Genomic DNA, 72,089 nt, shown 5'->3' with positions numbered 1-72,089 from the left:
CACTGTACTAGTGCCGACATTGTGCATGCTCTGTTGCCTGTGTCTGTGTGCCTGTGGTTCTGTCAGTGTGATCATGTGAGGTATCTGACCCAGGAATGTGTCAATAAAGTTTCCCCTTCCTGGGACAATGAATTCACGGTGTTCTTATTTCAATTTCCAGGAGTGTATAAATGTTAAACACTTTCTCCCGTTTAGGGAAATGCTGAAAATCGGTTGGTTCTTTTCGCATTTGATATGCTCTACGGTGAGCTTGATGGGACTTATGAAGACTTCATTGGTTCGTGAACTGTTCTTCTTTAAACGCCACAAAAATGACTTTTTTACTATAATTTTGCCGTTACCAGCGGACCAAAACCCAACCGATGATTCCAAGACTGCTATGCACAGCAACTGGCTAAATTTTTATGACATATTCCTAAGTTCCATATTTCGAACAACACTGAAACTGTTCTTGAAATCTTTGCCATTTCCAAGATACAGTGGTTTAAAGTCGCCCTACTTCTACACGTAAAACCCGGTATGAGGCGAAATATAAATAGGAAATATCCGCAGATAATGCTAACATTTTAATGATATGTGCTCTAGGCATTTATTTAGAAGACAAATCTCCCGTTTTCAAGCATCCCCGTTTCCTTTTTTTGTTCAGTTTTTTTTTTTTTTTTTTTTTTTTTTTTTTTTTTTTTTTTTTTTTTTTTTTTTTTGGTACCAAAACCCAGCTGCGAATTCGGGGATGGCTATGTGCAGCAAATGGCTGTAATTTTAACGATGTAGTCCTGATATCCAGATCTCGAACATTCTAGAAACATTTCAGGATAATTTTATCCTTTTCCGAGACACATTGGTTCAAAATTACTCTACTTGTACGCGTAAAATACCCACTTAAAATCCGTTAAGAGGTGAAAACTTAGTTTATAAAGTGACGTAGCGTGGGTAAATGCACACTGCACTCGCATTTCGGGGGACGACGGTTCAATATCGCGCCCGGCCATCCTGAATTAGATTTTCTGTGGTTTCCCTAAATCACTCCAGGCAAATGCCGGTATGGTTCCTTTGAAAGGGCACGGCCGACTTCCTTCCCCGTCCTTCCCTATTCCGATGAGACCAGTGACCTCGCTGTGTAGTCTCCTCACCCAAATAACCCAAGACACGGGTAAATACGTTGTGAAGTGTCTTCGTTATCACCTGGGAACGCCATACTGTAGTACTGAAGCACATGTAAAATTTTATTGCACATAAAATCTGGTCTGAGATGTAAAATGAGTTGCACTATTTCAATTTCTTATAAGTGAACTATCTAAATGTTACTGACCGGTACATTTCTTTTAACATGAGTTAATGACCTGCTGCAACAGGGAAAAGAAGGGAGCCAGCTGAAAAATGCTCCTAACAGAGAACAAAAAAGGCGAACAAGCTCCTGTTTAGAGGACTAACTGAGAAGTGGGCTAACAACTGCCTCTTTCTGCCTTCCTCAGAACCTTTAATAATTTTCCCAAAAATGTTGGCGTACGAATATATTCGCACTTTCTTATGTTGATAGAGAAGAAGTCAGTGGCAGTAGCAAAGAGATGGGAAAGTAATAAATAATGGAAGATAGTAGACAGTTGTGGTGTTGTAGAAAGAGCAAAGGAAACAATGGCAGTGTGAGTGAAAGAGAGGGATACAGAACAAACCATTGCTAGGAAAAGAGTGAAGGAGACAGTGCCGGGGAATGGAGGGGAGAAGGGGAGGAGGGAATGAAGGAAAGGAGAAAGTGGAAGTGGGTGAGAGCCAGTGATAATGAGAGACACATGGGGAAAACGACGAGGAAGAGAGAGAGAGACAGAGAGAGTAAGACGAGACAGTAGCAGTAGGAAGAAAGGAATGAGTATTAGATATAAGAGAGCGCAAGATGGAATCACAATGAGAGGAGAATGTAGTAGTAGGACAGAATGAAAGGAGACTGTGGCTGTGACACAGGACACAATGACAGAGACACAGAAAGGCTACATGAGTGAGTGAGAAAGTGCAACTGAGAGTGGATGGTATGAGTGATGGACTAGTGAGTGTGAGTGAGTTACAAGTAAGGCAGCTTGTGGGGGTTTGGGGTGAGTTACATGTTACAAAAGTGTGAATGCTTTCCCATGTCACAATTGTTTTAGGAAGATTTTATACGTGCTGAGAAAAGTAGAGTGAGGTCGTTAGTACAGTGCATGCAAAATGCCGTAGCTGCTAGATACACAGTCGGCTGTGGAAGCTTGGGGAGAGCGGCAGTGGTGGGGGATCGTTCAGAGCACTGTAGGGGGAAATGCTGAGCGCTGGAGGGGAAGTGCTGTTCTAAACTGAAGCCTACTCTCACATTTTTGGTCAACATTAAGCAGGGCCTCTCCACACCCACGGCTGCATGGTGACCATTCACAAAGATCAGTCACCTCTTCTTTGGTTGGTATCTAAAAAGAATTCAGCCGAGAATGCAGTGATTTAGTTTTGCTTGGTTTGTTAACCATTTGTAACTCTCAGAGAAGAGTCACGAGTGAGGAATAATCAGTAAAACCTTCACATTCTCTTGTTGCCATGTTAAAATTTGCTTGTTTTGCAAAAACTCAGCGGAGTTTACACAGTCTCCTATCACTAACATGGGAATTGCGCAGTTGTGAGAGAATTATGTAACAGTGGTGTATTAAATTTATTGAGGGAGGGACTAAGTAAAAGTAAGGTAAGCATCTTTTGAAAAAACTCATCCTCGGTAGAAAATAAACATGTAATGACTTCACTTATATTGTTCCAAACCCCATAGCATTTCTCTTTTCACCAGCTATCGAAGGCCCTTAAAAATTACATTCTTTCATCGAAAAAGTCTACAGTTAGTGGAATAACACGGTAGATAATGATGTTTTGCATAATAAACACACATCCAAATACTCTCCTCGTTCTGGGCCATCATTTGCCAAAATATCATTTCGATATCTCAAACCGTTATGAAATTTGTGGATATTTTACTCTGGTTTTATCGTTGGCTTGGTGCGATCGCAAATGAGTGCACTACGCCAGATTAATTTTCTCGAGATTGCTGACAGATAGAAACCTCCGACCAATCCTAACAAAAATTCAGCATGTTCTCTAAGTTTCATATGCACCAACATATTATGTAACATGCACCAGACGCAAAACCATAGCGACCCCTATTTCACATTGGAAATGTTTTCGAATTTCACGAAGTGTCTAACGTCCAAGTAAATATCACAATAAATATGACCATTAAGGAAATGATGGGCACATCATAATGAACCTGATGTGAAGCTACCAGTAAACCAAATAGAATTTTTTTACGAAATAGTTTCTGTAAAATGTTTTGAGAAAGATTACAGGACGTGTGCGTCGATTCTATCATCGCCGACTGGGCAAAAGGTGGCAAACATTCGTTGGCCTGGCCTTCTGAACACTCCAATGAACTCCCCCATCTCTTTGGACGAAAACTGGTCACCGCACAGCGGCCACCGTATCCTGCGCGACCCACACCCCACTTTTCAGTCAGAATGTTTTAAACAAACAGGAACACATGCGCATTTTTTTATTTTTCTGCTCCAATAGAAGCAGTTTCTGCTGGTAATTACTTATATTCAAGAATGATGGGATTCAAATTTCACTGGTCATGCCACCACCCTTTGTAGTACCTGGATGACGGTTGCTGTCAACGCTAAGCTTGCACGAGAGAAAGATGATTAAATTTCCAATCCCTTTGTCTTTACGGCTCTCCTAGATTAGCTATGTGAGTCACATTTTGTAAAATGATTTATGAAATTAATAACTACACAGTTTTGTTGATTGAAGATTCCTATAAGCCCACCTTGCACCAGGCAACTACTTAGTTACCACGTTACCTAGTTTATTTGGCTGTGCCATGTGATATTTTATTATACAAAGGGCGTTCAAAAAGTTTTGCATGGTCGTCTCTAATTTTTTTATTTTTTGCAGGAGGAGAGTCGATTTTTTGTGAACGTTCTTGGTACATTTTGCTATAAGTTGGTATATAAGAGTGTTTTCTCTTACTTACAGGAGAGCCATAATAGAGCGTGACCTACATGTCAGGTTGCGACAGCGGTCGGTGATGGAGTTCCTGTTCAAGACCGGCGATGACTCTGTCACATCGATTCACAAGAAGTTGCTCCCTGTTTATAGGGTGGACACAGTGGGTCGCAGCAGTGTCCAGCAGTGGTTGCAGAGGTTTAAAGAAGGTGATTTATCTCTACTGGACAATACACGATGTGGTAGACCATCGACGGCAGTGAGTGATGTGAATAAGGAGACCATTGATCCAAAAAAATGTGTGTGAAATCTAATAGGACTTAACTGCTAAGGTCATCAGCCCCTAACCTTACACACTACTTAACCTAAATTATCCTAAGGAGAAACACACACACCCATGCCCGAGGGAGGACTCGAACCTCCGCCGGGACCAGCCGCGCAGTCCCTGACTGCAGCGCCTGAGACCGCTTGGCTAATCCCGCGCGGCAGACCATTGATCAAATCATCCAACATGACACATGTGTGACGACACGACAGCTCGCTGAAATGACTCATTTGTCATTGGCTAGTGTGGTATCACTGGTACAGTCACTAGGGTACAGATTAATCTGTGCACGTTGGGTGCCTAGATTACTGACAAGATAAATGAAAACGAAGAGGAAGGATGTGTGCGAGGGTCTCTTAAATACCTTTACTGAAGAGTGGAAACAGTGTTTTGACGACGTCATTACCCAGGATGAAACATGGTTGTTTTTGTCCGAACCTGAGAGCAAAACCCAATCCACGGAGTGACATCATCCAGGTTCCCCTCGGAAGAAGAAACCAAGACTTTCACAAACAGCAGGCCAGAAGGTTATGGCCTCCTTCTTCTGGGATCAGTGTGGAGTCATTTTCATTGACTTTTTTGGAACTTGGCTCCACAATTAATCGGGACCGTTACTGTTTGTCATTGGCCAAGCTGCGACGTGCCATCAAGACCCGCAGAACACAGCTGCAGGGTCAGCTCATCAGACTACACCATGACAATGCCAAACCCCATACAGCCCTTGTGACGCAGGAAAAAACAGGAAAATGGGTTGGAAAATTGTTCCTCATCCTCGCTACGGTCCGGACTTTGGATCAGTCTAATTTTTACCTCTTTGGTCGTCTGAATGCCCACCTCCGCGGTAAAACACTTGATAGTGAAAAAGACCTTCTTTTTGTGTCAAGCGATGGTGTAAAAGTCAATACCTAGAATTTTACCAAAGTTCATTTACATCATGGAAAGAACGTTGGGCCAGATGCGTCACAGCTGTTGGAGGCTACCTTGAGTAGGCTTAATGTATAGCTAAATGTTCGAAGTATGTTCCCAAAAAACTTCATTCTCCTCCTGTTGTTGTTGTTGTTGTTGTTGTTGTTGGGTTGTTTTTGGGGAAGGAGACCAGACAGCGAGGACATCGGTCTCATCGGATTAGGGAAGGACGGGGAAGGAAGTCGGCCGTGCCCTTTGAAAGGAACCATCCCGGCATTTGCCTGGAGCTATTTAGGGAAATCACGGAAAACCTAAATCAGGATGGCCGGACGCAGGATTGAACCGTCGTCCTCCCGAATGCGAGTCCAGTGTTTATCCACTGCGCCACCTCGCTTGGTTTCTCCTCCTGCAAAAAAATAAAGTTAGAGACAACTGTGCATAACTTTTTGAACGCCCTTTGTAGTTTGTTTCTGTACGTGTAATGTTTTGTGAAGTAGCGTGCTAAGACGTTGATTGCAGTTTCTTGCCAAGTTCTGTCTGACATCTTTGACGACAATGTATATCACTGATATTATACAAAGTGTTTAACTTCATTCTCACTAATATGACGTCATGCTGAAAACCAGATGAAATTACTACATCTCCACAACCCACTGCAAAAAGTTCCTTAAGGTGTCCTCAATCCTATAACATATACACAGAGTGAACATTAATAAAACCGAAAAACTGCAGGAACGGATTGATGACCAGAAATCGAGGAAAAAAGGCCTTGCACTTGTGTCCGTAATTGTACGGTGTACGTGCGACAACAACAGATCATCCCGGAACACACTACAGAACTGCACTGCATCCACGTCACAACAGATGTTCAATGTGGTCTCCGTGGGAAACAGTCATATGTTCACACATAGCATCATGGATTTCCGCACTCTTTCGCACCTTCCGGCCTCTGTTCCAATAGCATCAAAGGCGTCCTGAATATGCTGGTGAACGGTCTGTACATCAGGAACTACACTCCTGGAAATGGAAAAAAGAACACAGTGACACCGGTGTGTCAGACCCACCATACTTGCTCCGGACACTGCGAGGGGGCTGTACAAGCAATGATCACACGCACGCCACAGCGGACACACCAGGAACCGCGGTGTTGGCCGTCGAACGGCGCTAGCTGCGCACCATTTGTGCACCGCCGCTGTCAGTGTCAGCCAGTTTGCCGTGGCATACGGAGCTCCATCGCAGTCTTTAACACTGGTAGCATGCCGCGACAGCGTGGACGTGAACCGTATGTGCAGTTGACGGACTTTGAGCGAGGGCGTATAGTGGGCATGCGGGAGGCCGGGTGGACGTACCGCCGAATTGCTCAACACGTGGGGCGTGAGGTCTCCACAGTACACCGATGCTGTCGCCAGTGGTCGGCGGAAGGTGCACGTGCCCGTCGACCTGGGACCGGACCGCAGCGACGCACGGATGCACGCCAAGACCGTAGGATCCTACGCAGTGCCGTAGGGGACCGCACCGCCACTTCCCAGCAAATTAGGGACACTGTTGCTCCTGGGGTATCGGCGAGGACCATTCGCAACCGTCTCCATGAAGCTGGGCTACGGTCCCACACACCGTTAGGCCGTCTTCCGCTCACGCCCCAACATCGTGCAGCCCGCCTCCAGTGGTGTCGCGACAGGTGTGAATGGAGGGACGAATGGAGACGTGTCGTCTTCAGCGATGAGAGTCGCTTCTGCCTTGGTGCCAATGATGGTCGTTTGGGTGTTCGGCGCCGTACAGGTGAGCGCCACAATCAGGACTGCATACGACCGAGGCAGACAGGGCCAACACCCGGCATCATGGTGTGGGGAGCGATCTCCTACACTGGCCGTATATCTCTGGTGATCGTCGAGAGGACACTGAATAGTGCACGGTACATCCAAACCGTCATCGAACCCATCGTTCTACCATTCCTAGACCGGCAAGGGAACTTGCTGTTCCAACAGGGCAATGCACGTCCGCATGTATCCCATGCTACCCAACGTGCTCTAGAAAGTGTAAGTCAACTACCCTGGCCAGCAAGATCTCCAGATCTGTCCCCCATTGAGCATGTTTGGGACTGGATGAAGCGTCGTCTCACGCGGTCTGCACGTCCAGCACGAACGCTGGTCCAACTGAGGCGCCAGGTGGAAATGGCATGGCAAGCCGTTCCTTAGGACTACATCCAGCATCTCTACGATCGTCTCCATGGGAGAATAGCAGCCTGCATTGCTGCGAAAGGTGGATATACACTGTACTAGTGCCGACATTGTGCATGCTCTGTTGCCTGTGTCTATGTGCCTGTGGTTCTGTCAGTGTGATCATGTGATGTATCTGACCCAGGAATGTGTCAATACAGTTTCCCCTTCCTGGGACAATGAATTCACGGTGTTCTTATTTCAATTTCCAGGAGTGTAGTTCAGCATACACATCGCTTTCCATATGCCCCCAGAGGTAAAAATCCGGGCGGCTTAGATCCGTTGATCTAGCAGAGCATAATACAGGACCTCTGAATCCAATCGAATGTCCGGCGAAGATGATGATGATGATGATGTTTGGTTTGTGGGGCCCTCAACTACGCGGTTATAAGCGCCCGTACAAAGTCACAATCTTTACACATTCAAATCTCGCCACGTTCACGAATGACGATGAAATGATGAGGACAACACAAGAACCCAGTCCCCGGGCAGAAAGAACTCCCCAACCCGGCCGGGAATCTAGCCCTGGACCCCGTGATCCATCCGGCGAATATGCTGAGATGTCGGCGGACTCTAATGCGGAAGAGGGTTGGTGCTCTATTATGCAGAAATCACAACCTGTCGTATCGCCAAAGGAACGTAAGCAGCCCAGGCAGAGTATTCCACAGGAAATCCTTTGTTTCTACGTCGAGGTGTTGTAGAACAATATCTGGTTGAAGTATGTGGTCGCCAAGAATCCCTCATCACACATTGGTGTTGCACCAATGCTGATGAGACACCTCAACCACTTGCCGAGCAATACCTCTGGCCCACAGCTGACGATTATACAAACTGACAGAAATTCCATAACTGTGATGGTCTTGTGCAAAAACCATCTACAAAATCCGCTGCTGATAGATCATGCACTCGTCGCAGGTGATAGGGGTAGTAGTGGTTGTCGTGCAGGATACACATAATCGTACTTTGGCTTACAGCGTGTTGGCGGACCACTTGCTTGTCTCGATATCCTGTAGACCTCGGTCCTCCAAAAATGATGTACGCACATTGGCGCCTCCCTGGACGTTTGTCTGTCTCACCCATGATCACACAAACGCCCAAAAAGGGCTTGAAGTGTTCTGTGATGTGGTTTGTGCCTGTGGGGTAATTGTTTTGGTACAACTTTGCTGCCTCTCGACTGTTTCCATTTGCTTGGTCGTACACAAACATCATCTCCGCCTGTTACAGATATGAATACGGGACCATTCTTCTGCTTACAGTACGCTGCGTCAGTCACACAGCCTGCAATACACAAGGAACACTCAGCACGTGGTCAGAGGAACTTTCATTCGTCGGCGCCAACTACCATGGAAGTGATGCATGTCCAGACACATGTTCATAGACCCTTTTCTCCGCTATGTTCAGAAATTCGTCCCAGTAGTTTGTCGGTTTTATTAATGTCCGTGCTGTGCAGCATATACCAGTAGTAGAGGTATGCATGTTTGGCGACAAAGACCCCATTGTTCTCCTTATTTAAACAAACCAGCCAGTCGATCTTCCTAATCGATACGAGTCAGAAACATAAAAATTACCGCATTTGAACTGGGAAAACAACCTTAGGTTTCTGTAAGCGTCTAACGCACTGGATAAACATCGAACATGTCGTTCGTAGCAACTGTTACGTTACTACCCTTATGAAATGAAAAAAGCTTAGGATGCTGGCTGGGTATGTACCTCTTCTCGTGTATGGCAAAATTCTGAAGTACACAGTCAGCTGACATAACACAAGCGAATATCGACATGCGCAAAAATTATTTCCTTACTGGTCGCCCTAATATTTTCAAGACAGTTGTAAAGGGGGCACATTTTGGTTGGCTCTAGTTCCGTTATTATCTGATTAAGTACAGGGACCGTTTCTTTCAAACCTGTGCTAGTCTTATTTTGGACCTTGTATTACATTTTATATTTAAAACACTTTTGCGTTGATACTTAAGAATAATGATGCATTTCATTTTCAATGAACAAGTGTTGAAACTGTTTTCAAATATTTGTATGTACAACTGTTTCTTTGCTTGTGTGGGCTAAAAAGGCACTGTTTGGCTCGTTCGGAGGACAAGCACCCTCATGCGATATGCAATTCGCATATGTGAAATATTTTTAACGTGCATTCCGTTCATGTTGTATAGTCTGGGCTGAAGCAAGAAACTAATGCGTGGCCTGTGGTCAATTCGGTAACCTTACCTTGATTAATGCATTAAATTACAATTTCCTTTTAACTATGCTATGAATCTGTTTGTAGTTGTTGAACCTACGTTGAAAACTTCTGTTGCCTTAGTAATTTTAAGTGACTGTCGGAGTTAAACATTTTTGGAATGTAAAACATTTTTCTCTAAATTTCAGTTGCCGTCATTGTAGCGCCTGGACTAAAGGTACTTTGTAAATGCATTTCAAAACTTTTAAGCAAATACTCCTGAATTCGGGGTTTTCGTGGGCTGTCTTTTGTTAAATGTTTCTAGTGGTAGAGTATCAATCAAGAGAATTTTTTTCTCTCCTAAACCATTGTTGATAGTGTTGAGTGCCTCTTGGCAAATTCTTAAACATTTACTACATTTGAGGAAGCACATTTGTTAAAAATTGAAAATAAAAGAAATAATAAAAGTGTGACATGTAGCACCTTACCTCTCCCAGACCCGGGCTCCCTATAATTACAGTCAGATCCCGTACCCTCCCATAAAAGATATTAAAAGCATCTTGTTCTAATCGCAAACTATACAAAACGAATGCAGATACCTAAAGACGTTGCTCAAATAAAAGATAACCTACAGAGAATTCAATAATGGTTATACAACTGGGAATTAAAAGATAGTCATGACTAATAAAGGAAACGAACTTTCGTATTTATTCTTCCCGATAAAGATACATCTGTTCGCTTCTGCAATGCTTTCAGAATCAAGGGCTGTCTGGACACTTATTAGTTACTCAGACAAGGACTGGTTCAGCCCTTTGCGTTTCTAGATTAAAGGAACTTCTGCCATCATGTGCCATCAAACACTTGCTGTACGTTGTAAAGCAGTTGCCTAGCAATAAGGTTGATTTATGAAGCGCAATTCTTGGATGAGTTTCATTTCGACAACCCTGTAATATAGAGAATGTTACACTACTGGCCATTAAAATTGCTACAACAAGAAGAAATGCAGATGATAAACGGGTATGCATTGGAGAAATATATTATACTAGAACTGGCATGTCATTACATTTTCACGCAATTTGGGTGCATCGATCCTGAGAAATGAGTACCTAGAACAACCACCTCTGGCCGTAATAACGGCCTTGATACGCCTGGGCATTGAGTCAAACAGAGCTTGGATGGTGTGTACAAGTACAGCTGCCCATGCAGCTTCAACACGATACCACAGTTCATCAAGAGTAGTGACTGGCGTATTGTGACGAGCCAGTTGCTCGCCCACCATTGACCAGACGTTTTCAGTTGGTGAGAAATCTGGGGAATGTGCTGGCCAGGGCAGCAGTCGAACAGTACGTTCTGTATTTTAATTTAAAAAACCTACCTTTTACCAACTGTTCGTCTAAAATTACGTGCTATATGTTTGAGACTATTACAGCGCCATCTATCACAAAGCGAAAAAAGCGATCCAACTAAAACACTCATGCTTCTTTACGTACTACACGAATATGTAATAAAAAAATGACGGTTCCTGTTTAAAAAACGCAGTTGATATCCGTTTGACCTATGGCAGCGCCACCTAGGGGGCCAACCATAGAGCCATCTGGTTTCCTCCTTCAAGCTAGACAAGTTTCGTTCTGTGTATTTTTTTCGTTTGACGCTTATTTCGTGAGATATCTGGCCCGGTCACGATCAATGGGCCACCCTGTACATGGCTGCCATATGAGAAAAAGTACTGAACTCCCTGCAAAATTGTGTCATCCTGCGTCAATCGTCAGACTAGGAGCAACCGAACTAGTAAATTACCGACCCGTGCTTAGGCTACTGCTAACACAAACAGCCGTGTTGTGCTGTGACTGGCTGTAGACGAACGTTGCAGTGTGTTCAGCATTACTCTGCATCAGCACGCAAGACCGTCACCGAGGAGTGCCAGAGACCAGTGGAGAGGTTCCTTTTTCCTATGTTCTTGAGAGGCTCTTCGACGTTACTCATAGCGTCATTGTGCCGGGAGCCATCGGGTATGACCTCAGGTCGCGACTGACAGTGATTTAGGCAACTAACGGCAGAACAATACGTCACAGACACCTCGTGTTCTTATAGTACCGTTTGTGCACATTCCCTCACGAAACGTGTCTGAACTGCCTGAAGCATATCCGTGGCCAGCAAGACATTAGATGTCCCCGACGCACCTTGTGTGGGACCAATAGAACGTCAACAGAGGCCCAGTGCCAGTATCTAGCATCCAAAGGACCAGGCGCAACTGTTGTGGATCAACTTGCCTGCACAGAGGCTGGAACGCCTTTATGACACCCTTCCCAGTCAAATCACTTCATGCATCCATGAGGGAGGGGGTGCAACGTCACTTGTCAGCTCTTTGTAAACTTCACTCGATTTTGTAATCACTTCATTAACATCACATACTATCTAAACGCGTTTTGTTTCATTTTGTTTCCTCCTCAGTTTCTAGTTATTTCACCTTCGTTAGGCCATGTGTTTGTAGAAGAAATGCATTGTAAGACATATATTGCTAACTTATTTTACATACCATAAGGAAAAGTACAATTCTGATGTTTGAAATCTACGAATATTACATAACTTAATTTTCCAAATTTTACGATATTCTTTCTCGAAATCAGATTCCCTGTTCCATCGCCTTAGTTTCTTACGAGGACCGATTTTTATCTATTCCGCAAAAAACGTCAAAAATACGTGTATTATGTTACATTCTTACCACGCTAAAGCCGATTGTGGCTTGATGTGATGGTGGGGACAGGCTGAGAAATTTCTTTGTTCCATCCCATAAAGGTGGATGGATATTACACTAGACTTTGCGTTTCATTCCAAAGTACTGTACATCGTTTTAATTTTACGTATGTTGATTCAGCTAACTACTCCTTCAGCGATAATTCATTTGCTTTGAAAAGTTTCGTGCTACGAAATCCGGGATGATCATGTTGCAGACACACCGAATTAATCTTTCAGTGCTCGCAGTTGCTGAAAGCGTATCAGAACGCTTGCATCGTTTCCATAACGAAAGATACAGAAATTTCTAGATAGTGCTCCGATCCAAATTATGTATAGAGGAGGATAAGTTTATACATAACAATTGTTAGCTGCACCTTAATAAAATTCCTATCTTCACCTTGCATCTGCGGATTTGTTTTATTCAATTGGCTCTGGGAACTTAGTTTAGGTGCTGTAACTTTTGCTGTTAGTCACTGTTTCCTCAATACCTGGGCACATTAAAGAACACTAAAAATTTAATTATTCGCTTGTGCTGTCACTATTAATCTTAGACCAGTCCTACCACCTTTTGTAGTTTTCAATCATTGTGCCTTATCAGCATGCCTTGAGTTATTTATGAAATACAGTGAGTGTATCTGGTTCCTTGAACTACCCTATTATTTAATTTGAAATTTTAACTACTTATACTAACAAGGGGAGGCCGCCAATTGTGAAATTCAGATTCGATTCATAATGCGCACAATAAAAACTCATGGCCAGAGGTGTAATGTGGCAAAGCACCAAGAAGCACTTCTCAGCCGTTGTCGAGACAATCGACGGTTAAAAGAAACCGTTGCGGTGAAATACTCTACGATTAATAATTTTCTACAGCGTCGTGGCTCAGCGGTAAGCGCTCGGGTTCGAAATCTGAATGTCGTCGGATCGAATCCCACGCCATGCAACCTTTCTTTTGTAGTATTTGTTTTTTGTAATTCAAATGTACACATACTTAGAATTCCCGGCAACCAGTTGCAACAATTATGCATATATGTTGTTGAAAGTCGTTTGTCGTGGAAAAACTGGCGACTTCAAACAGCATGTTTTCCGCAAACAAAGTTTTATTTCACAAATGTTATTGTCTTCATAATCTTTACCACGTATAGTTAACGGAAGACGTAGAAACGATATTCCGAAACGAATACGTATAGTGTAAGTCAAACGTTCGAATTAGAATAGAATCTTTGATCGAGCGAAACCGTGACAACTTCAGAGACGATTGCATAATAATCCAAGCCATCGTCCACCACCAATTGTCTTTTCCGATTTTTTCCGATATGATCCGATACGCGTGGTATGCATCAAACCTGACGAACGGTAGAACACTTTTTCAGAATGTCAGTCAGGTGTGTTTCCCAACATAATTTTTAAACTAATTGTTCTTGTAAAAACGCATCGTTTATCAGATGTGCTCGATGTCGTGCTGGTTTCTGCTTTCCATGTTTCTATGATAAGTATCACTCTGGTTGGTGCGATACTCCAGCTACTTATTAGTAATTGTTAATTTTGTGCGAGTGTATACTGAACTTTTCAATAAATAGTATCCTCTTGAATATTGTTTGTGATATTGTGTTTTATATGAAGTATTATGTTTCCACGACAAACATACTAGAAATACAAAAAGGTTCAAGGCGTGAGATTCGATCCGACGACCTTCGGATCACAAACTCCAGCGCTTACCGCTGCGCCACGACTAAGAAAATTAATCGTACAGTATTTCACCGCAACGGTTTCTTTTAACTGTCGATTTCTCGAGAACGGCTGAGAAGTGCATCTTGGTGCTTTGCCACATCAAACCTCTGCCCACGAGTTTTTATTATTCGCAGTATGAATCGAATCTCAATTTCGAAATTGGCCGCCTCCCCTTCCAAGAAGGGAATGTATTAGAATGGACATTGTCGAGAGTTACTCAGTCGCTAGCCACGCGGTCTAGGCGGCCTTCCCACGTCAAAGGTTTGAGTTCTCCCTCGGGAGCGTGTGGTTTTGGTTGTGTCTTTCTAAGTAGTCTATAAGCGTAGGGACCGATGACCTCACCAGTCTGCTCCGATAGAATTTAGCACAAATTTCCAATTTACTCAGTCGTAGCGTCAGAGTATAATAATTTGGTCCAACTGCTGTACCAATTTTCCCCCATGGGTGTGGTAAGTTAATGTAGGTGGTATTACTTTAGTAAATTTTTATGAATAGGCAGGGTGAAAAGCCATAGTAAGAAGGTACTGAAACGCGCCAATGTTTCCACAGAGAGACCAATGAAGTAGTTCTGTGTTTGTTGTGGTGGAGTGTCACCAGTTACGTTACCGATGAATCACAGGATTTTGTTGCTTGGGTCAGTGTCATTTTCCTCTGGGGTGTCATGTCCTTTGTTTTGTCATTTTGTGTACTATAGTCTCAAGGCGGATTTCCTTCCTTGCGTAACTTGTGTCCCCAAGAAGAGGAAACCAGACAATGAGTTGTCTGTCAACTGCAAATCAATATTTTAAATACCGTATACTGATGAACCATTCATTCATGCCGTTAGTAATGTTAACTCACGGTGGTACGAGGAAAACCCACACGCCTGCGGAGCGATATTTTTGAGGAAAACTTTTGTAAGCGTGCGGTGTATGATGGACTGTACGTTTGTGGTACTATTTTGTTGTCGCATCTCTAATAGGGTCCCACAACAGAAACTTTCCTAAAACGAGCTTCCAGCATTATTGGCAAAGGTTCTTTTGGCTACACGAAAGGTAAATTCTTTCGGACTGACGGGGCCCGTGTACATTCTACTCAGCTGACGCCATTTAAGACGTATGTTTCCTTAAACACGGAGCGAAAGAGATGATCACTTTTTTACAAACCGCGTTAGATTTTACTTCTGTGATAAATGGAATCAAATCTACAGTAGGAAAAACTGATCGGATTATGAAGTGTGCTGCCCCGTAAGAAAAAGCCCCGAAAAGCTTTTAAGGGCTGTAGGAGATGTTTTAATAAGAAAGTGTACGGAATTCAGGAGAAATTTATGACTACCAACTTTGAAGTTGCCTTTGCGTGACCTATGTATCTGGATCAAGCTAAATATCCGTAATCAAAAATTACACAGCTGCTTTATGGAGTGTCTTATTCGATCTAGTCTACTATCTAGTAAAATATTTACGGTTTACGAACATTTTAGTAATTGAGTGTTTTATTAGCTGAAGTTACTTGCTATGTGAGGTATGAAGTAATTTATCAACTTTTTTCTAATTTTTAAAAATTAGACGTTTGAAATTCTCACTTGCCTCTCAGTACTGCTGTTGGCATGCATTACATCAATTTCTTTATCAGCTTAAACTCTTGTTTCATTTTAATGAAGTATCTAAGTTTGTCTTGGAGGAGACATTAAGGTATGAAATTCTAGCTTAACATGTCATACTGTAACCTTGCTGCATGGAGGTACTAAATGAATAGTTTGAAGGTTGAAGACTGATCACGTCGATCTGTATCATACATGAGCAGCATAGTTCAGGCACGAAGAGATGGGGTAGAATGATTTAGCAACAAGATTTGATGCTGGTAGTTTATTGGTTTTATTAATGGATTACCAATTTGAACAGTGAAAGTTGCTATTCATGACAAGCATACTTTTACAATAAATTTTGAAACTTTTTCTTAACCTTTACCAGATACGAAATCAAGCTTTCGTAAAATACTAATTTCATTGTTATTCTTATATTAAAATACATTTACATACATTTTAAAATTTGCGTTGGATAATAAGTCGAAAGCCAATACATTTTTGTGCTTAATGAGACTAGCATAGTTGTGTACCGAGATATTCAACGTAACTGCTCAGAACAAATTGCGGAAGAACGCCGACTTGAGGGCTTTGGAGCTCGCCTTCAGCTCTCGCGTGCTGGTGCCAGGTTCAGAGCAAGAGGCGCCCTCGGCAGCCAGTAGCTGCTCTGAGGACACAGCTGGGACCGCTGGTTGTGGTGGCGGAAGTGGAGACACCACGTCCATGGCTGCCCTCTCCGCCTCCTCAGCTGACAGGACAGAGGCGGGTGGCTGTGGCTGCACCACGGTCCTCGCTGCCCCTTCTGCTTCCTCCGCTGTTATCGTCGGCAGTTCTGCCTAAGAACAGTTTTAAATCGTGTAGCTTAATGTCTCCCAGCTTGGGTGTATACGCGTATTGACTTTACGTGTTAAACTACAATCTGGTTGGAACGTAGCTCTTCCGGAGTAGCGTTACTTCGTTCCTGGAGAGATGAAGGATTTTACATACAACTTACAGCAGTTTTTTAGGTTCTTCAAGCAACAGCGACCGGAAGCCTTATAGCTCCCGTTACTGAGTACGCTCCCGAGCTTCGAAATGTGTGTGGAGATTAAGTTCTAATCGTCCTTCAAATGGCCAAATAGCTCGAGCGTTGTCGAGTACCATTCATTCTGACACGCTGAACGTGATCAAGCTGTTTTTTTAATTATTTTAGAACAAATAAGCCCTCTGTCACAAATATTAAGTCAAAATTGACCCGGTTTCGACGCTACTGTTAGCGTCGTTTTAGAAGAGTTAGTCGAATTCTGAAAACGACGCTCATAGTAGCGTCGAAACCTGATCCATTTTGACTTAATATTTGCGGCCGAGGGCTTATTTGTTCAAATATAATTCTGACACCGTCACTGAAGCTTAGCAGCTATGTTCAATTCGTCTGAAATTTACAGTGAACCGTGGGCATAAAATAGCAGAAAATCAGTGACGAGCGTTTGTGTTTCACATAAACTGGTCAAACGCTCTTGTCGAGCTGAAGGGTGCAGGTACTTCTTAATGTAAAAGCAATTCTTTTAAGCTCAACAGCTAAAGCTAGGCTAAGCTAAGCATCTTTCTATCTACAACCGTTTATGTTAGACACGATTTCCGTATGATCGATACAGCGTATCTTGGCTGAAGTTAAGTAAGATTTGACAATGGTAGTGTCATTTGTTCGTTAATATGGAATGCGGTACAAAATTTCGACTGCAGTCACGTAATCGACACTTGGCTGATTCGGAGAATGAGGAGGCGGAGGCGGGTTAGAGAGACCAAATAGCGAGCCCATCTGTCCCATCGGATTGGGGAACGATGGCCTTTCAACGGGACTATCCCGGTATTTGAAGCGATTTAAGGGAACCATGGAAAACCTACAAACTGAATGGCCGGACGTGAGTGAACCGCCGTCCTCCTGAATACGAGTCCAGTGTGCTAACCACTGCGGCACCTTGCCCGGTAACTGGGACTTGGTACTATTAATGTGGCTGTTTTTAATCATCAAATCTGAATGCAATTGTCCCTTATGTACGGAGATACTTCTCAACAGGGTCAGTATATTATCATTCGCTTGTTTTTTAAAAATCTGCACACGCCAATTTTTGCCTTTAACATCGCTAGATGGGCATCAAAGAAATAATCCACGCATCAGAACTTTTGACTTGGTAATTATTTTCAATGTCCACAAAAACTCGTACCAGCTCTTCAAGGAGCTGTAATTCCGCGCAGTCGTGTAATTGACTGCCATTTTAGAGGCAGGCCCAAAATAGTGCATTTACAGTTAATACTTGGATAACCAATTTCACTGGATCTGACGCATTTTCCTGCACGTTGCATGACGTTCTAATTAATTTTTTCTAAATGCGCCACTCTTGATCCAAGAGCGAAAAATAATTTTGCTATGTCTTTACGTCAGGATGCTCTAAGGAAATAAAATTTGTATCTCTTTGGTACCTATCTCATAATGCTACGTATTAGGTCGCAATTTAATGCGTCTTATATGAAGGTTGTAACGCCGCTACCTTTTGGACGCAAAAATGAAAATGAATCTAGTCCTTACACCCAATACAAGCCCCAAGCCCAACAGCCAAATTTCAAAAATAGAAAAACAAATTCCTCTGTACTAACATTGCATGACGTATCAAATAGACTGAGAAGAAAGTAATGTAAGAAGAAACAGAAAGGAATCTTGGTAGCAGATAATGTTTTGAAAAAGAATAAGAAACAATCAACATTCACAGATATTCTTTGGCGCTCTAGAGCTATCCTACGGACACTTCCTAGCTCACGCGAATGGTAAACTTTCATAGATAAACCTCTGGATGTATATCGACTGTATGTATTGTATCTTAGCTGTTCTAGAATCTTATCTTTAACATTCACTCAAAAGCACTTGTGAGTAAAAATGGTTTCGTTTCCAGGGCGGAGATTTTTAAGCTTCACTAGCAGGAGCTACAATTTATGTGCTTCAGGTAAGCCCTTCTTAAAAACATTGGAGGATATGTAGATCTGACCTCGTTCGCCGAAGTATTTTACTGCATGTTTCCTACCTTTATTACAGCCTCGTAAATAGTGCACTTTAAGATCATAATCATTTCGATTGAACATGGCGCGCATCACACAATGCTATCGTCCATAGACAGTAGTAAGAATGGTGCTTAAACTGAATGCACAGAACGGAGTATGGCAATCCTGTTTGTGGGGTTTCTTGCCGAGGATGATGCTACTAGTGCTTGGTTGCGGTAGGCCTAATGAATTTAGATAGCTAGTCTGCCGCAGTTAGTATGAAATGCGATGTTGTCGACGCGATAGTGTAGTGCTTAGTCTCTTGACAGCTGTTGATTAGCTCATTTCAGTACATTGAAGCCGAGCAGCACTAAATGTACGAAGGAGTTTCGATTCTTCTATTCCTGAGACGGGATGCGAAGATACTTTCTGGAATGTACCTGTCCAAGTGCGAAAGCCAAAGACTGTGCCAGTTTCCCGTGAAACTGGGTCACATGAAGAAAGACAAATAAGCTGGTCATGTGTGGTGAAAGTATGAACAAGATAACACTGCCAGATACGTGCTATTCGGAATTGCTTGCGACGAATGAGCATCGAGTGTGGGAGAGAAGTGACCGTTTAACACCACCTCGTAATTATAGTAATCCCCGTGGAGGACCGGGAAAAGAATAGGCCTCCCGTATGTTCTGCCAGTCGTAAGAAGCGACGGAAACAAACCGCTAGTAGGGCTTACCCCCTTTTAGTGTGATTAGTTGGTTCAGGACAGAACTAATGAAGCCTCTGACAAGTGCTGTCATGGTCGGTACGACGCCTTAATCCTATGCCCGTCCACAATCTTAACGACACCGGTAGCCACACGGCAAATGATTTAAATCCAAATAGATGTGTTTCGCAGGATATGATTCCTGAAAACACTAAGGAAAACAGAGGGTGAGATAGATGAAGTTAACCGACATGTTCCGTTATTACCAAGCAACCAACTTGGGAACCAACACAAATGGATACAGATTTTAAGTATACACAACATTACCAGATACCCCGAATTATAAATTTTAACATAACGACTAGCCGATCAGATCCGTGTAATAATAAAAACAGGATACCCCAGTCAGAATCAGAAATCAACCGAGTACAACAAATACTGGAACAAAATAACTTGCCATCAGAAGAAAATACAGTAATCGACATCCCTGAGCAGACAAAGAACACGCATCTATTAGATGAGAAGGAAGTCTTTAGAAAGCAGAAAAGGAACGTGAAGTGACTGACATGTTAGATATAGAAGAAAAAAAAAATTCATTCCACATATATAGAATAGGAAGACAAATACAGACAGACCATTCTTCCATAGACCAAATAATCCATGAGTTAAACAATAACTAACAACACAATCATACACAACAGAATATATGAAATACAACTATGGAAGAGTTAGAACTACTGGTTTATGTAGGAGCACTCACTACACTAAATATACACACTAGGCAGAGATGATAATCAACACAGAAGAAACCCACAAAACCAGCATGGCAACACAGGATACAGATCAGAATAGGAAAGCTTTGAAAAGACATCGGACAGCTTACACAATTTGTAAGGAATGGAATCAGACAAACGGAGAAGGTTAGGTTATACCTCACAGCAAGAAGCTATAGAGCAATCAGATGAATTGCAAACTTTGGCCAAACGACTTGGAAGATACAAAAAGTGAAAATGGAAGGAAAGAAAACCTAACATTCAACACAAACCAAAAGCAATTTTATCAGACAATAGATAACACATTAAAATAGACAATCCACTAAACATAAGACATGGAACACTTCTGGAGCAACATATGGTCAAAACCAGTACAACTTAACAGACACACGGTGGATACAAGCACAAACTGACAATATGATACCACCAATGCCTGAAGTGAAATTTTTAATATGAAGTTACGCAAGTAATTCAACGAACAATTCGAAAGCCTCTGGAAAAAATGAAATAGCAAATTTCTGGCTGAAGAAGTTCACCTCAACACATTCACATCTAAATTATTTAACAGTTACATTGCAGACCCATACACATTCCCTGACACACTTACACATGGATTAACTTATATGAAACCTAAACATCAAGCAAACAGCAAAATATTGCTCTGTAACATGCCTACCATCAATATACAAAATTGTAACTTCAGTCGTCACACAGGAATGACACATACAACACAGAACAAGATTATAAATGAAGAACAAAAAGGCTGTTGCAAAGCAGCACGAGGATGTAAAGAGCAACTAATAATACAGAGATGACATATCAAGCTAAAACTAGAAGGTAGCTACAGTACCCATACTTTGATTACTGATGGTGTACCCTACTGATGGTTACTTCAGATATTGGACATATACCAACTAGATCCTAAATTGACAGTAAACATGGTAAAGAAAACCACACTTACTGTCCAAACAAATTCGAACAATATGACATCACATACAATACAGATTAAACGTGGAATATACAAAGGAGACTTATTAAGTCCTTTCTGGTTCTGTCTTGCTGTGAACCCACTATTCAAAATGCTGAACCATACAAATTATGGATTTAATATTACTGGGACATACCCACACAAAATCACACATTTGCTATACATGGATGATCTAAAACTACTGGTAGCAACAAATCTACAGCTCAACCAATTACTAAAGATAACAGTCAGAAATGATTTAAAAATAGCTTTTGGAAAAGAGAAGTCTAACAATAGCGTAGTCTAGGGAGAACACACTAAACAAGATTACATATTGGGTAACCAGCAGCTCCATAGAAGGTATGGTAAAAACATGGCTATAAATATCTAGGCTAGAGACAAGAAATAGTAGTAGATAATACAAATATTAAAGAAGAACTAAAAGAAAAATATAGACAAAGAACAACCAAAATAGTGAAAACAATTGACAGCAAGGAAGACAAAATCTATAAATACTTATGGTATACCAATATTGACCTACTCATTTGGAGTAGTGAAAGTAACTGACCTATAAGCATTCAATACACGTACACTGTCACAATGCCACAAATATAAACTACATCACATACATTCAGCAATAAAGATTCACATTAAGCACAAAGGAAGGAGTCAGGGGATTTATCGACATAACATACCTACATTATGGACAGGTAGACAATGTAAGGAAATTCTTTATAGAACCAGCAGAAACTAGCAAAATACACAAAGCAATCACTCATGCAAATAGATCAGCTACACCACTGCAATTTCATAACCACTTCTACAACCTTTTAGATCAAATAACAGACACGAAGAAAGTAAATTTAAAAAGGAAACACTACATGGCAAGCACCCATATCACCTAATGAAGCCACACATGGATCAAGACGCATTCAACACATGGCTAAGAAAAAGCAATATATACAGTGAGATGGAAAGATTCATGGTTGCAATACAGTATTAAACAATGAACACCAGATATTAGAGGAATCATATTGAAGATCCCAATACCACAACAGATAAATGCAGACTGTGCAAACAGCAAACAGAAATCAGTAAACAGTAGATTACAAGTGGATGTACAATACTAGCAAATACAGAATACCCAGAAGACATGACAGTGTAGCAAAAACTACATCAACAGCTTGCCTTACAACATTAATTTATAAAACACGTTCCCACACAAGTATGTACCACAAAATGTACTTGAGAATGAAAGGTTGATGGTGTTTTTATCTGTTAAAATGGTTGTGTTCCTGTATATTTTGTATCTGACATACTCACCAATAAAAAGAAGAAATTAACACAACTAATCGAAATATCCATACCCAATACCAATTATACTATTAACTACAGGAGTCATACCACACAATATCCATCAGTACATCAACGCAATACAGCTATATCCAAACATAGTACGTACAACTACAGAAATCGGTAATTATTGATACATGTACAATTAGCCGAAAGTTCCTAAATGCAATGTAACATATACTGTGCAGTTAAAAGGAAGTCACGCTTGACGAAGGTCCGCGCCACTTTCCAATTTTAACCAGACATAACGTCTGAGAAAGGAAAGACAACAAAACATGAAGGGCTTATTCCAGTGGAGGTCAAGTCCATTTTTGTTTATTCTGAGATCGTCCTTAAGTTAAATGAGCACTGAAAGATCTACAGTTGAAATACCAGAAATATTAAGGTGTATTTATACACACTAATATTTCTGTTATATGAACTGTAGATTTTTCAGCGCTCATTTAACTTCAGGACTATCTCAGAAGAAACAAATGGACTTGTACCAATAATGAAATAAGCTGTACACATGTGCTATTTGGAACGAATGTAGTTCCGGAAATTCCAGTCTGTATGGCAAGACGTTTCATAATAGCGCTCCAACTGGTGCCGAGTTGAAGATTCGTTTTTATTATGTAGCACTGTCACGTCATCACTAATGCATTTAGTCGTTTACTGCAGTATTTCATTTCATAAGCGTGCTGGTTAACCTTTTACTTAATCTTACATTTTAAATGCAATGTATGTGGGGAAACTACCTTTTCTTCTTGGGCTTTCTCGCCTTGCGCCTCTTCCCGTTCCTGTTTGTCGTTCTGCGGCTCCTCTGGCTCCGTTTCTTCCTCCGTTTGCCTGTCGCCTTCAGGACTGAAATACATGCTTTTCTCCCCAAGAGCTTTTGGCGGAGGAGTCACCTGTAGAAAGAAGGCGGAACGCTTGTTTGCTCGACGTTTTATTTGTATGGTTACTGTTTCAATAACCCGTGTCGTGTGAGGATAAGCCGACAGACGGAACTAAACTTGCTACTAATTCAAAGTGTTGTTACGGGTACTGGTACGCTGAAGTGGTTCTGTGACTTGTTGACGTGACCTTGTCTGGGCTATTGTTCTGATTGATACCTAGCTTCTGTATTTTGTTCTGACCGCTTTTACAACCACTCCGTGTCCGGATTTATATTTCGCATTACGAATCCATTTGCAACGTAGGAACTAAATGCTCTAAATTATTTTTAGATTAAAGAACCACAGCCGGTTCGCTTCTGTATGTGTACTACACTGGTTTATTATCCGAAGACATACTTGCAGCTTACCAGCTCGAATGGTGAGCTAAGCGTTTGCATGAAAATTCTATTATTAAACTAAATGGACGCCTCTGTTGCTAAGGAGCCTTCTCCACTAATGCAAGCATACCTTAATACTCAGAAGAAGGCTACCTCTAACCAACATTCTACATTTTCCTCTAACCAGTTACTTTATTGCAGGAGTTTCGGGACAGTGATCAATTTACTTCTGATGTGAGGTCTGACACCCCTGCTCACACTGATGGTTTCAAAACCAACTGTGATAGGTACGTTCCCGATCTCAGGTCAACAAAGGACTAGTTTATTGAAATTATGAACAGAGGCAAGCATTATGACTGCTGATTTACAGTAGCGGAGACTAAATCCCGACCTAACAGCTTACTTATTAACCAACTCACCGCCTACTGTAGGATCTCTTTGTGCCATTTAAATTTAAAACCCTTCTGTACACTGGATTTCTGAGAAGTGACAAGGTTTATCTTAATTGGAGGCGTCACGTACTGGAATAACCGATTTCTTGGCCACTTAAGTGAAGTTACCGGGACGAAGCACAAATTAACTGCAATTTTAAAGAATGATTATGAACATCCTGGATGCATGATGCTATCCGCCACAATGGACAAACGAGACGAGCTTCGCAGTAGTTCCTCAGTCTTCAGAAACATTGCCTGGGAGTTCAGAAAATATGAAGCGTTCTTGAAGAACACTCCCTGCAGACGTCCTTGTCTGACTAATGGAGCCAAGATAATTACCTATAATGTGTTTTACTTCTCTGAATAAGCCAGATGAATGTATGAAGGTTAATACATCAGCGGCCTCATGCTTAAGTCTTAACAAATTTCAAGATTTGAAGGAGACGTTTTAAAATTTCTGCCCGAAATATTACAGCATAACTGGAATAGGAGTATTTTCCATGTGAGTTTTAAATGCGAGTGATTTACTGATACAAATTTCTAATTAAGCAATAAATTCCAGAAATGGTTATCCTGCCAACAAAATTCGGTACTAACCTCTCTGGAGCTGGGTGCTGTGTTTTCCTGATCTTCAGTCAGGGTCGACGAATCTGATGCGGAGGAACTCGCAACAACTTCCAGAGGAGGTATACTTGTAGATTCAGTATCTGATGGTTGCTGGAACATACATGCAAAAACCTTACTCTCCAGCATTTCATTTTCTCTCTAGAAGCTACGCCAAGTGTGAAATAATGTGGGAAAATGCAAAATTTTAATCAAAGCTTTCTCCAGCGAGAACCGGAGAAAGATTAACAGGCAGGCAGCCAATACTGGAAATAATATGGTACCCCGCAGAAGCTAGTTCTTCGCACTGCACGAATGAGAGTAACGTACTTCAGCTTCGCTGCAGAGGGATAACCTCTTGATACCGTAGCATGGTCACACGTATCTGTAGAAGACCTTTCAGCTCACTGACAGCGGAAACCCGAGCTTGAGCCCTCAAAGCCACTTTTTTTCACTTACATGCTATGAAACTGGTGAGGCCAGAAACGAGGGGAAACAGTCATGCTCAGAAGACTAACGTCATGCTGCGTACCATTTGCCAAATGACTGTCTTCGAGACCGTTGCTTGGGTTGACTGTTTAACCCGGTCACCAGTGTCTCATTTGTGGCTGCCCCTGGTTAGCCAAGAGCTAAGCACATCATCCTTCGTGCACTGTCAATCTGTCACTGCACCTGCCACTTAAGGCAGCTGACCTAATTGCGTATGTGGTCAGACACCAGAACCCACACCCTAATTCCGGTCAGAGATATGTATCATGTTCAGAGCTGCTGGCATTTACACTGTGGCATATCTGTCCATGTGAGTTACTAAGAAGCACCGTACGAACTAGGCTTGCTACCCCTTACAGACTCGAGCTTTTACATGGATGGCTGTAACGGAAACAGCGTCGGCAGTCTGCTGAGGTGCCCCAGTCAACATGGCGCATCCACCGCCCTCGTCATGGCCATGAAGGTGATTCAACCTCAGCACTTAATTCGTATCTTGCTAACGCTGTTTTATGTGTGCACAGAGCGCCATTTGGCCTTCACCATCATACTCCACCCTTTTCTGTCGTCTACCTACAAGGATCTCACCGCAAACCCTTTAAATATGGCGTAAGCAATTTCACCAATCATTGGAGGGATTTTGTACCAAATGGTAGTATCTTGAGAATCAGAGGTACACCATTTTGTTTTCGTGAAGGTGACCACAGAATAATTAAAATAGCGACAGTTTACGTTTAACACAATTAGCTGAACGGGTAAAGCATCCGGGTTGCTGATGAAAATATGCATAAGGACGGCAAAGAAAACCGAGGATCGGTCAGACTGCTTTTCGCAGATGTAAGCTGATGGCCAAGGAGTAAGGCTCAGTTCTGACGTCAAGCTTATAATGGAAGCAAGACTGAAGCTAATTCTGGACGCGTTCATACGGTTTTTTGATCTCGCAAACGGGTTTGATAATTTGAAGAGGTGCTAGACGTTCGACAGTATGAGAACGGGAGTCAAGCTGTTGGGAAAAATCAGTAATACCCTAGTGTACAACGTCAAAGTACAAAATAATAACGGAACACCAAGACCGAGTACGGAATGACATTTTTAAAATGTTTTTCTTTATTTACCGAGTTTATTTTTGTTACGAATAAATTTTACTGTCAGCAGCATTAGAAATGCCTGTAAAGTATCAAAATTATTATATGTGCACTCGCAGCTAGAGCCACCTTCACAGATTTACATCACTATGCAACACTGAAATAGAGTTGGAATACGCTGGCAACATGGAAGAGGGGCTTGGTGGTATGTTTCGTTGCTTGCTCAATGAGAAGATATGAAGCCCTTGTGGATGGAAAGCAAGTAGGCAGAATTACCCTTTAAGAACTTGATTGTTTATCATATTGGAGAGGTATTAGAGGATGTGGTTTAATGGCAATGATTTGTGCTGTGCTGGTAAAATATGTGAAGTTATTCACAGACCGCAGAAAGGCATCTATGTGAAAGTATGTACGTTTATCTAAGGTAAGAAATTCACTTACGCACTCTCGCAAATGAAAGCCTGAATAACATTTGGCTTGAACGTTCAGAAAGTTGACTGTGGCCCCGCCGTACTAAAAATTTGCGTATGATACGAAACCATTTCACAAAGGGTAATTCTGGTAGAATTTAGGTGCTGAAGAGTTGGTGTAAGTGCAACTGAGTATATCGCTGAAGTATTTTACATCTGGCCGCACCGATTGATCCGTGGAGAGAGAGAGAGAGAGAGAGAGAGAGAGAGAGAGAGAGAGAGAGAGAGAGAGAGAGAGAGAAACCAGGACGATGAGCGCCTGTGTCTACGATTTTAAAATCGAGTCTGAATCACTGGATCGATTTCGAGCAAAATTTCTACACGTATCCCTTACTGCTAGGCAACAATCGCCGTGGGATTAAGAACAACCTGCCTAACAATTCACGATACGTAACGTTATCAAGACACAGATCCGTGAGAAGCTGCTGCTGCTGCATCATGTATTCAGTATTATATTTATGCATTCCTACTAAGATACTCTTAGTCGAGTCAAAGTGAGAGTCGATACTTCGTAGGACTTTTTAGTGCTTTTAACTACTAAGCGCAAACGGTGAGCGAAAGAGATAGTGTCCAGAGCAATGTGGAGGCGTTGCCATAGAGACGTTTACAAACTAGTGTAGACACGTGAACCAGCTGTCCGTATAGATTTGCGTTCACGGCTCATTTGGAGGAATTTTACGAATACATGGGAATGAAATACTTTCGATATTGCATACAATTCATTTTTCCGTTTCTAACAAAATTCGTAAATTAAGTGGGCAATGCTAGGTTTGTCACCTATTAATGAACCAAATTCTGTTTTACAATTTTTTACTGTATCAGAAATGCTATGAGCTGAAGCAACTACATTTTAAGAAAATGCTCTTTGTAAGTAATGTATCTTTAAATGCTTATTTCTAGGTTTGCATGCAAGCAAAAGAAACCATCTTATAATGTATAGTAAATTTTTCCAACCTTACTGAGAAGTGAGTACTTTATTCAGGGCTGTGTATAAAAGTGGAATCAATATTTAAAAATGCAAGTTAATCCTAGGTTTTCACTACATTTTCCCATTAAGTATTTTTTTGCGCTATATCTATACAGATTTTTTAAATTTGTGCTTACATTTTTGGCAGCATCTAGCTGGAAGGCTGTTTAATAACAAGGTTAGGTTACGTACCTTATCAACTCTCACCGGAATGATTCCAAGCTGTTGCGCTGCCCTGTACGGAATGTTGAGCGGCCACGTGTTCAGCAACCGGTGCATGGGGTCCTGTATCAGAAATTAACGTTTGTACCACACGAAAATTACCTTTCAGTGGTTCACGTATCTAACCATTTTAGTGCCGGCCAGATAAGCCATAGAAAGTACGTAAAATGCCGAGGAGCAGTTTCTCCCAGCACACCACAGCACTGTTACTTCACGAATATCCAGACCCATACTAAACACACTCGTCAAATCGGCAGACGCCCTGAGCGTGTTAGCTAGAGCGGTCGTCGTCTTAGTGGCATATTTGTCTAGTGACGAGAAATTCGAGTCCCAGGTTCGATCCCACCCACTGCCTAATTTCAGAATAAAAATTATGTCATGACGACCCAAAACTTCCGGCATCAGCTTTCTGCAATTCGCTTTGTCATGGAGGGTGGAGCAGCAGGAAGACGCTCAGGCCCTAATTTCCGTTGGGGATGTGCCCCTACAATAGTGGACGACAGCAATTATGAAAGGCGTGAGTATACGGAAGGAAACAAAAGTAAAATAATCCTGTAATATTTTGGTTCAGGTCATACATTTTGTTAATAGACCTGTATTATTTTCGTGTATCACACTTAAACTTAAGGAAGATGGCCGTTTGGAATTTCATTTTCACAGATGAAATGTAAAATTGAAGAAAGTTTCACACCACAATCGTTTTCTTAGATAAATGTGGTGTTAGATTCAGTCATTACCAATTCTTTATGTATGGTACGAACTAAGTTGAAATAGATACTAAGAACGCTTGCGAACAATGTTGTACTCAAAATCGCTGCACAGTGTAGGAAAGCTGCGACGTACTCGTCGTTGCTCATTTACCGTTCCACTCCTGATGCCAAATATGTCTTAAAATTCCTTTGAAGGAATTACGTGCGAGGTCTTTCGTTATGAAACGCTTCATTTTGATGATCCTGTGTACGATATTTCGTCCTCTGTGTGTAATGATACACAGTTAATTCTGTACTGTTGAGGATATTGTGAAAGGAGCAATTTTTATCTTTTTTACTATTTGGTTTTTTAGATTTAGTGATGTACCACTTCTCCCGAGTACCAGTTTTTCCAAACAACCCTTCAAGGCTTACTTTTTGTAGACGGTGCGAAAAGATTAACTTACACTTTCATCGATGCAATGGGTGCGTATGTTGCACGCTGCCGAAGCTTTAAGTTGTTCCAGCTCTACGCGCTGTCTTTGGAGCCAGCTCACCTGTGGGGGAAAGAGTTATTCACATTTAACATTTGCCACTGTCAAGACCATCTGATACTACGTTTTGTTTTCAGAATGTGATTCGATTGTGATGAGATTTGACCTACAGTAAAACTGGGAATGTTCGGTGACATTTGAAAAATAACATTTCTGTTGTACCTATAAAACATAGAAATGAAGGTGAAGTGCAGAAAATAATTCTCTGGGGGTACATCTATAATATTTTCTGGGAAGAAAATCTAATCCAAGGAAATGTAAGTATTTGACTAAGTTAGTGAAGTTGATAAATAGTAAACCTGTTAGTCCTTAATGCAATGGTGTCAAGGAAAATACGATAGATACATAGGACTACAGGCATGTCGAGTAATTTTGGACTACTTTCTTACTAATCCACCCAAAATATTCTACAGTAAAAATTATTCATTTTAAAAAGGTTCTAAATGTTTCGACATTGTTGGCTCTCCGGAAGTAATTCATATGAGCGAATCAACGGAACTGATATCTGATGAGACGAGCCTCCGAAATGTCGGAAATGAAACTGGATACACTATGGTTTGTTATATCTTAAATAACAATCACAGAACAATCCAGAAAACCTGCTTAATTTAACAAATATACATGCATACGTTTTATATAAACTTTTCTCCTGCTGCCAACTGTCTTCAACAGACTTACCTTTCATTACTTTATTCCGTACTGTCATGTCGGTGAGGATATGTGACTGCAGTGCATAGCACCCATGTGGCTGGGTTAACTGCGTGCACACAACACATTCACATTATTACAACGGAATCTATTAGAACTAACTCGCAGGAATTAAGATTAGAAGCAGTGCTACGACCCTATGCATAATTTACGCGTAACTACCTTAGGTGGAAGGTATTAGTCAATGGAAAGTCTCTTGAGGCTCAAGTGTGCAACGAATAGAAATCAAGGTGACGTATGCCACGTAAGCTCATGTGAAGTCACTGTCTAGTATTGTTAGCTCTTCATAAGGTATTCATCTTTGTGATGTCAACTGAGATCAGCTTCCCTGTTTAAGAAGCCAGAACCGCCTTTAATAATTCATTGTCTTCAGAATCATTTTTGAAATATTTCTTTAGTCAAACTGAAGAGCGTCAAGATTGGAACTGTATTCAATCTGCATTAGGTCAGAAGGTTTAACGAGCAATGGCTACCAGTTGTTTATAACCTTACCAGTTGTCTGTTGCCCGGCAGCTGGACGTTGAGGTACCTTTCCGCGAGAGCAGATCCAGTCTGGATGACCATCAGCGCCACAACTACAGGCATCATGGCGCACCACGTGAAAGGTACTGGCTGACGATCTGCAACAATTTCAATGAGTGTAATACTTTCTTCTTGAAGCTTATTGTAGATTAACCACATAGTATGGGGCACAATCTACAGCTGATGTATGAAAAACCCAATATTGAAAAACTAAAATGACGGAAATCTTACCAAAATCGATTAATCTAGGGCAATGAAGTTGCTGAAGTACTGTCTATGTGGCTTATTTAAGTGATTAACATTGCAAGATCAGAAGTTAATGCAAACGCGAGAAACGCCATCGCTAATAAGAAATGGTACTACGTTACTAACCGGTATAGCCGGCAGATGGTCAAATGGCAGCCTGCAGACGTGCATGCATTGTGTTTTACAGATGCCGGATGTAACATTGGAAGCAGGAATTCCATGCCTGTTGCGCTTCGTCGATACGGGGACGGTTAATGCTGGTTGTGGATGACGCTAGAGTTCTCCGATGATGTCCCGTATGTGCCCGATTGGAGAGAGATCTGGTGATCGAGCAGACCAAGGCAACATGTCAGCTCTTCATGGAGCTCGTTGGGCTACAGCAGCGCTAGTTGGGCGAGCGTTATCGTGTCGGAAAATATGGCCTGGAGTGCTGTTCATGAATGGCAGCCCAACACGTCTGATCACCAGGCTGATATGGTTTTGCCAGCCCGTGTGGGATAACCACGGGAGTGGTCCTGTTATCAGACCAAATCGCACACCACACCATGACTTCAGATGTAGGTCCTGTGTGTAGCAAGCAGACAGGTTGGTTACAGGCCCTACGCTGCCTTCCTCCTAACACAACCATCATTGGCAGAACCGGCTTTCATGAGGAGAGAACTGACTTCAACCCTGCCCTATGAGCTCTCGCGTGACACCAGTGAAGTCGCAAATGGTGGTAGTTTGAAGCCAGTGGATAGCGTGCTATAGGGCACCTGGATCTGAGCAGTTCAGCGAGTCACTGTGGTGCTAACTGCTGCTTCAAACGCGTTATGAAGCTTCAGAGCCAGACGCCGAAGACGGTGGCCTTCCCTCTCTAATGCCACGTGGCTGTCTAGAACCCGGTTTACTTGCTACCGTACATTCTCGTGACCATCGCTGCCAGCAGTCATATACACGGGCTGCGTTACTACGAAGTCTTCCCACAATACCACACAAGGAACATGCAGCTTCCAGTAGCACTATTACGTGAACTCATTCGAATTCAGTGAGGTGTTTATCTATGCTTCTGTCGCCTTAGAGGCGTCCTTGATTACCATCAGCTCACCTCGTCTAATCTCAAAGGTAACAGTCTCATGGCCGTTTTAACTTGTTTAAAGCAGACACGATTTACATCTTCAGATTCGCCACTAGCGCTAATATTAAGCAACTGGCATGAAATCTGAATAGACGTTTCTGATATAGAATCGTCCCTATTAACTAACGTTTATCTGCGCAACCCCTTGTGTTGCGACTTTTTTCCGTCAGGATGTTCTTTCGGTGTTACAATCTATTTCTTAAGAAAATTGAAGGAAATGGGTCCTACAAGACTTCTTATCGGAATACGAAGCGGAGGAGTTCATTATGTTGTGACATTACAATCACATGACTGTATTTTAAGTGTTTTTCTTTTTATATGCTCAATTTTGGCTAGGTATGAGGAAAGCGTAAGTCTGGCTACCTGTGGAAGAAGGTAGCAGTTCCACTTTGGAAGACGACTGGGTAAGCAGTCGCTTCTTTTCGCGGAAGTGTCTGCAATGAGCCTCTAGTCACCATGAGGAGACACTACCTACCCTTCGTAATCTAGTTATGCTATCATGTACATCTTGTCCTACACCGTGCTTTGGTGTCAAGGGCTCTACCAGTTTGTGCAACCTGGCTATGAGTCCATACTAACCTCCTGCATACTGAAGTGCACTAATTGAGTCAAGAATGTTCTGTCTGTATGTCTCCGCTGTATTCTGGACAATTTCATCCACACTAAAAGGATATTTTTAACGGGGATTTAGGATTTACAGAAATTCGTATTGCATAGCGTTTTATATGCAGATGACTAAAAATTTAAACGACGAAAGGAACAAGATCGAAATATTTAAGACTAGCAGCCGATGAGATTTCTGCCCAAGTGCCGACAGATTCAGATATTCGGAAGATGAAGCTTAAGATTTTTAACACACCTGACAAGAAAATGACAGTTTTAAACACGGCTGTGTCTCAGCAATCGTATGCAAGTTTCAACGTTGGAATAACACACCGAACCGGTTGCAAATAATTGTTTGGTACATCTGCTTTTCCCACCTGTAAGGATGAAATTTTAAGAAACAGGGAAGTTGCATTGCGAAAAGGCAATGGTCAAAGTTTAGAGCAGATACGCCATAGTCAGAAATTAAAATTACACTCGTCCCAGCCTTTGGCACGTTTGCCTTTCTAGGATCACCTGATGTTCCTGGCAGGGCATGCGTGCCATAGGTTGGAACGTGTTTAATTTTAATTCTTGGGTAGTTTGAGCGTATATTCTCTGAACTTTATCCATTGCCATCTCGCAATAAAACTTTCCGTTTTCTTAAAATTTCAAACGGGTTAGTACATTCTTAGAGGTGTGGAAACAGATCAGTATACCGAGCAGTTACTTGCAACCGGTTGGGCGTGATTTATACGTTGACACTAAAAAGTAGCAGGAACTTTAACGTCTTGAAGGGTGGACTTGAGAAAGATTACGTCTGCAAATAAGCCAGTTGTAGGAAGGAGTCAAGGGAAACTGAAGAAACGACGTGTATCGTAACAGGCAAAATAAAATACACTGGTTGAAGTGACGATGCACCTAATGTCTTCCACAAAGCAAGCCTTATCACGACTGTAGACGAATTTTACAAGCTGTTTATTACTTTTCATGTAACTTTTTCCAATGTACCATTTTTCAGTATTTTCAGATAACCACTTGAAACAGGTCTCGCCAAAAATAGGTCGTAATCAAAAACTAGATGCAACTAGTCCCATTATTTCATTTCAAGTAATGCTACATGGCGAAACTAATCACCGTGCACTGAAAGAAAGATTCGAGGGAAAATATTAGATGTAAACGACCTGCTAGATTCGAAAATTGAGTCTCATGAGAATACAGTCACAAAACTACCCCACTAAAAGAATTCTTGGCAAGAATCGTAACAGTATGACGTAAATCAAAGTAGCCGGTTGGTATTTCTTCAAACCGGAAACGAAAAACTGAAAGAGCATCGTTTCTGAGTCCATAGGAGTCATGGGATAAAGTGGTTTTTTAAACTGTTTAGCCATTTGTCTACCAGCTGGAAGGGTTGCATACGAGCTCGAGAGAAGTACTTTGAAGGTGACTTTACATTAAAGTGTAAGTTATTTTATTACAGGATTATACTCGGAAATTTTAGAACATCGTGAAGCGAGTACTTGCGCATTGGTTCGTGGAAGAGAAACATCTCTGACTGTAGCTGACATCTCTGCACAGATTTGACTAAGACTGGAGCCTCACCGGCAGAGCCAGCCGTGGCGGACCCAGCCCAGACAGTTGCCCGCTCAGCAGCCATCATCGTGTCGCTGACGGCCTGCAGCGCTCGCTGGCCCAGCGGCCGCGCGGAGAACCACCGCAGCAGCCTAGCGACCACACACCGGCCCAGTAGCAGCGCCCGCCGACACAGCTGGAGCGTGGTGGGCGCCGGATCGCGACGTCTCGCAGGCGTCCTCTGCTCCTCCCGGACCGAAGCTGCAACAGTAGGGTTGCCAGGTTGTACGTTTTCCCCGTATTCTCACGTTTTGTACTGTTGATTTAACCTTGCGTTTTCTGTATCCCCTTACAGCAATTTCTTCCGATTAATATTTGGCGCTGGGATGTTGTAAAACCCAAGCATTCCGCTTCATAAACGTACAATAACAATGCGCACTTACGTTTGTTATTCTAATGTATACTGAAGAGCCAAACCTAGTGGTAGACCTGGCTAGTATCATGTAGGACCCCCGCGAGCACGCAGGAGTGCCGCAACACGACGTTGCATGGACTAAACTGATGTCTGCAGTAGTGCTGGAGGCAATTGACACCATAAATCCTACAGGGCTACCCATAAATCCATAGGAGTATGAGGGGTGGGAATCTCTTTTGAACAGCACATTGCAAGTCATTTCCGATAGGCTCAATAATGTTAATGTCGGGGAGTTTAGAGACCAGCTGAAGTGTAACCACAGAGGTGAGTTTCTGGAGCCACTGTAGCAATTCTGGATGTGTGGGGTGTCTCATTGTCCAATTGCCCAAGTCCGTCGGAATGCACAAAGGACATTAATAGATACAGGTGGTGAGACAGCCAGTAGCTGTAGCTGAACAGTTTTAGGTGCTTCAGTCCCGATCTGCGCTGCTGTTACGGTCGCAAGTTAAAATCCTGCCTTGGGCATGCATGTGTGATTCGTAGGTTAGGTTTAATTATTTCTATGTATAGGTGAGTGATGACCTCCGATGTTAAGTACCGTAGTGTTTAGAGCCATTTGAACCGTTAGGTCATCGGACAGGATGCTTAAGTAGGTGTCACCTGTGAGTCGTATCTAGACTGATCAGGGGTTCCGTATCACTAGAACTGCCTACTCCCCACACCACTACAGAGCCTCCACCAGCTTGAGCAGTATTTTACTGACATGCAGGGTCCATGGATTCATGAGGTTGGCTCCATACCCGTACATCCGGTCGATGGAATTCGGAACTGGACTCGTCCGAACAGGCAACATGTTTCTAGTCAACCGTCTTTCATTAGTTTTGACGATCTCCGGCGAGAATGAAGCTGTGTCGTGCAGCCATGAAGGGAACAGGAGTGGGCCTTCGGCTCCGAAAGCCCACGTACCGATCGTTCGTTGAATGATTCGCACGCTGACATGTTGATGGCCCAGCGAAGAAATCTGCTGCCATTTGCAGAAGGGTTGCACTTCTGTTACGTTGAACGATTCTCTATTCTCTTTCGTCGTCGTTAGGCCCTTTCTTGCATCATCTTTTCCGGTCGCAGCTTTGTCGTATATTTGAGGTACATCGTGAAATGGTCGCACGGGAGAATCCCCACTTCATCGCTACATCCTAGACGTGTGTCCTGTTTCTCGTGCACCAACTCTAGCATCACGTTCAGACGCCAATTCTGTAGATCTGCCATGGTAGCAGCCGCAACCAATCTAACAGAGCCAGACATTTGTCATATAAGTGCTGCCGGCCGTAACGCCGTGTTCTGCATGTTTACGTATCTCCGTATTTGAATGCGCATGCCTATATCAGTTTCTTTGGCGCTTCGGTGTAGGTTTTAGCGTACTCTTTAGTACTTCTGAAGGTCAGTCCACAGCACAATCTAGTGTCGTCGACGTACAGGGGTATCAAAAATGATTCATCGGGTTTGTGGTTAGAGTATCTTACGAGTTATTACATGCGGAATAGTTATTGATTCATTATATGATACACATTGCCTGATCTATTCTCAAAGAAAAACTGTAAGGTAGAGAGACCTTAGTGGCCACCTGAGGGGTGCAACATTCGGTGAACATCGTTGAACCCACCTTATTGAATGTCCCTTCTTCAGATGGCGAAGCGCTTTATGCTAACGAGGACGAGTTCCGTCTTTTTGGAATACGACGTGTTCATTATCCGCTAACAGTCTCTGAAACAACAAGTTTTAATATGTGTAGGTACCTCAAATCGATCACAGTTTTCCTGGGAAAGAAGTAGGGCTCGGAAACGTTGCTACGGGTCAGCACGGAATACGTTTACCTCTGGAGAATCTCAATCTCCACTGTAACAATGAGGTGCTCCGTATGTGGACATTGTCACGATTCACTTTTTTGGTGGAACGTCGCCTCATCACTGAACAGGAGTCGCCGGGGAAATTCGTCGTCTTCCATGGATTCCTAGAAACCATTATGAGATTCCCGTCTTATGGTGGTGTTTTTGGCACTGAAGTGTTGCAACGGCTGTATGCGATACGGTTTCTGACAATCCCTTCCACAGGATCTTCCGCAAGTTGGCTGAGGAATACCCTTTCCGGGGCTCGCACGACGAATGGATTTCTTTTGGCTGCGAAGGAACCCATTTCTGACACTGCACTATTGCCTCTGCAACAGGTGGTCGCACGGAGCCTTTTCCTTTACAGAGAGCCTGTGTCTTAATCATCGATACTATCGCCAAATGCGTTGGTGGCTTTATATCTATATTCGGAACGCACCCTTCACAGTAGTGACAGATTCTGTCATACTACAACACATGAAATGCTTTCTGTTGATTACACCATTTCGCAGACCTATCACCTTGCCACCTGTAGAGTCAAAATGGAACCTGCAATGCAAAACTTTGAATTAAGCTTTTCGATCGGTTATTAGTGCAAATGAATGGGCACTTATCTCAAGCTATAAAGCGTCGGAACCCGATGAAATATTTGTAATCATTCTGTAATTTTTAATCTGTTATATACATGTTCGTAAACTTTGATGCAATGATAATTTTTTGAATCTGTACAATGTATGCCGTGGTTTTGGGAATTTACTTTTGTTCGAGAATCTTAATGGCTTCACCAGCCAACAGGAAACTTCAAGCATCACCTGTAAATTGTAGTGTTCTTAACGAAATGGTAAGATACGTCCACGTGGATTACACCGGGATCATCTAATTAGCTTTGCTTTGTGTAACTAGTACATGAAGGAATTCACCACTTCACATGGACAGTTTGGTCTCAAGCAACGTACGCAGTACGAAAGAATCGGTTGAACGAAATAGTCAAACCACGATTGTGTTAAGATTTTGTGGAAACTGAAATCTGTAGCCAGTATCACAGCTTGTGAGCTAGGACTGATCACGCTGTCAAATATCTTTCTTTGAATGGGAAAGTACAAAATTGTGACTTTCAATATGCAGTCGAAATATCCAAGATTAAGTGAACGCGAATGAACTATAAAAAGAGTTTTGGGAGGTGAAAGGTAACTTCACTGATTCAGCACTGATGGCCTTAAGTCACTGGGTGAAATTCACACTAGTGGCAGCAGAAGGTGGCACCTCTCGGCTCGGCATACCTGGATAAAAATTGCGTGAAGAGTGTTTTCGATGACTTATGTTAGGGACAGGTGTTCATAACTGAAAACCAGAGCGTCAAATGGTCAAATTTATTTCACGTGCTGCGAAGACTTGAATCTTCCCAAGATTCACAGTACATTCTTGGGTAAGAATCAGTTTCGAAATACCACAGCGATATGACGCAATAGCGTTTAAGACGTAAATGTGATTTAGGATTCAAAATAGCATGAAATGTATGAATGCAGGAGTCAAAGAATTATGTCCATGAACACTTTCCTTTTTGTCAATTCGATGTTTCGGTTTGTGGGGCGCTCAACTGCTTGGTTATCTGACCCTGTACAAATTTGCTCAGTCCAATCTCGCCACTTTCATGAGTGATGAATTGAAAGCAACACAACCACGCAGTCCTCTCGAGGCAGGTGAAAATCCCTGACCCCGCCGGGAATCGAGCCCAGGACCCCGTGCTGGGGTAGCCAGAACGCGACCGCTAGCTGCGGACCTGCGTGAAGGTGGCCACCCTATGCAACGATGGAACCAGTTTAAACGACTTCACACTTTCAGGACGCTCAAGTACTGAAACTTATTTTCGAAAATCACATTGGACCATTAAACTGCAACAATTCAAGAGCAGAATTTTTTTCATTTTATTCGACTGTTAACGACGGTTAAGTCTGGATCTTGACAATGTTTCCTTTATGTCAATTTATGATTACCTTCTGATCCCATGAAGAGTAGAAAAGGGGAGGTGTAATAGCCGTTTTACTCACTACGTAAAATTTGATGTGGAACAAAGAACAGATAAGGATCAGCTGTTACGTCTGTATGAAGTAACTGGTAACCATTATCAAATTCATTGACATTTTCAGTCCGTGGGTACACGTGTACTTAGTTTTCGCTTCATAAAATTGAACGGTTTTTACCAACAAAACATGACGTTCGTGTAGGTTGCATAGTTTCAGCTCCTGCTGCTAGACCGTACCACACACTGCTAGCAGTGATATTTAATGTTCGGATGTAAGACTCAGCAGAGTGGCTGCCCACAGGGGGCACTCAAGGTATTCTGAAATACTACGATACTCTATACTCCAGATTTACTCTTTGTTGCTTTTAATACGTGGAATGAGTCGTTCCTGTTACATTTTTCTTGGAATAATTTCTTAGTGGACTACAGCAGTTGCCGAAATTTTAATTATGTATACGTGTCCTTCAGATTTCAGCCTCAAAGCTTGTTCTGTATTTGCTGTAGGTTGTAAAGAGTACCTTTTTTACTTTGAGGGAAACACCTGTGCTGTGGCTGTATGTAACCCGACTGTTGGGAAACGTTTTTAGTTATCAACAATGAAGAAATACCTTGCTTACTGGAGAGAGCGATTTCAGTCGTTTATTCTACTGTACTGGAGTGAGCCACAAGCTACTTTTAAGTGATGGTCAAGTGCTCAAAAGTATGTCCAGTATCAGAACAAAGAAGAACCAGTTACATTGTTTCCCCTTTTACTGATTTCCCTCGTAATTGTTGGATTATGTACAAAGTATTTTTTACAGGGGATGAAGTACCAAAATTCTACGTACTATTCCTTACGTATTTCAGTTTATTTTGACTAATGAGGTGGTACAGTCGTTTAACGTGGGAAGCCCCTCATAGCTCTCCAGGAGCATCTGTGGGTTAACGTATGACAGTTGTGGATATGATGAACCTAGCGAAGACATTTCCCCCAGCCAAAAAACATAGGTCTACTGAACTAGGTTGGTAATCTCTAACAATTTGTAGAAGAATAATGCCTCCGAACGCCACTATGAAAGACACAGAATCGTGCGTGAGTTCTAACATTTGTGTTACCTAACCGCTTTTTAAAAAATTCTTGAGTAGAAATCTTATTGCTTCATATTTTTTCTTCCACTGTAAGACGAAGCATACATGTGTAGCGTAGAAAATTTAGAAATAATTAAAACCACGCAATTTAGAATTCATCTATGTAAGAAAAGAACACATGACATTTTTGTTTACTAATTCTTATTCCACGACTGAAGACGTTTATGCATCGTTTTACTAAAATTCATTTCATTGGACAATAGTTCCACTTAATGACTTTGCTATCATTACATTATGAAAAATTACATTTTAATAGCTCGGTATTTTTCGACCGTGTATTCAGAATGCATAGTTTTATTAGTGACGTTGAGACAATGAGTGAGCTTTTTCTGTGACATTTAGTTCGTTGGTTGATTGCCGGAGGGAATCTAATACCGAGGTTACCAGTCCCATCGGAATAGGAAAGGATGGGGAATGAAGTCTGCCGTATCCTTTTAAAGGAATCATCCGGGCGTTTGCCTGAGCCGATTTAGGGAAATCACGGAAAACCTGGAGCAGGATGCCTGGACGTAGGTTTGAACAGTCTCCCCCCGAATGTAAGTCCTCTGTGCAAACCACAATGCCACCTCGCTCGGAGTACTATTTTTTTCTGAGTGCAGTGTTCGTGATAGATTAGCCACATACGTTAACCTGTATTTTGTCACGATTTCATTATTTTCTAGGAAAAAAACGTGAAGGCGAAGTACCAGAACGTGCGCTGTAATTTGATACGAAGCCGTGTATACGATTAGTTTATGGTCAATCTTCAGTACTGGGGATGGCTTTACACGGTAAAACCCAATGGACCAGCTGCACACTCAACAAACTTAATATTCGTATGGTACTTTGAATTTCCTTAATAAAATTCATTGACGAATGTGTCCTTTTACAAAATATCAGACCTCGGTTCTAGGATGTAATTGCGAAATCATGCCATCACGTGATTTTTTACTTTTGTCTACGCCCTTCATTGGCGTGAACATTTGTACACGATGCTGAACAACTCGTTCACTCATTCCAGCGCACCTCCGTTATTGGTATGTAATTTAACACGGCGGGGGTAGTGAAGAAACATTACCGTTAGAAGTGGCCATGGATGTTCATGTCCGTCGAGTCTCCATTATCCGTCTATTTGATTGTTTAAAGCGCTTTGTACACTAAAGGAGATTGAGAGTGGACAAGCATTTTTGTGGGGGAAGTTGGGCTTGCGGACGGAGGTCAGAAGTTGTATTACGGAACTTGATAGGGGAATGTGGATCCATTTATTTACACGTTTCACGTGTCACTGCTTCCAGAGGGAACAAGTCTTACGCAGTTCTTGAGCGAATTTAAAAATTTAAAATGCTGCCAATCCATTCATTAAGAGCTGTAATTATATTGAAGATTTATCACACTAAATCCAGTTTCAACTCAGGTTTACCTTGAGGCAGCATAGTTCGCAGCACGCAAATTACCCGGACTACATTAATCTAGTAATGTGGAATGTGAGCACTCCGTGACTTTCAATAATCTTTACACCTAACTTCTCACTGACAACCCCCGCACGCATGCATTTATCACTATTACCTTTCGCAGCTGGTGTACAGAAACCTTTGCTTCAGGATTAACGTTTTCAGAGAAGATCCACACGTACCACTCAATGTACCTGCGAAATTTTATCTGTCTGCAGCACGTAGCTCCTGAGGTATGACTACATAGATCTGAGCTGGTTTACTAGTACACAACGTCGCTTAACGACCTCATGCAAGGAACAACCGTCTACCAGGTTCTTAATGAGCAGAGCTACTTAGTTACGTGTGCATGACAAGCCAACCAACGCCGTCTGGGTAACATAGGTAAAGGAAGACTTATGCTATCGGCAAATTAAAATCGTCTCCGGAACGTATGTCGCTCATACGAAGCTGTTATGTGATATGAATCATAAGCCATCCACCATGACACGCAGATCTCGTGAACATCATTTTATAATCAGTTTGCCTTATGGTTAAGGTGTCACAAGAGGGAGATTGCTGCAGGTGACCCTGGATCCAAGCGAGAACAGGAGTTGCCAGATTACTAAATGACATGTGTGTCGCAGTAGGTGAATTGTCAGCTGCCTTAATACTACAACCGCCAATTTTAAGTTTGTATAGTATTTCCATGATGGTTCCTGCCGCCAAACCTATGGCCAACAGTACTGCATTCCATTAATTACGTGTACCATCTAAGTCTTTCGAAGAGTTTAGTGACTGCTACAGTGCCAGTGTGGGTGGGCTGCCGTTTGCATGCTATAGTGAAGGTAAACAATACGTTTTAAAATTTTCGGGAACAAAAGCTTCAAAATGTATGGTCTGTACTACAGAACGTATAGGTTTAGTAACATCTCAAACCTACAAAATGGGAGACTTGCAAGTATTTTAAGAAGTGCTGAAATAGAATCTGAATGACGCCGAAACATCAAAAGGAACTTCATCCGCCGGCCGGAGTGGCCGAGCGGTTCTAGGCGCTACAGCTCGGAACCTCAGGTTCGATTCCTGCCTCGGGCATGGATGTGTGTGATGTCCTCAGGTTACTTAGGTTCAAGTAGTTCTAAGTTCTGGGGGGCTGATGACAAAAGTTTAGTCCTATAGTGCTCAGAGCCATTTGAACCATTGATCTTCCTCCGATGTGGAGAAAGATTTCAGAATTTAGACTGTCAAAGGAAATATTTCAATAGAAAAACAAAATACAGAGTCAAAATCGGATTACTGTAAAGGGAAATCCCACATCGCAAAAATTAATTTATCTTTGTACGTAACAACTTTGATCTGATTCGAATGAACACTGACAATAATTGGGCTCCGCTTCGTATACCTGGGCGGATGTGAATTTAATTACGGAACAGTTTAGGAAGCCGACAAAAATCAAATTTTCGGATTTAAGTCCAGGTGTCCTTACTGCTGTCAACTAAATGTGACCACACTGAACTGATAACTCAGTACGTAAAATATGTAAATCTAGTCCTGTTTTGTAGTATCAGTCGGACAGGGAATGTGTGTTTGATAGTACAGCCGAAATATTAGGGTTTCGCAAGTAGGAAGGAAAGTTCACACTAAATTTAAACTAGCAATACCAATTAATGATTCAGACACAAAGCAGATGAGTGGTAAGCTCGTACCCAGCGGCAGCTACAATAATGGTGGGTAGGCATGCTTAACTAATCTCCGGAGGAATCAGTGTGGAAAGTGGGATACTCCCTCTCTACGAAATGAGGTGTAATTTAAGATGTAACATTGTGCCTACTGCGATAATGAACGCAATAGGCACTTCATTTTAAGAGTGAGGACTAGAAAGGGCAGACGAACCTAGGTATATAGAAGGCAACGTGGAAGAAACATTTGATAGCACTGCATCTTACCGGTGACAGAAACTGCTGCTGAAACTGACCAGGCCTCTGAAGGCCCAACGGTACCGACCGGCCGCCGTGTCATCCTCAGCGGAACTGGCGTCACAGGATGAAGATATGGAGGGGCACGTGGTCAGCACACCGCTTTCCCGGCTGCATGTCAGTTTACGACACCGGACAAACTACCACTAAATTAAGTAGCTATTTAGTTTGCCTCGAAAAACTGTTCTACTATAGGGAAAAGCATGTGGGAAAGCGCTGGAAACCTTCAGCGAGGTTAAGAGCAAAGGCGGTAATATTGAGAGCACCAAGGGGATTTAATATAAGCGTTGTGTGAAAATAGGTGGAGTGATACCGTGAAGGCCTTTGCGGCGTGGGGCAGGGAGAAAGTTCTTGATGTAGTGAGACTGAACTAGTCCATATGGAAACAAAGGCCATCCACCATGACGCACTATATGATGGCCTTGACAGTTGACGCCGTCCAGCTGCAGGCAATACATAGACAAATTGGTAGAGTAAATAAACTCTCAGAGGGCCTGCTCGGGTTTAGGAACTAAAGGGCGAGAGACATCTCTTACGTTGTGTTCGATTACGGAGACGAAGTAGAACACAAATCTGGAAAGGTCGATTAAGGTCAGAAAAAGCGTTGACGTCAAATGGTGCAATTAGCAGTATACAGAAGGTTCAGAAGGAAACCTAAAATTTAAAACCAGAGTATATGCTTGGCTCTAACAAGGCGTAAAGCAACGATGCCGTCTGTTCCTCACTGTTCGACCTGTATACCAAAGAAGCAGCTAAGAAAATTTGAGTGTAGCGGATTAAAGAGAACCGGATTGAAGTTTCACGGGAAGAGTGATAATGTTTTAGTATTGCCACTGCTGTTCCGAGTTAAAGAGAAAAATACGACGACGTAAAACCGAATTAACAGTGGTGAGTACACGAACTGGAGTCAATGGAAAAATGAATTAATGAATAGCAGCAGTGACAGTGAAAACCTGACCAAAATTAGGGACAACAATTCTAATGAACTGCTTCTGCTACCTTTGAAGTGAAAGAACATGTGACGGATGAAGCAAAGACGACACAAAAAGGAGAATAAAGCATTCATGGCCAAAAGAAGTTTACTAGTATCCAATACCGGCCTTAATTTGATGAAGATATTTCAGAAAACGTTTGCGAACAGCACAGTATGGAAGTGAATGACTGGGAAAAACGGTACAGAATCTAAGCTTCTGATGTGAGGCTATCCAGATAAGCTGCGAATGCGAAAATATTTTGTTGACATCGACCTATACAGGGAGAAATACCACGATAAAATAATGTAAATGAGAACTCGTACGGAAAGGTACAGGTGTTCGTTCTTTCGACGCGCTATTCGAGATTGGAATAACAGATAAAGGTGATGGGTAGATAAATCTACCCGACAAACGTCATTTGCCGAGTGTCCTTGTAGGTGTAGAGACGGTAAGGCAAGAGTTCTCTGCACAGTCGGCTTTGAGCGTGATGTGTAGCTGTATTCCTTGACTGACCTTGTTTTTATCATAACGTAGTTTAATTCCATTTGATTTGATACTACTCGATATTTACATTTTTAAAGTGAACATTCAGCGATTGTTACGATTATCACACCAATTAACATTACCTCTACCCGTACACTGGCAGTTGCAGGCCAATGTTTCTGTAGTCTTGTGAATCGCGGATCGTGAAGTCTCTTACAGCACTTAAAGCTACCATAGTTTCCGGTTAAACCCACGTAACACGAGATCCTGTGTGGCCAACCTTTTAAGGTATTCAATCCCCGGTGTTTTTAGTCTTATGAATCTACTGCAGTCAAAATATGAGCTGTCACTGAACACTATTTTGCGTTAGGTACTGGTTGCTTCTCTCCATAGGGTAACAACGGTAACTGAAACGTTGTAAATATAGTCTGTAGTGTCTTAAAATCGTCACGTCAGTGCCAGGAAGACGTACAGATGCTGACGCTAAAGTATCTGGAGAATAACGTTCACTGTCACCGAGAGCCAACGCAACCGCACACTCAGACCATGGCTTTGCTTAATGACGTGCCATATCTGATCAGCTGAGTTGATCTCAGATAAAGTACTGAATCATCTCCGAAGTTATTGGGAGGCGCCATGTTGGGACTGAGCAATAATTTCGAATGATGTTATGGGGAGATTACTGGCACATTCAGTTCGTCTGTTAAGCGTGCTGGTTAACGATCGTTTCGAAGTAGTCGCTTTCAGCGATCAAGTACCATAGGTTTGTATTTTTACAGATTAGATATCCTTAGATATTCATATTACCCTCCCGACTTCGACAGGATTTTAGTATCGTTCATGTTAAACAACTATTCATCCTGTGTACTCTTTCTGATCCCCAGTCACATTTTGTAATTATATGTTAAGGTTTGTAATCTAAATCTATAGTAATTTCTCTCTTATCAGTAATTTAGTAAATGAATAATCTTGACACTAAATATTACTACATGGTCAACCAAGTCTGTCATCACGACCATCTTTCTTAGTCAATTTTATCCGTTGCACAGTTCAGTTATATGACCCTTGGGAAGTTAAAATTAAAAACGCGATTGCCCGCTGGTAAGACGAACTTGTGGAAAAATGATTCGCAGAAACATGACACTGCATGTTTAAGTACTTCCGTGATGTATTTGCAGCGAAACACTCAAAAATTAGGGTTTAATTATGAGACAGTGAGTCCCGATTGGTATTACGGGTAATAATACCCTGTTGTCCTGAATCCAATTGTCTCGAAATTGGATACAGGTAACTTAGTGGCATTACTGAAATACGGAACATGGATGGTACGAGTGATTTGGACTCTGGCCCCCCAGACTACAACTGGTGTAGCCATTGCGCCACGTCGCTCAATCTTAGGACATGACAACAAAATCAACGAAAGTGTCTTTCCGCTACCTCCTCGCGGCTCTTCTAACGTAAACCGCTATTCATTTTATCTCAATACTGTACACGTTAACTGCGCCAGCGATTTCCTCCCGCTAACTGCTCTTAGTTAAGCGTAACTGCAGCGACCAATGCTATCTTATGCATAATTTCCTCTAATAGATGCACTTGAAACCACATGACGCAACGAAGATCTCTCCTATAGCTTTGAACTAAAGGTCAGGGAGAAGTCGATATGGACCACGGCCACTGAGCCCAAACGTTTCTCAGTTTAACACCAGCCGTTAGGGCCTACAATGTAGGATTAGCCAATATTACTTGGCATCTCCGCACGTGGACGGAATTCTATCCGTTAAATATGGTTTCCAATGAGACATGGTTAGCGTACCTGCCGCTTGCTGCGAAGATCCTGCCGCCTGCTGTCGCCACTGGTACACCCGCCGAAATCTTTCCAGTATGTATATGTATGAAGTAGCGTTGAAGTGAAATGTGGATCGGGAACGGCTGTCCCCTGCTGCAACACGAGACAAAAACCGGGTGCTATTATTGCCATCTCTCATAGCTTATGCAATAGGAATGGGGGAGAGGGGGAGGGAGAGGGAGACAGAGAGCGCTCTTAGCACTGATACTGCAAGCACACACGAGTTATTTCACACCTGGGATGAACGATCATAATTACGTTAACTGGTTTCAGAGCCATTTATAAGCAATCCGATGTATGAAGTAGAATAATAGGCCCAGTTTCCTGCAAAGCAGGCGTCCGGATACATCGGTTACCACTACCAAACGACAAGATCGAAGTTACATGCCGTTCTACACGCAATTTGAATCCGGAAAGCTCACGGTCCGATTTAGAAAATGAACTATGGTCGTTCTGACTGACAGTTACCCATCCGATAAATAGTAGGCACTAATGCGAAACTTAAGCCAGAAATGCTTAATTTTGCCAGAGTCATTTCTTTGATCGATATGCCGCTTATTTGGACGGGGAAGAGGGGCAGCGTAGCGGTGTTAGTGGCAACGATGTCGCGTTGGGTATTTTACTCTGAAGACCATTAGTAAGGCTGCTAATGAGTCAACCGACCACTAGGACTTGTTATCGACCGGCGAACTCTCCTTGTCGGTACGTCGGGCGGGTAGCACCAGCCGATAGCCGACCTCGCCGTCATTACATCCAACAAATTGTTTTTAACGCTGTATAGTACCAATGGTCCGACAATTTTCTGGAAATTGTTAACTGTAGATGTTTCTGGGACACGTGCGAAGTATAGCAGAACAAATGCAAGAAATTCACTTTCTCCATCTTTTTAACAAATCCGTAATGGTTTCGCGTGGCACAGATAAAGGTCCGTGGACCTTCTGCATTTCTGTTTCTGGGTTTTCCGATACTTTTCGGAAGTATCGACATTCAGTGGACGTTAATACGTCAAATACAATAGTTGTGCGCATTAAAATTCCAGCCTCCATCTAAGCCCTCTGCTATGAAGGGTTAGTGTGGAATAATTGAGCTCTAACACTTGCTAAATGCTTCATTTTTTATTTAACTTTTTGTATTACATGTGTGCTAGTGCCATGTATAGACCTTCGAAACGAACGGGTTTCTTGAATTTAGAGGTAATTTTATGCTACATAAATGAATAAACGTTTACCTGAACGTCTTATTTTCTTTTGGTTTACCATGATTTATTCCTCCGTCAACTAGATCACGTTACAGGTTCAGGACATTTTCGTTAATAACTGCAGGATACAACAGGACCAACTGAGGTCCTCGTAATTTCGTCCAGTGGCCAAAAATAGCAATGTAGCTAACAGGCTCTCCTGGAGCCTTCTAGCCTCGAGAATTTTTTTATTTCTCGTGAAGAATTTTTTGATGCTCAGCAGCTCCGAAATGCATCACTCACGCAGTCTCAGATAATTACAAAGATCTGAGGCACCTGAACGTGGATGAATTTATATTAGCTACTTCTCTACTCACAGCTTTCTCTGCTTTTTTGCATTAAGTTCTAGAATATCCAAGGTTATCCCCCTTGTCTGTGTATGAAAAAGCGGGATATCGCAGAACGAACAAGATGAATTAACAACGGGGCATCCCAGTAATCGGTGCATGCTATTAGTCTGGAATCTTGTCTCCTACGAAATTAAATTGTTGCGTGTCTAGGGATCTTCAGTACTACAAACTGTGATACGAAAGTAACTATAGCGTGCGTTATGCTATAGTATCTAGGATCAGAATTTAAATGAGATTATGAAAACCGATACTTCCTATATTTATTGACTTATGCTTCTGATTGTAAGACCATGTTAGTCATTGATACCATTAAGTCAGTTAACAGTGAGAAGGTCACGTCAGGCACGTAATCGCCAGTTAGCCAAGGCAGCTATTGTCTATTACATGTTTCTGTTGAGCACTGTAAAATAATGGGTACATTTATGTATGACATACTGACAATTATGTACCGCACAAGGAACCTTCAGTCGAATGCAGTGGTATACGTGAAGATCGCCACTACCGCATCTGTGTTTCCGTGTACAAACACGAATTACAGAATTTAGTGGTTTGGTGCTGCCGTTTTTACACAACTTTAAGCTGTATAACCGAAAATATTGAAGGTCAGCAGTTTACTCCCAATAGCTCGGTAAACAAGTAGCTGCACCCTGCAGCGTAATAGCCCCTCCTTCGACCACGGAAATATATTTTAAAACCGTCATACAGCGGTTAGCTCACCGCTCGGCATAACATTTCATGTGTTTAGTGAAAGTCAATAGAACTTAAGGGTAATCAGGATGACTAGAGATGCAAGAATATCCACCATCGCTACCTAATTTCTGAAACCTGTGATTGACGCTATTTCAATGGCGGCTATTACTATTTGGAAGAATACAATTATTTGAATCCGGCCGCTTCACTAGGACGATGTAACATCTTTCTTACCAGGTAAGAAAAGAGAAATCACAGCCACTGTACTGCATTGTGGTTGCTAGACATACCATAACCCGACTGAAACCATTATTCCACCATAGTTTTGTAAGGTGAAGGTGGAATGACGTCAGCGAATAAGCACTAGCGTTCGTGGCTCAGTTAAGAACCTGACACCGATAAAAAAACCAAGTGAATGTGCACTTTCGGTGCACACGGCCGCTATGTTGCGTCTCAATTAACAACATGCGTTAAAGGCAGTTAACGTAATGCAATGTTGCTTTAGCTTTGTCAGTAGCTACTCAATTTTCGGTCGAAATTTTGTATGGCTCGTAAACAGAAGTAGCTGGTATATCGTCCTATTGTATTAGAATTATCACATTGCAGTTTTCGTCAAAATCAAATTAGATAAGTATGTTAATGCAATGGCGGGCACGCGTTGAGGGAAAAAGGGGGGGGGGGGGGTTGCATTACACATCGATCTATTACGGCAATGTTACATTGTGATTCAAATCCAACTTAAGCCTCTAGATTCGCAGCTTACCAGGCTGAGTGCGCATTTTGTTGTTACCGTTCACTAAATTCGGAAATCGCCAACCCATCTCCAAGTTGGTAAGAACAAGACTTACCTGGTCCTCCATATAGACAACGTGTAATTACCTTCTGCCGAAAGAAGGCATTTAGGGTGATTCTCGCTGGCTACCGTATACTATCACCCAATTGGCTATGATCAGTGAATTAATTTCCAGTAACTGCACATTAAGCAAGAACCGCTGATACCATAAATTCACTTGAGGCGATAGTGAAGATTTAAGCAGGTGGCGTTGTCAACCAACGCCCTGTAATTAGTTCAGATCCAAACCGATAAAGACTAACTTATTTGGTCAGGTTTACACAATGGTGACCAAGGGATCCGTTACGTCATTTACTTACAGAAAGTATTCTAATACCAGAAGTATACGTAACTATTCGACCCGACTTCATACACATCAAGCTACGGTTTTCACTACCCGTAATTCATGGTTCCTTACTTTCCTCATTTAACTAATTAAACACTTTAGATCTTGGCAGAATTATGAGGTTACGAAATGAGCTGATACGAGGAATCCGTTACTGCTGCCACCCTTCGTATGTGAATTACTACTCGCTTGCTGCGTACCTCCAGCATTGGGCGGCAGTTGGTCTCCTGGAAACTCCGCGCCACCGGTGACGACCCCCTGCTGCTGCTCCTCGTTACCGTCGTCTGCTGGAGCCGCCATTAATCTGCACTAGTAAATAACATAGTTGGTATCGTTACTTGCACACACTCGCTACAATAGAAATAGTTAGCACAAATAGTCACTGGATGACCAACAGACAAAACTTCAATAGTCAATGGGCTTCAGATTTATTAAGAACGCAGAGTACACTCCAGTGATAACCGAGAGCCTTTATAGTCGCTGCAGTACCTATAAGCAACTTCTAGATTGTAACTATTCGAAATACCAACTGACTGCCATTAACGGCTGCATGAAAGCTTACGAACTATCTGAAACACTGCAGAATCTACTCAATGTCGAGGTAATGCCATTTGGAACCGTCTAATCTAACGTTGGAAGCTTAGATTGGGAGCTCAAATTACAAGCTATTCCTTAGAATTACCGGAATCATTAGCAATACCTATTGCTTGTATTTAATGAATACTGCTGTCTATCGTTTTGGTGGGTATTCAAGTACCGTATCACTGTATTTAAGACCACTACCACCGCGAAATAAGGAGTAGCTGTTCCATTTTACGGTACTGAATAAGAAACTTTGAGCTGAAAGGTGATGGAATTCAGAAACGGTTAACATCCCGTCTACGCAGCTCAATGAAATTAGCAAAAGGAGGTAAGTACGAAGGGCTATAGCTTAATACAGTTGTCTCAACACTTCAAAAATCTGAAAGAAGAAAAATGTCAGGAGCATGGCAAATATTCAAAGAATAGCTCTATAGTTTCGTATAATGAAATACCCTAACAGCAACTAAGTACACTATAAAATTTTGCTACCATGTCCAGCAGATAATACTCGCGGAAACACGAGACCCAGTGATGAATGTACGGCTAAAAATACTTATAGTCTGGAAACTGCTCGTGAACTGGGGCTAAAGCAACAACTTGGCTTAAGACGCTGCTCAATGTCAGAGACAAAGTCTACAAAAAATATATATAAACATTTAAGCAACACTAATTCACGTATAATCGAGAGAATTATGAAGTCAATGATACAAAAAAAAACTATGTATAATGTAATATTGATAAGAGCTACGAAACGAGTGTCCGCCTTCAATCCTGAGAACATACCAAGCGCCTTCTACGATATATTCTAATTTCAAGCTAAAAGAAAGGAACAGTTGTCTACCTGTTGATGTAACACCAATTATCACCGACGAACTTTGGAGCAGAAGTGCCAATCCCTGTCGCGATCCCCTGTAATATAGCGTAGCATCAGTCACGCCCTCTGAGGGCAGACGGCGCTAACCTGTAGCACAGCTAGCGTATGGGGCTCATATCTAAAGGTGCATGTATCGCGACGCACGGATATGAAGAGGAACGGATTTTGTTTTGCTTGGGGATGCATTCTTGTGTTCTCTCTCTACCCACGCGGACGTTTATTATGTTCTCACTGCAACCATAAGCGCCGGCAAATAGATCTCATAAAATTTCAGTTATTCTAGGGTAGTATTTCTCGTGAATATTACTTACGTGCATTGTGCTCCCTTCATCGCGAAGAACTTCTCACACATACATATCATTCGCAGTACCTGTTTACATTAGACCATAGTCCAGTATAAAGATACATAAGAAAATACGTAACTGGTACAGTTGGAGGCTCCCTCCTCCCTCTCCTCCCTATGATGGATGAAGTTATGTATGACTGTTTAACATTAGTCTAACTCTATTAGTGGAGGCACCTGTGACTGGTCCTTGGATTTCTAACTCGGTAGTAGAACAGTTGAATTATTTCAACACTCAGTTGGAGATAGGATAGACTTCGACGCAATTTATATTTTATTTTATTCTATTAAAAGATTGAGATTTTGAATCAGTGCCGTGTCGTCTGCAGATTAACCATTAAATCGAATAATTGTAAAAAGTCCAACAGCTTAAAATAATCCCTTGATGAAAAATCTTTGGTTCATAAGCAGGGAACAGAGTTCACTCGCGTATTCGTTTTCGTCAGCTGACTGCTTTGAGCTTTTGGATTTTCTGAAAATGTCCAGTTTTGTGGTTAACCTGAAGATGTTCATGCAAATGCGTCATTACCACGGATAATAAAACTAAAGCAGCAATAAAAAAATCGTATGTACAATTATGGAAAAGATGGTTGTATACCTTAACAAAGAATTTATTTCTCTTATAAAGTTCAAGTATTTCCTTGTAGTTATATATTTTGGAAATCTTTCAATTCAGGACAGTTTTCGTGTGTGCCTTCCAGTGCTTGGATTTATAATATGAGTGGGATTATGAGTTTTAAATTACCACAAAATTCAGAGTTAACAAAATGAAAATCAGTAAAATGGCAAGTATTACAATCGCATGAAGTCGGTTTCGCGGAAAGGCACGGCAACAGGTGCGATTCTTTAAATTAATAGTCTGTCATAACATTGAGCGCATGCAAATGTGGACGGTATGAATGTTTGCCTAGCAAAGTAGTAACGGAAGTACTGAAAAATTTCAGCTGCTAAATCTCAAGGAGGACAGAAAGGCACCAAAAATCAAGCGAAATCGTAACATTTTAAAAACAGTTTATCTAGTCGATGTGTGCAAATATTCTACAGCTCATAAGCCTGTGACGGTAAAATTAATAACATCTAACACAGAACTATATAAGCAGTCATTATTGCCTCCCTGCGTTTATGAGTGTAATGTTACAAAGCGGCCAATATTATGCAAAAAAATACCCCCCTGTCGTACGCTTCATAATGGTTCGCATATTTTAGATATTATGTGATGCGGTAGGATTTGGCGACATGAACCGACATAATATACCAAATGAAGTTTAGAGGCCTATAGTGAATTTATAAACTGTGGTCTGAAATTCTAAGTTTTTAGCACTCTGAAGGCGTCAACGCCAGAAGTGTCCCAGTACGAAACACCTATATTCCGCGGCTGCTTCAATGCTTACAAAGCTAAAATGTTCGTGACTGTACGACGACAAAGATGTTACTGATCAGTGGAGATGGGTTGTGTTGGTAATGTATTCAATATTCCCATACAACAATGAACTCGAATACGAAATTAGAGGTACATGGTTGATGCTTTTTCTAGGGTATCCCGCAATTCGTGACGTTAAAAGTGGGTGAGTAAAACCGGTTTTGCACTTTTAGATCTTAGTAATACGTCTTCGATGAAAGACGTTTTATAAAATTTTTAACTGTTAACTGGGGTAATTTTATCATATTTTTTAAAAAGTCAAAGCGTTGTCTTAACTTTTATATGTTTTTAAACAATAGCCTCAGTTTTAATCACACTATGTACACACTTAGGTAGTGCTTTTACAAGCCTGTCGAGTCTGTTTATTCATCAGTCTTCTAACTTCTATGTGGCCCGCGACGAATTTCTCTTCTGTGCTCCTGTGGCAATCTCATCATCTCAAGGTAGCACTTGCAACCTACAGCCTCAATTATTTGCCGGGTGTATTCCAATTTCTGTCCTCATCTACAGTTTTTAACCTTCACAGCTCCCTCTAGTACCACGGAAGTCATTCCCTCAAGTCATAACAGATGTCCTATCATCCTGTGGCTTCTCCTGGTCAGTTTTTTGCGCATATTCCTTTCCTCTTCGATCCAGCGCAAGACCACCTCATTCCTTACCTTACCAGTCCACCTTATTTTCAACATTCTTCTGTAATACCACATCTCAAATGCTTCGATTCTCTTCGGTTCCGGTTTTCCAGAGTCATGTTCCACTACCATACAATGCCGTGCTCCAAACGTACATTCTCATTCAGGACGCTTATTTCAGTCAAAAATACACCATTTTAACACCCTAAATCTTGATAAATAGGAACTTTCAGGAACTGTTTCCACCAATAGAGTTATGCGTACTCTGCAGGGTAGGTGTTAGGAGACGTTTTCTTCAACGCTGCTTTTTCGCCGTCTAGTAAGTACCCACGATTGCAGAGTGAAGGGACGTCGAGCTGAAGCCGTACTGAGGTAGGTGGACATTTAATATGAACAGTGCGATGAATGTAAAACAATAAACTGGTAGCCAAGATCGCAGGAATTCCTTTTGTTCCATGATTACCGGTTTCGGCCAAACCAAAGTCGTCATCGGATCTAGGGAGGATGATCCGATGATGACGGCTTTAGTTTGGCCGAAACCGGTAATCATGGAATAAAAAGAATTGCTACAATCTTGGCTACCAGTTCATTGTTTTACAAGCATCTAGATAGCTCCCTACAAAGTACTACCAATGTTAGAGCCAAATATTCTAACCCGCCCCGCCGCAGTATGTCGCCAGCCATACCTTGCACACCAATGTGAACAGTCGTTTTGTTGCCACTTCCTCCAATGATTTTAGAAATTGTGATGAAATGTTACCTAGCCCTTCTGCCTTATTTGATCTTCCGTCTTCCAAAGCTCTTTTAAATTCCGATTCTAATACTGGATCCCCTCTCTCTTCTATAAATCTTCCCGTTCATAGAATCATTCAATGTACTGCTTCCAGCTATTCGCTCTCTCCTCTGCATTTAACAGTGGAATTCCCGTTGCACTCTTAATGCTACCCGCCTTGCATTTAATTTCACCGAAGGTCGTTTTGACTTTCCCATATGCTGAGTGTGTCCTTCCGACAATAATTTCTTTTTCCATTTCTTCACGATGATGGTGTAATATTGGTGTAAGACAAGTGACGGTAGAGCTGAGTAGGGTATTTAGAAACAGGAGAAAAGGTTTATCTTGGCTTGCTCAGGTGGAGGCCGTAGCATAAACGGTGAACAAAGGAGCCGCTCTCGCAAACATTTCTATATAATTACTTATATTCAAGGATGATGTGATTTTAATTTACACGGCGCACCGCCGCTCCTATGCAGTACCTGAGTAACGTTTGCTGTGCCACGCTAAACTTGCACAAATACAATGAATTAATTTTTCATTCCCTTTGTCATTACAGATCTCCTTTGAGATTAACTATTTGTCACAGTTTGCGAAATGGTTCAGAAAATTAATAACTAGATTTCTTTCTTGAGTGAAGTATCGTTTCTCTGCCTAGCCCCTAGGCTACCTGTTATCACGTTACCTTACGTATTCCGCATATAAAAGCTTTGCCATGTAACATTGCATTATAGTTTGTTTCTGTATGTGTAGTGTTTCGTGCACTACCTTACCAAGACGTTGGTTGGAGCTTCAAATTCTCTGACATCTTCGACGACAGAATAAATCACTCGTGTTACGAGGCACGCTTAGCCTTATTCATATCAAAACTAGGTCGTGCTTGTAACCAGATAAAATCATTGCATCTCTACAGAAAAATCCATAAGGGCCTAAAAATAAAATACACGTAACGACTAGACAGTCTAATGCAAAATTCGCATAAAACATTGTCTTTAGCATGTATCTTCTGTAGGACCGCTGGCGATGAGCGTGTAGCTCAAGACTGGTCTTGAAAATAAAAATTTAAGACAAGTGGCATTGTCTATATACTGACGGAAATAAATGCAACAACAAGAAGGAGCCGTGTGATATAAACATAAGGTGGTAGGAGTGCTTCTACATCTTGAAGATCGCTGTCGCACAACTCGCGTAAGTATGGCATTAGTAGCCACTATGAGAATGCGAATCAGTTTTGCTTTAAATACACTCTGTAACGGTCCTGGGCGCTATTTTCCTTTGAGATTGGACGTAGTGAGTAGATGCCAGTCAAGAATGCCTTTAATGCGACAAAGACACATTCATCACAACCTCACTGTTGTACAAAAGGGCTACGAGAAGTTGAATGTTGTTCTGCGAATGAAGTCACTGTAAATGACTGATAACAGCAATGCTCACAAGAATGTACGATCTCAAGACGTTCTGAGCCCAGACGGCAAAGCAGCATTACCGAGAGGGAAGACCGTCGTGTTCTTCGTATGGTAGTAGTGATCGTACAGCATCTGCAGCAGGAATTTGAGTAGCAGGAAGCACAACAGTGAAGCGAACTGTTAAAAATCGGTTACTTCATGGGTAGCTTCGAGCCAGACGCCCTGTAACGTACATCCCAGTGACCACAAACCATCATTTGCGACTTCAGCGCCGTCAAGCGAGAGCTCGTTGAAGTGCTGGGTGGAGGATTGTTACGTTTTCTGATGAAAGCTGGTTCTGCCTCGGCGCCACTGATAGTTGTATGTTGGTTAGAAGGCGGCCATTTGCTGGCCTGTAACCAATCTGTTTACATGCTAGGCAATAGACCTAGATGCAAGAGATGTCCCACACATCGTCCCACCACCACCTACTCCAGTCCGGTCACTAACATCACCTATCCCATCAAAGCCATGACTACCTGTGAAACCAGTCATGTGGTCAACAAGCTAAGCTACAGCCACTGTGCTGCACTGTATGTAGGCATGAGAACCAGCAAGCTGTCTGTCCGCATGAATGACCACTGACCAGAAAACAAGTGGACCACACTGTTGCTGAACACTCTGTCAAACATTATATCCTTAATTTAATGACTGCTTCACAGCCTGTGCCATATGGATCCTTCCCACCAACACCAGCTTTTCTGAATTGCGCAGGTGGGAATTTTCGCTTCAGTACACGCTATGTTCATGTAACCCTCTGGGCCTCAACCCTCGTTAGTCGCTGTTCTCACCCATCCAGCCCCTTCCCTGCTCCCATTCCAGCACTACACAGCCATCATTCCACCACCACACCCAGTGTTTTTTCTATTTATTTTATTCTATTATTTTTATTTTTTATTTATTACTCTCTATTTCTCTCCTTTTCCGCTACTGCCCCTCCTCACCACCTCTCCACTGCCCACCACCCAACCTGCAGCACTACACTGTCCGCCATCCCCACTGACTATCCCTCACCCTCCTCACCTTAGCCTCCCCCACCCAGTCGCCACTCCCATCATGCACTGGTGGTGCTACTCACAGAGGGGTTTCAGTTGCCTGAGACTGCAGTCACGGGTGCGAATGGCATTTCCGTGTGCGTGTGCGTGTGCGTGTGCGCGTGTGCGCGTGTGCGCGTGTGCGCGTGTGCGCGTGTGCGCGTGTGCGTGCGCGTCTATTGCTGACAGAGACCATTGGCCGAAAGCTTTAAGTGTGAAAATCTTTTTGTTGTGCCTGTCGGCGACTCATCTCCGCTATAAAGTGAGTGGCAACTTTCTTTCTCATAATATTGAAGGCTATATTTCCATTTTTAGATCACTTGGAGTGTCATTCTTTTAGTTTAAATTATTTAGAAACTGGTCACTTTGTATATTATTACCATAATATAATACGAAAACATCATCCTAGTCCATGAATTTAGTCTTCTAGCATGTTGAGTGAACTTCGTCATAAATTCTTGCTGCAAGATGGTCATAAAAATGTTATGCAGTAGGCAAGTGGAGAGCCTATGGCTTAGCTTTCTTGTTGCGAATAAAAATTATCTGCAAATTTGAAATAATTAAAAATAAAACAATTTCTAATGTAGCCAACATTTCTTCCATCTCCTTGATGGTCTGTCCGTACAGGTACTCAGATTCTCCGCGATGGTACTTTGCGTCTGAGGTATATTAGCATAGATGTTATTGACATCATACGTCGTCATAGACGTGGTTGGCGGTAAGATAACATCCTGCAAATTGTTTATAAGCTGTTTCGTATTTTTATGCTGAAATTAGTAGGATGTCGGAAATGTTTATTCAAATAGCCTGGAAGCAGGTTTTCTACTTCATAACTTGCGCCTCCCCCCCGCCCCCCCCCCCTTATAGCATTCATAATCGGACCTAACGATTTACCTGTTTTGTGATGCTTGATAGTGCCACGTGATTTTGTGCCGTTGGGTGCACTGGTAAAAGTCGTTTCTTTTGAGTTTTATTACGAAACATTTCCGAGTTGCTAGAGAGCTTTTATAGTTTCGCTACGTATTTTGCAGTTAAATCAAGTCGAATTATCATTATCTAATTCTTCCTAAAAAAATTTGAAATTTGCTTCAGTAGTCCGCATGTAAGAATACTACCGCTGTCTTATTTTTGTCAGCCTGTACTATGAGTGCTTGATTTTCTGATAACTTACCATTAATTGACCTTATAACGTCACTGTTCGATTTTTCATTCTCTGCTTTTGATTTTCCTCCTTTCCCTCCGTAGATACAACCTTTGACCTTAGCTTAAATAACACGCTATCTACGTTAACGGCGCACTTAAGTGACGTGGGCCACAGCATCACAACCCCTTCAGAAAATTTAAAAATACTTCAGAAATAGAAAAAAGCCATATTTTGAATATATTAGAGGAAGAGGAAATTTTTAGATATAAAAAAGAAAACGGACAGTTCACATTGAACAACCAATTGGAATTAAACCACCATAGAATTCTGGCTAATTTTGGTTGTTTGTGTGACTAGGTGCTAGTACACAATAAAATTCTGTACTATTGTGGCTTGTACCGGTAGCGACCCAGCGCTCCTAGTCATAAATACATGACGTCGCATTGTCCGCATGAATAGAATCCGTTCCACCAGCCAGCTAGTCTCTCTTTGCAGTTCGTAGGGCCGCTTTTTCCTTGCCTCGCACTGAGCTGCCCTGCTGTCACACTGTCAAGACACTGCCACCTGAGTCTTTCCACATAGTAATTTGAGTGTGCCGCGATTATCCGGCCTCTTTTTTTTTTAAACGAAATTTTACCTTCCGCACACTGTACAATATTTTCTTTTTCGATGCAGACGCATTTTAAAGAATCGGCACGTCTTCTTTATCTTCTGCTCGCCATAGTATAGACGACATTCTCAGAATAGTAAATTTTGACTAGGAGAAATGGGACTGCCTATGATATTGTAACATTGTGAGTATATTTTAGACATACCTTTACTAATCTGCATGTCCAGAAAATGTGGTGACACTGTTCTTTGCTTATTATCATGTAGGTTCACCTGATGATGCGGCTTGAAGCCGCGGAATCGGTCGTGTTTTAATAAACAATAATTTTACCAACTGCAAGTGGAAATCTTCCTAACATCACGCCTTTCAATTGCTGCGGTTGCCCGGAATATAAAATAGTTTGTGAGCACATAGGGGACACTATCGGATGATAACCCCAACGTCATCCACAGCCATGCCTGTATTGATCGACCAAGTGCAACAGGCATGGAACTCCATCCCACAAGCTAACATCATGCACCTGTACAATGCAATGCACGCGCGTTTGCGTGCTTGCATTCTGGCGGCTACACGGTTATTAATGTACCAGCCTTTCGTGTCTGCAGTGGCTAATCTCGCCCTTACATTACCTTGTCATCTCACTATGTTAATCACTGAAATGTTACCTAGACAAATGTATCCTTGAAATTTCGTTACTCTCTATTATTTTTTCGTGTTGTGATTTTTTCCGTCGGTGTACGTACAGGGTGTCCAAAAAAGGACTCCCTGATTTCAAAATTAAATATCTCGAAAACAAAGATCGATAGAGGAATGCAGTAAACGGCATGTTTATTGTGAAAGCTGTAAGAAGTTTATACAGCAGTTTGAAATAAGTTACAAAAGCTGCTAACAGATGGCGCTGTAATCGCCATACGTAATGCCTAGTAGAAATAGTGATCCGAAGCCCAGAGCGATCAGTTCCACTATTGAAACTGGAAAGGAAGTTAGCGTACCGAAGGAAGAGTTTAAAACCATGCACTGCATTGAACAAAGCGTTTTTCCGGTGCTAGGGTACCACAGGTTAGAAGAGAGTCCTACGGCAACAAGGCGAAGTTTTCAAGCACGATTTAATGTTCCAAAAGGACCCGATGCGAAAGCCATTCGTATGCTCTTCACAAAATTTCAACGAACAGGTAGCGTAATTGATGATCTAGTGGGGCATGTTGGCCGCAAGCAAACAGCAGTTACGCCTGAAAATATCGCCACAGTTTCTGGAATTATTCAGCGAAATCCAATGTCATCCGTCCGTAGAATTGCATCTGAGACTGGTTTGAAGCGTTCCAGCACGCAGAAAATATTGAGACAGTCTACACATGTTTCCATTCAAAATTCAAACGCACCAAGCCATACCCGTACGAGCTGTGCAACAAAGGGTTGCCTTTGCTAATCAGATGCTCACAATGATTGATAGTGAAGGATTTGATGTTAGCTGCATCTGGTTTACAGATGAAGCACGCTTCCACCTGAATGGATACGTGAATAAGCAGAACTGGCGATTTTGGTGTTCCGAAAAGCCATATTGGTGTGAAGCGAAACCCTTGTATTTTCCTAAAGTTACTGTGTGGGCTGCAGTATGCAGCAGAGGCATTATTTGCCCTTTTTTCATTCGAGAAACGGTGACTGGTGCACCCTACGTTGCAATTTTGGAACAATTTGTCGCCACACAGCAAGCGTTAGAGGATCGAGCAGGTATTGAATGGCTTATGCAAGATGGAGCCCGACCACATCGGACCGAACAAGTGTTTCGCTTTCTTGAGGAATACTTCGGGAATCGAGTCATTGCTTTGGAATATCCCAAATTTACTGGTGCAGGCATGGATTGGCCTCCATATTCGCCAGATTTGACTCCCTGTGACTTTTTTTTGTGGGGCACAGTGAAAGACATCGTCTATCCGAAGCATCCCACTACGCTGGACGAGCTTGAATCGGTGATCTCTGTGGCATGTGAATCCATTTCGGTTGAGACACTACGAAATGTGATGGCGAATTTGATTCTTCGTTTGCGCCACCTCTGTAGTGCCAATGGTGAACATTTTGAAAACATTGTGATGTGATTGTTTGCAAATATTGTTTTCATACGGTTATTTCACTTATGTTTGCTGATATGAGCTGTACAACGTACAGCGCCATCTGTTAGCAGCTTTTGTAACTATTATTTCAAACTGGTGTATAAACTTCTTACAGCTTTCACAATAAACACACCGTTTACTGCATTCCTCTATAGATATTTGTTTTCGAGATATTTAATTTTGAAATCAGGGAGTCCTTTTCTGGACACCTTGTATGTTTATACTACTCGGAAGTTTGTTACGTTGAAACGTGTGCTACGCTCTTATTATTTTTGGATTAATTTGGCCTTGAAAATATGAGGTTTGACATACCATGTGGTGTCTAATGACCAACAAGTCCTTTATCTTGTCAAGAAATGATTAATGAGACAGACGTCCGTGCGAGTGGTTTCTTCCAAAGAGAGACGTACTAAAGCAAGGCTGGTACCTCGCAATGCAACCACAAGAGAATACAATCCCTGAAAGCTGCGTTGATGAATTAGCAGCGCTCGCGTACCCATGGCCAGAGAAGTTTCGCTACCCTGTCGTAGCTGCTCTTCTACTTACACCCCGCTCAGGCCAGTCCACGATCATCGAGCAAGACTACCCCCTGGTAGGCTGGCTGTGGGAGCAAATGTATTAGGCTGAGCTCAACACGAAAGTTATTGCCAGAACTACGAGCGAGAGATTTATATTTCGTTTGTGTCATGTGATACGTTAATGTTCAGAGACAACTGTAAACAACCATGACATTCTTGTGGAAGTCGATTGTGCAAAGTTATCTGTGTTATAATAAAATGAACTAATATTTTGTGGGTTATAGTATCCACTAGGTCGCCTTCCGGAGCATTGCAAATAACCCACTGTTGTACCGACGAGTGTATTTTCGTATAACAAATGGCAGCCAGTTCGGTCTTTCAGAAGACTTGCGTTGCCCGCTAGTAAAGTGAGACAGTGTGCACGTGCCTTAGTTGCCTGGGGTTTGTCTTGCTGCTAATTCCATTATTCTCTGTTGCTTATCAAGTATTTAACCATGTCTGACCCGTCACAGGCAACGACTCTACACGAAGTTGTTCGGTTTCAGGGGCAGCAGATTGAACGACTGCTGCTCAGTGTACAATAGGTGACTTTCCTCCTCTACCAGCAAGCAACACCACCACCACCGCCGCCACTCGCTGGACCTACGTTTCTTCCATTCAGTGGTACAGAAAAGGAACAGCCAGAAAATCAAGTGCAGTTTACGAAAATGCACGCGTGTCAAATTCGTACCTTAGCTCTATTAAAACGTGTATTTCCTCCCTGTGCATATGCTAGTAACGTTTTTCTGTCTATAGCATAGACAAATAAAATCTTCAATATCCATGAACATGTGATAAAACAGAATGAAAGGACTCATTTCCAGTCAGTATGGCCATTATCTTATAAAAGATCGCATAGTTGGGCAAACTCACTCCTGAGGCATAACATAATATTTTACGAAAATTATTTCTAATTTGATAAGAAAGTTCCACAATCTTTAAGGACATGTGGAGATGAGAAAAAAGATCGGGTTACAGTGGGACACGAACACGCTACCGGAAGGTCGACCACATGGCTCCCTGACCAATTACGCTATACTTAACTGCTGCTACGAATGACCTTGTATTTCATGTTCTGTTCTTTTGATTGCTTTAACCACCAGTGTTACTAATTATAACTAGTCCTACCGTAAAACCGAGCAGGGGGGCGCAGTGGTTAGACACTGGACTCGCATTCGGGAGGACGACGGTTCAATCCCGCGTACGGCCATCCTGATATAGGTTTTCCGTGATTTCCCTAAATCGTTCCAGGCAAATGCCGGGAGGGTTCCTTTGAAAGGGCACGACCGACTTCCTTCCCCGTCCTTCCCCAATCCGATGAGACCGATGACCTTTCTGTCTGGTCTCCTTCCCCAAAGAACCCAAGCCAATCCTCCTACCGAAAACGACGCGTTTTTAAATGAACCTTCAATGTGGCGTTGCCTTGAAACGGCGTACTTTGTCAGCGCGCAAGCTATAACGTGAAAATAACTAAATAAGAAAATACTTTGACCACCATTGAGACGTTTCCTGTCAACAAAACGTATTAATAACGACGCATTCTCGAGAGATTTAATATGTTATTGCTTAGAAATATCATATATAGTCATAGGGTATACGGTGTAACATAAAACCAACTAATTATCAGGTTCATCTGAACAAAACGAACGTAATATGGAGTCTCGCAAGTTCTGCTCGTGACACAGAGAGCGTTCTTGCTTTTTATTAGTTCTACTTTACGTAGCATACTGCCAAAGTATCACAGAACTTATGTTGCTTTTCACGTGACAAAATGACTCCTCAATGTGAAACAGGAAGTGACATTAAATGGTTCAAACGTTTCAAATGGCTCTGAGCACTATGGGACTTAACTTCTGAGATCATCAGTCCCCTATCTTAGAACTACATAAACCTAACTAACCTAAGGACATCACACACATCCATGCCCGAGGCAGGATTCGAACCTGCGACCGTAGAGGTTGCGCGGTTCCAGACTGTAGCGCCTAGAACCGCTCGGCCAGAGTGGCCGAGGAAGTGACATTATAAAGCTCACAAAGCATGACGTCAGTATAACCCAACTCCTTCCATGTGATGAAGGTAGCAGTCCGCATCCCATGATACCAAAGATGGTCATGGATCGTGAGAAAGGAGACCTGAGCAGGAACCGTGTCATACTGCTCTAAGTAGACAATACGGCGAATTACACTGTTAGTCTTGACAGCAAACATGTTACTTTATTAATATTAACTGTTTATATCATACAGAATAATACATATAGCTCATCTCAAAGCAATGGAACTGGCAACTCCTGTAATAAATGTTGGAAAGTGCTTACAATGTTGTCGATATAAAACATTACTGTGCATGAAAAACGAGAGAAATGTGTTTTGTAAATAAAAGGCTGAGAAGCAATCGACTATGTCAGTTTAGGCATTATGTATTACAAATGTTATATCAATGCTTATTTGCCGGCCGCGGTGGTCTCGCGGTTCTAGGCGCGCAGTCCGGATCCGCGCGACTGCTACGGGTGCAGGTTCGAATCCTGCCTCGGGCATGGATGTGTGTGATGTCCGTAGGTTAGTTAGGTTTAACTAGTTCTAAGTTCTAGGGGACTGATGACCTAAGATGTTAAGTCCCATAGTACTCAGAGCCATTCAATGCTTATTTACTAATATGTGGATTTGGCCATTAATGTTGTAATGTTTTTTACATAGCTTCAAGGGTAGAGCAGAATGCACACTCAGTACAAGGAAGTGGCTAAATGTCTTCCTGGAATGCAGGGCAGTGAAACATATAGTCCAGGCCATTAACAACAGCAGCTGTGGCTGTCAAGGGCGTATTAGCAACAGCCAAAACACAAGTGGCGCACTGGCGTTATTATTTGTGTGTCAACAAGGTAAGTGAATACTCACTGACTGATTAATAAAAGAAATCATATGCAGTACATATATTTCATGAATGATATGTATATTATTAATTATTAATGTGGCTAACCTTATTGACAACAACAACAACAACAACAACCTTATTGTGATTTTGGTTTCCAGGATGATTAAGCCACTGTTTGTGTCTAATGTCTATGTATTTTGTTTCATGTGTATTGGATGCATTGTGAATTCGAAATGAATGGAAATGGGATGGGCTCAAATGCCTCTGAGCACTATGCGACTTAACTTCTGAGGTCATCGGTCGCCTAGAACTTAGAACTAATTAAACCTAACTAGCGGTCGCTCGGTTCCAGACTGTAGCGCCTAGAACCGCACGGCCACTCAGGCCGGCGGAAATGGGATGCTACAAAGATCTGAATGCCATGGCCAGCCAGTGGATTGACTGCAGTTACAACCACCAACAAGTAAATGAACAAATGTTATGGGTGCATCATAAGTAGATACTCAGGTGTAGAAAATTATATTTATAACAAAATCATATTACTATTAATGATTGTTAAACATACTGAGTATAATTGTGAAATAAAATGAAAAAGAGGCTAACTGCTAAAAGTGTTATGTGTAATTGATGTTAATGTTATCCAACATTAGGTATGAGCATCTTAGGAACTGATACAATAATTATGACTTTGCAAAAGTCAATAACTTAAAATACTAGGGAAAATGTAAAAGTGTGGATAAGGCTCCAAGAGGGTTGGAGTTGTCTTTATTTTTTGAATTTTTCATTTTTTAAGCAAAAACAGAAAATCGTAAAACATTTTTGCTTTGAACGTAAGTAATGTTTATACCCCATACTGAACCACACTTTTGTAGATTTTACCATATGGTGTAAAAAGGGTCGTGCTGCTTTGTACCAGCAAGCAGTTAGGATCAGTAGCAGTCTTCATCCCACAACGTGACAGATGGTCAAAGAGCATGAAAAACGAGATGCGAGCAAGAGCCGTGTCACGAAGGACCATTTAAGGAGCACGGTGAGCCACGCTACGAGTCTTGGCGACAAGCATATAAATTTGTTTATTAATGTTAACCCTTTAAATGTTGATATATGATTCCAACTAGAGATTCGACACGGTGAGCCACGCTACGAGTCTTGGCGACAAGCATATAAATTTGTTTATTAATGTTAACCCTTTAAATGTTGATATACGATTCTAACTAGAGATTCGACATTTTTCACACTGATTGCTTCCGAAATCGGATTCCAGTAATTCCAAAGTCAAACTCATATTTTAATACGAATTTTATTCATTGTTATCTATGACAGTGACGGACTAGTTTTAGGAGAGGCACCAACTGAGACAGTGAACCAAAAGAAAAGTTCAAATGTTTGTGAAATCTTATGGGACTTAACTGCTAAGGTCATCAGTCCCTTAGCTTACACATTACCTAATCTAAATTATCCTAAGGACAAACACACATACCCTAGGGAGGACTCGAACCTCCGCCAGGACCAGCCGCACAGTCCATGACTTTTGCGCCAAGACCGCTGGGCTAATCCCGCGTGGCGACAGTGAACCGAATATGTTTTCACGTAAAAGTGATTACTTGCGTTAAAGAAGTCTTGTACAACGATTATGTATGAATTCGCGAGTGTGAGGCTTCGATCTGTTGTTATCTCGTGTGTAGACAATGTTCCAAACTTGAAATGGTGCTTGATAAGTGAAGTTTAGCATTCAAAAACCTTCATTCAAATACCACCACTACACTAGCTCTAAGGACTGTTATTACCTTGCTTTTTCATTAAAACAGGGAGGCATCCTACTATTTCGTGACTTAAAGAAGCATTGATGTTTTCCTGCTTCCCATTTCTTTATCCACAGTCGAGTGAATACTTGTGCAGAGCTACGATTTTTGGATTAGAAGAAGAATAGTTGGAACATTGAGATAACTTTACAAGACGTGAGATAAGGAAACCTCATAAAATGGGAAGCAGAACTTGCAGGTGTGCTGGACCGTTTCTTTTCAGGCTGGTTAACGTAACCCTCCACACACAACGATGCACTAGAAACAAAATGTGCTGTTAATATGTCCAATGCAGTAATGTGTTACGACAGGAACACAATATATCTCGTCTTAATTAATTAATTAGTCAGGAAGGGGTAGGAACTGTTACAGTTGCATTCCTTATCCCATCCTATGTTCTCCTCCTGTTTTTTCTTCTCTTCTTTTTTGTACTATCGAAGTCCATTCACAATTAAATTCACATCTCTCTCAACATACAGATTATCTTCTACGTCATCAAATAGTTTTTAAATATTTTCATCATCTGCAGAGCTGACTGACACATACAAGGCCAACCTGAACCTGAACTCTGCTGACAACATTTCAAAGGTTGTTCATGGATATTTTTGTAGCATTTTGATAGAAGAGATCCTGTGGTCTCCAGTTGTTACAAATATCACTTCATGTTGAAAGTCTCCTGATGGAAACACCTTTCAAGCTATGTATTCATGTGTGTATTGTATTGCATGTATTTGGGTAGACTGAGATCAGGTGTGGAGGTTGTACAAGCGTGGGCTTACTTTACAGCAGCATCTGTTAACAAACATATCTCTGTACTCAAATGACAGTCAGATAGACCATCAGAGTCAGAGCATTCGTGCTCATGCTGCTAATAAGCCTAGTACACCGTTTGTTACATGTTTTTACGAGCTTCAAACAGGAGCAACTGCAGTAATGGATAGGAACTGTCATTGTTGTGTACAGATGCGAGCTGAGTTGGTGACCCTTCGCTCACAGCTCCAGGCTGTACTGGCTTCCGTCACACAGCTTGGGCTGCTGCCAAGGGGCGTCATTGTGGGGGTCGAATGCGGGGATGCGATGGAGGTTCAGCACATCCCACATGCCCCCAATTGATCTACTGCTGTGACTGCGCCAGGTACTGTTTGCACAGAGGTTAACCCCCTCGCCTGTAGTCAAGTGGTAGATCATTCCAGTCTGGTAAGCATCGAAAAACTTTCTGAGGGACCGATCGTTGGGCCTCCCCGGTTCGTTTGACGAACAGGTTTCGGGCGTTATCTGTGGCTGGCGATGTCTCTGAGCCGGATACCGTCGTCCACTATCTTCCAGAGGAAGCTTCTCGACCCGCAAAGTCTGAGAATTCACAGAGCGTAGGTTTGCTTGTACTTGGGAGCTCCAAAGTTACGCACGTAATGGGGCCCCTTACAAATATGGCTGACAAGGAGGGGAAGGAAGTCAGTGTGCACTCCGTATGCATACTGGGGGGGGGGGGGGAGTCATTCCGGATGTGGAAAGGGTGCTTCCAGATGCCATGAAGAGTAAAGGGTGCAGCCAACTTCAGGTGTTGAGTCATATCGGTACCAATGACGTGTGTCGCTGTAAATCGGAGGAGATTCTCTTTGGTTTCGGGCGGCTAGCGGAAATGGCAAAGACTGCCAGTCTTGCTTCCGAGATGAAGGCGGAACTCACCATCTACAGCATCGTCGGTAGAACCGACTGTGGTCCTTTGGTGCAGAGCCGAATGGGGGGTATGAATCAGTCACAGGCGGTTCTGTGACTGTGTAGGCTGCAGATTCTTTGACTTCCGCCATTGGGTGGTGGGTTTCCGGATTCCGCTTAATAGGTCAGGAGTCCACTACCCACAGGAGGCGGCTGCACAGGCAGCGGCGGGGTTGTGTGGAAGGGACTGGGCGGTTCTTTTACGTTAGAACGTCCAGGGAACCACAGGAAGGGGGCAGGTAAAACACAGTAAGGTAGTTGTAGAAACGATCGGTATTGTAGTTGTAAATTTTCGTAGCTGTCAAACTGGCTATTGGCTTCTGCCTCGGGTTCTTCGGCCGCCATTCATCTAATGATTTTTCTGGTGTTTTGCCAGCACGAGGGGCTGGCATTGTCGAAGCTTCACCCTCCATTGCCGGTGGTGAACTAGAGCCGAGCTCGCAGCCGCAGACTATACGTACCTGGCGCGCCGACGTCCGAGGGCTTCTCCGCGGTCAATCCCGGTGCGGTTCTCCTCTTGCTACCTGCGACGGTCGTTAGCTGCAGTACGGGAAGCCAGGATCCGTTTACCTTAAAGCTTTCCTCTTTCTTGTTGAAACTGTTCGCGTGTTTTTGTATTTCTACAGCTCCTCTGAACAAGCGCGTGTGATAGTGCTTCTATACAGCCAGAACTTCCGTGTCGGCGAATTTTATTACGTGATCGATCTCATTCAGTGCGTGCTCTGCCACGGCCTATTTCTCCACCTGCCCCAACCTGCAATATCGCTTATGCTCTTTCCGCATGTGCATGGTATACGGTATATTCCAGACATTGCAAGTGGGTCTCTTTTCTCCTTCGCTGATCGAAGACACTCTTTGATCTTCCTTGTCGGTTTGAAAATCGTCTTTACGCCATGTTTGCGCAATATACGGCCGATTCTGTCCGTCACTCTGGGAATGTATGCCAGAAAGGCCGTACCCGACATTTCTTTTACTGGTTCCTTACTTCGCCGAGTGTTTGGCTCTGTTACACTTTTAATGTAATTTGTGGAGTACCCATTGCTTCTCAGAACAGTTTCCCGGTGTCGCATTTCTCATTTGAGGTGTTGCGGCTCACATATTCATCCTGCTCTCGTTACGAGCGTACTAATTATGCCTCTTTTCTGGCTCGGGTGGTGGTTTGACAGTTTGTGCAGGTATCGGTCCGTGTGTGTTGGTTTTCGATACACGCTGTGTCCCAGGTTTTCGCCGTTCCTTGTGACCAGCACATCTAGAAATGGCAGTTTCTTGTCCTTTTCTACTTCCATGGTAAATGTTATGTTGGCAAGGAGGCTGTTCAAGTGTCTTAGGAAGCCACCGAGCTGTTCTTCACCATGGCTCCATAGCACGAAAGTATCATCGACGTACCTGTACCACACCTTAGCTTTGAAAGTCGCCGAGTCCAGTGCCTGTGTTCGAATTGTTCCATGAAGATGTTGGCCACCACTGGACTGAGAGGACTACCCATGGCGACGCCTTCCAGTTGTTTGTAGAAATCGCCATTCCACGCGCCAATACTAGCTCATCCAGATCGGTCACAAGATTTCTACCTTTGCACGGATTCTTCTAAAGTCGGTCTTGGTGCCCATTTATTTCAAGAAGCCATAGAAAATTACACTACTGTTGAGAAAACCATTGCTTTTGCTAGCCAAGGGCTAACAAAACCTGAAAAAAATTATTCCGTTACTGAATTAGAAGCTTTAGCTATCGTTTGGGCTTTTAACAAATTCTCAAATTATACCACGGCCAGTTGGTTTCAAAGTTTCTGTTCGCGTGTGGCCCATGTTCTCGGTGATTGAAAACTTTACCGACTACTCCTTATTGACCTCCCTTGAATCTAGTACATCAATTCTTTTTTTTTAATTTTTGTGTATTTTCGATTTATATCGGTTAACGTGCATTTTTCTTAACGGCGCGTGTCCTATTACCCGTGCTTTAATAACGCTAAATTTCACTCAGACCTTTCTCTTAGGAAAAAAGGATCTTGCTATCAATCACTTCTGCAGTTAAACGCGGCGTGTGTCAGAAAAATACGCCGTATATGCGAAATGAACTTGTTTTTCTGATCTTAATGAAACTCCAATATCTTGTTCTCCGAGTCGGCTTGCGCGATATAAATTATACGCTGCGAGTGACGAAGTCTTTCAACACAGAGCGTAAGGGGCGTCAATATGTTGAATGCTGATCGCTTTTTAAAATGCTCTGATACTGCCGGGCATAAATACTCGGGAAGGTAAGTGGTATGGTAATCGGGACTGTTATATCGCTGTCGCATATAAGAGGTGGTCAGCCAGCTGTGGACAGTCCTGGTACGAGAATATGTACCATCTGGACGTCGGTTAGCGCCTTGTCTGGCGCTGGGAGGACGACCGCGCTCTGCTTTCTTTCTGGTAAGCACGTAAGAGTACACAGTGACCATCGTGCATTACAGTTTCTTATGTCTTTAAAATTAAATCATGACAGGTTAAAATGTTTGGCATTGTTTCTGCAAGAATTCCACTTCACAATAGTCTACATTCCCGGCAAGCAGAACATTGTTGCGGACGCACTGTCACGCGCACCGGATGGGCTTCAGAAAAGTAACACAGAAGGCAACCTCGAGAAAAATTTCAATATTTTTTACATTCAATTAGTCGCCTTTGAAAACTTCATACCACGTCTTTAAAGGACATTGTTCATGAACAAGATGAAGATCCGATTTGGAAAGACATCAAAAGTAAATGGCATGAAAAGAGACACACACAAATTCACCATTATTGTCTGGTTAGAAGCAACATTCTCTTCAAACGCTGCACTGTTGGTGACAAGCTATGGGTACTCGTCATTTCTGACGATTTTGGTAATAAGCTCATTTGGTACATTCATTTCAGCTACGCACATTTGGTCCACGAAAATCTTATCATATTCTTCGGACGGCTTGTTATTTTAACAATATGGAAAAGAGAATTCGAAGAGTCTTGTCTATTTGTAAACTTTGTCAAAAAGCTAAACCATCTACCATCTCACATCGTGCTCCGTTGTTTCCTGTCATTCCTTCTGAATTAAAAGAATTTGCTGCAGTTGATCTCTTGGAACCCCTTGTCAGAACATCTAATGGATTTTCGTACGTTCTATTCGCTGTTGAACTTACTTCAAAATTTGTTTCTATCACACCGTTACATAAAGCCACTGGATGGTCTGCAACCAACGACTTTGTTAAAAATTTCTTACGTGAAATTGGACACGTTAGTAAAGTATTTCAGATAACGGACCGCAATACAGGTCTGCTGTTTGGTCATGCATGCTTCCGAATCATAAAATCAAAACTGTTTTTATTTCATTGTACTCACCACATTGCAACGCGTCTGAACGTATTATTAAAGAAATCAATAAGCTTTGTAGACTTTATTGTCACAGAAAGCATCAGCATTGGGACAGATATTAACACTGATTTCAAAACGTGCTGAATGAAATGCCTCATGACTCCACTGCTTTACCACCTATTCTTGTACTGAAGAATGAAGAACCACCGAACAGAATCAGAGAGCTTGTACCTTTTCCGAATACACGTAAACTTCTACACAAAGACATAATTGATTTGGCTATTAAAAATATAAATTCTGCAGCAGACAAAAGGAGAAAACTGTACTGTAAAGCAAATGCAAAGAAATTATATATTGGTCAGAAATTTTTCATTAAAGCTGATTCTTTGTCACATAAGAAGAAACACTTCAGTCACACATTCTTTCTGATTTACAATGGACCTTACAGAATCCGACGTATACCACATGATAATTGCGTTGAAATCGAAACTCTGCGTACTAGGAAGAGTAAAGGATTGCACCACATTTTACATGTACAACCGTTTATTGAGAGATAATCTGTTTTTAACTTAGTCTTTGCTATAAATGTTTTTACTTCACCTTACTAGTACACTTTGACACACTTAGAAACTGTTAACATGCAACAATGATTTAAAGTTAACTACCCAGTCAAGAACCTAGTCAACTTATTTAGAAAGTAATTTCGAATGCATTGTTATAGTAAACAGATGACACAGTGTTATTGTCTGTGTCCAGTCTTGCTCGTTAGTTGCACGATTACATAACGACTATAAGGCTTGCATACTTAGAACATATACTGGTACTGCTAATGAGATTTTAATGGAACATTTTGATTTACTTGAAAATACATTCTGGATTTAAAGTACTTTCTGAGAGATACCAGATGACACAGTGGTTAGTTTATTTGACAGCTACACGATTCTATCACGACGCTAAAAATGTGTGACACAATTTACATTGTTGCATTTGCGGTGTCTGTGTTTTATATCTGCACAGTGTTTTCTGAATTCTTCTGCAAAGAAAAACATGTTTTAGTAATAACTTTTCTGGTATAGCTACAATGAGACAGCCTTTTTCGTAGCACAACAATACATACAGTATAGTACTTTCTTGATCACGGTACTGTACGTAATAACTACGATATCTATACGCATAGCATTTCACTTTTGTTTATTACGTGGTAAGTACATTGACTTCTACAGAATTTTGCTTACGGACGACGATAATTACGACACTTGGCACATTTTGTTACCTTTAAGTAATGACAGAGATTATCGTACAATAAGACGCA

The 72,089-nt window shown here is 42.1% G+C and overlaps 1 protein-coding gene across 8 annotated transcripts; it reads right to left on the bottom strand.

Moving 5' to 3' along the window:
• Positions 1-15,917: 15,917 nt before the first annotated feature.
• LOC126272424 (uncharacterized) lies at positions 15,918-51,394 on the bottom strand. 8 transcript variants are annotated; one of them, XM_049975268.1, is made up of 10 exons: positions 51,321-51,381; positions 49,754-49,857; positions 46,066-46,191; positions 33,992-34,222; positions 30,415-30,542; positions 29,128-29,217; positions 27,942-28,034; positions 24,736-24,855; positions 23,187-23,339; positions 15,918-16,477 (listed from the first exon to the last, which is right to left on the bottom strand). In XM_049975268.1, exons 1-10 carry the CDS (start codon positions 51,368-51,370, stop codon positions 16,196-16,198), a joined length of 1,377 nt encoding a protein of 458 aa, XP_049831225.1. In that variant the 5' UTR covers positions 51,371-51,381; the 3' UTR covers positions 15,918-16,195. The 8 variants fall into 8 exon arrangements, with proteins under 8 accessions (XP_049831225.1, XP_049831226.1, XP_049831227.1 ...); XM_049975269.1 differs by having other exon boundaries at positions 46,066-46,188; positions 51,321-51,380; XM_049975270.1 differs by lacking the exon at positions 51,321-51,381 and adding an exon at positions 50,977-51,035 and having other exon boundaries at positions 46,066-46,188.
• Between the last annotated feature and the right edge of the window lie 20,695 nt (positions 51,395-72,089).

Source organism: Schistocerca gregaria, chromosome 5, assembly GCF_023897955.1.
Source record: "Schistocerca gregaria isolate iqSchGreg1 chromosome 5, iqSchGreg1.2, whole genome shotgun sequence".
Taxonomy (NCBI): Eukaryota; Metazoa; Arthropoda; class Insecta; order Orthoptera; family Acrididae; genus Schistocerca; species Schistocerca gregaria.
This window is presented reverse-complemented; position numbering and strand designations above follow the sequence as displayed.

Bases quoted from the DNA above. Each gene is read 5' to 3' on its own strand.
- LOC126272424 (XM_049975268.1), bottom strand. From the start codon at position 51,370: ATGATATGTATGTGTGAGAAGTTCTTCGCGATGAAGGGAGCACAATGC. The intron at 30,543-33,991 runs GTGAGGCTCCAG...AAATTGTTGCAG, and splicing joins CGCCACGGCTGGCTCTGCCG to ATCGTCAGCCAGTACCTTTC. The intron at 28,035-29,127 runs GTAAGTTAATCT...TTTCTGATACAG, and splicing joins CCCATTGCATCGATGAAAGT to GACCCCATGCACCGGTTGCT.